This window comes from Lycium ferocissimum, chromosome 12 (genome assembly GCF_029784015.1).
Source record: "Lycium ferocissimum isolate CSIRO_LF1 chromosome 12, AGI_CSIRO_Lferr_CH_V1, whole genome shotgun sequence".
In the NCBI taxonomy this organism is placed as follows: domain Eukaryota; kingdom Viridiplantae; phylum Streptophyta; class Magnoliopsida; order Solanales; family Solanaceae; genus Lycium; species Lycium ferocissimum.
The window spans coordinates 25,588,604-25,654,076 of NC_081353.1; the positions used below are offsets into that span (position 1 = coordinate 25,588,604).

At 33.5% G+C, this 65,473-nt stretch overlaps 3 protein-coding genes and 2 pseudogenes across 5 annotated transcripts; 3 read left to right on the top strand and 2 right to left on the bottom strand.

Moving 5' to 3' along the window:
- Positions 1-9,364: 9,364 nt before the first annotated feature.
- Positions 9,365-12,916, top strand: LOC132040325 (EIN3-binding F-box protein 1-like). The gene is made up of 2 exons (XM_059430966.1): positions 9,365-9,632; positions 10,341-12,916. Exons 1-2 carry the CDS (start codon positions 9,608-9,610, stop codon positions 12,170-12,172), a joined length of 1,857 nt encoding a protein of 618 aa, XP_059286949.1. The 5' UTR covers positions 9,365-9,607; the 3' UTR covers positions 12,173-12,916.
- A 358-nt stretch (positions 12,917-13,274) lies between these two features.
- On the top strand, positions 13,275-21,298 carry LOC132039150 (cell division control protein 48 homolog E-like; annotated as a pseudogene).
- Positions 21,299-22,888: 1,590 nt separating this feature from the next.
- LOC132040006 (UDP-glycosyltransferase 75C1-like) lies at positions 22,889-24,826 on the bottom strand (annotated as a pseudogene).
- A 5,037-nt stretch (positions 24,827-29,863) lies between these two features.
- On the top strand, positions 29,864-31,696 carry LOC132040635 (EPIDERMAL PATTERNING FACTOR-like protein 8). Its single transcript, XM_059431292.1, has 2 exons — positions 29,864-30,207; positions 31,329-31,696. Exons 1-2 carry the CDS (start codon positions 30,114-30,116, stop codon positions 31,541-31,543), a joined length of 309 nt encoding a protein of 102 aa, XP_059287275.1. The 5' UTR covers positions 29,864-30,113; the 3' UTR covers positions 31,544-31,696.
- Positions 31,697-32,084: 388 nt separating this feature from the next.
- Positions 32,085-49,243, bottom strand: LOC132040634 (CBL-interacting serine/threonine-protein kinase 24-like). Of its 3 annotated transcripts, none has more exons than XM_059431289.1 (17): positions 49,088-49,242; positions 48,820-48,912; positions 46,962-47,141; positions 46,291-46,353; positions 46,074-46,145; positions 44,247-44,354; positions 44,082-44,156; positions 43,915-43,968; positions 41,325-41,450; positions 39,314-39,403; positions 37,670-37,792; positions 37,428-37,475; positions 37,203-37,322; positions 36,507-36,623; positions 32,801-32,857; positions 32,641-32,715; positions 32,085-32,531 (listed from the first exon to the last, which is right to left on the bottom strand). In XM_059431289.1, exons 3-17 carry the CDS (start codon positions 47,124-47,126, stop codon positions 32,442-32,444), a joined length of 1,383 nt encoding a protein of 460 aa, XP_059287272.1. In that variant the 5' UTR covers positions 47,127-47,141; positions 48,820-48,912; positions 49,088-49,242; the 3' UTR covers positions 32,085-32,441. The 3 variants fall into 3 exon arrangements, with proteins under 3 accessions (XP_059287272.1, XP_059287273.1, XP_059287274.1); XM_059431290.1 differs by having other exon boundaries at positions 48,820-48,878; positions 49,088-49,237; XM_059431291.1 differs by lacking the exon at positions 48,820-48,912 and having other exon boundaries at positions 49,088-49,243.
- Between the last annotated feature and the right edge of the window lie 16,230 nt (positions 49,244-65,473).

Genomic DNA, 65,473 nt, shown 5'->3' on the forward strand with positions numbered 1-65,473 from the left:
ATAATCATAATTTGATTTAGGAGAGAAGAAATCACAATCTAACTCGATACACTGTGACCTTATTTGGAAAACATAAATGTGCACACGAAATCTCAAAACAATCTTTAAGTAAATAATGCAACACACACGCGTCTCCGCTTGAGCATGTTAACGGAATGGTCCCCTTCGGACACTCGCTTCCGGCTAGTATCACAATAGTCCCGCCGGACGGCCGCTTCGCATAATAATGATGGTCCGCGGGCTTCCGGCTTAGCTAGGGTGGCCCTTCCGGGCGACTTTCCGACTTAATATCACCGTATTATCAACACAAATTTAATCCAAAAATATCAATTTCAATTCAAAGCATAAGTCATTAATTAATTCATCACAATCCGGTTTATTAGCTAAGGACTTTCATAAGAAGTTATCAAATTTGTATCTTACTAGACTTAGGAGGACATACTTTCAGGTTTGGGACATACTTTCAGGTTTGAGGGTAGAATTGTTATGAAATTCTTACTACCTATATTCTACTCAATTTCATCTTATTGCCTTACCCAAAGAATAAATGATCATGTCAATACAAAGGGATAATACTATGGAATGTAAACATAAATCGTAAATAAAATGAAGTAGTAAAATCTCACACCCTCGCCCGGAGTGGTTTTAAAAATCAAACTTTATATTTTCTTTAGTATAAAACTCATTTTCTCGAAATCATTAGTAAAACCATATACACAACTCAACTTGGCACCTTATGGGTGTTCCCTTTGGAACAGAATAGGAATACAATATCAATAAGCCATCACAAGAAACATTTAGACCTTACTCGTCTAAGAATGGAATCATATGGAGTACATATAGAATGAATAACCACAAGGATCATGCCAAAATGAAAGAAGGAATAGCCTTAACATACCTTGTAAGCTTACGTGATTAGCTTAACTTATGCTTCCAAACACTAGCCAATATACGATCAAGGAAAAGGAAATGTAGACAACTTGAAAGAGGTTATATACTTCTCTAGCTCGTAATTAACTTAGTAAATTCGCGGCCAGAATTTTCTCTGAAATCTTCGTTTCCCTCTAATTCCAATTCAATTTAACAACACAATCAACAACCAACAACAACAACAACCATCTCATATAAGTCTCTTTAAACTCAAAGCATCAACTCCCAAAGATATACACCAAAACAACCCAGTATACGCTTTGTATACGATATCTTCATACACTTTATTCTCCCAAATTCAAGAACAACAACTTATCAACAACATATCAAAAATCATTTTATATCAATATCCAACTAATTCTATCCATTTAATCATACCAAAAACCAAGTCATTTGATATCCAAAAATTATAACCGAACTTTCAACGTCATTTTCTCTATTCTAACCCGTCAAATCCATCGATGATCATGGTAAGAACATCATTAACATCTTAAACATACCTTATATGAGCAGCCACCACGAAACCAACATCCCCCAAGTTCAACTTTTAGCTTAAAACGACGACGACAACTCGTACTACACTTTATCCTTCACGAGCCTCGGGATTCGGGGCCTCGAACTTGATTGATTCTCCACTTTCTCTCTATAACTCTCCTCTCTCCCTATATAAAAGTTTGTGGACTGCTTGATGAATAAATGAATGAATTTTTATGACTTTAGCCCTTTTATATATGGGTCTTGGGTCGGTTCCCGCGACCTTGAGTCGGATTTAGCCCGAGCCGCCCAAACATTACTTTTACGTCTTAAAACATCCATAACTTTTTATCCCTATGTCACATACGGGCACGACCTTTGGTTGGAAAGGTATTTCAATTATCTACAACTTTTATTTTTGAGTTTTCCCAAATTCCCAAATAATGATGGGGTTATAAAAGTCGGATCAATTTTAAAACGTAACTTAAAAACATCTTTTGGAGGGCTTCCACTTGGATTTGGCTCAAGGATCCTTCTTGAGTTGTGTTTAACTTCACATATATTATCCATATAACTTGTCATATGTCCCTTATAAAATCTCGACATGTGGACCCTCGACTTACGATTACGGGGGCTATATATCTTTTAACGTATCATTCTAATCATCACTTGTCACGAATTTCAAATATCATACTCATGTTATCCTCATGCTAATACGGTAATTTCATCCTTTATACTTGTAATATTTACTCCTCCTTGAGCTCACATTAAGCCGTCTGCTGACCTTAGTAACGCGAAACACGGGGTGTAACGGGTAATAAATTATAAAAGACTTAACGATAATACTATAACAGATGGATATAAGTTACCAGACAAAACAGAATTAATAAATAGAATCCAAGGAAAGAAGATATTTAGTAAATTTGATTGTAAATCAGGATACTGGCAGATACGAATGCATGAAGAAAGCATAGAATAGACTGCATTCACCTGTCTTGAAGGACATTTCGAATGGTTAGTAATGCCATTTGGATTAAAGACAACTCCACCAATTTTTCAAAGAAAAATGGATAGTATATTTGAAGAATACAAAAGGTTTGTATTAGTATATATAGATGATATACTAGTATTTAGTAGAGATATTAAAGAACACTTAGGACACCTACAAACGGTATTTAGACTATTTGTAGAAAATGGAATAATAATTAGTAAGAAAAAGATGGAATTATGTAAAAATTATATAAACTTTTAGGAGTAGTACTAGGAGAAGGTAAAATAAAGTTACAACCTCATATAGCCAAGAAAGCTTTGGAAATGCCAGACAAGTTAGACCATGTTAAAGAATTACAATTTTTTTTTAGGAATAGTCAATTATGCTAGAAATTTTATAAAAGATTTAGGAAAAATAGCAGGACCATTGTATTCAAACATTGGATCTAATGGTCAAAAACACTTTAATACTGAAGACATTAAATTAGTACAAAAATCAAAGAAAAAATAAAAAATATTCCTGATTTAAACATGCCCCAAGAAACAGACTATTTAATTATAGAAACAGATGGTAGTTTTGAAGGATGAGGAGCAGTGTTAAAATCAAAACCAAATAAATATAGTAATAAAAATGAAGAAAAGATATGTGCTTATCAAAGTGGTAAGTATAAAGAAAAAGAAAATATGAGTAGTATAGATGCAGAGATTTTAACTGTAATACACGGATTAAATAGCTTTAGACTATATATCTTAAATAAACCGAAATACTAGTTAGAACATCTTTGCGAAGCTATAGTTAAATTCTATCAAAATATAAATGATAAAAATAGTAGTAGACGAAGATGGCTAAATTTCTTAGATACCATTTCAATTTATAATTTAAAATTTGAACATATAAAAGGAAAAGATAATAATTTAACGAGACAATTAAGTAGGTTAAAGATTCGCTAAGCGATTTCTTATTTGAACGACATGAGACCTTCCGAGTTCTCGGACAAAGACAAGGGGAAAGGCATAGCCTCAACCCAAGACACTTACAGACAGACAGTATTAGGTAACCTTCATTTTAGACCTACATCTTTATTAGAGAGAAGTACTATGGAAAGAATACAATTCGGAGCCAATAACCTAGTAGTTTTTCAGCCATCAAATTGGACTTTTAAAGTATTACCAGAATATGTAATAGACAGACAACAAAGATGCTTAGTAGATAATTTATGGATTTCGCATAATAGAAAAGACTCTAAACGTTTTGTAGCTACTATAAATTCTCTTTGTCAGTATTTTACAAACCGAAATTTAGACAAAAAATTTAAATTTTATGTTGTAGTTCATTGTAAAACTAATGGTGTTTTTCAAACTTGGATAGAAGTTTTAGACTCTATTAAAGACATAAGAAAACCTCTTTTTAAAGGATTTAATGATTTGGTCGAGGCATTAGACTATGCTAGAGGAATGTTGGATCCAAACTACTATATTTCTCGACTCTTAGACAAAACTGACAAAATCCCTCGGTATAACATACAAAAGGACACGGACAAGGTGATTTTTTGTGATCACATTCTCTACTATTCGAAGTGGTCAAGAGATTAAACCAGCAGAAAGAGACATTGGTTCAAGAAAAAATGAAACTCTTGGATCAAGTGAAGATATTAGAACAAAGACTACAAGCGGTTAAGTTCGAATTAGTGCAATCTCAGAGTTCTCCATCTCAGACAAAAATGGATGAGACGGGTGTGCATTCCCCAATGAATGCAGTTAGACCCACTGTATCGGGTAAAGATACAGCTAGTCCGGTTCAAACGGAAGCCGGTAAAGACTCATCAAATCCGATGATGGTTGTCACTTTGCCAAAAAGTGAAGATGAGGGATGTTCATCTCTCCAAACAAGACGGAGACTGCCAAAGACATTTACGCGAGGAGTAACTTCTACAAAGAAAAACATACTTGCAAAAAAAAAAAAAATGAAAAAATAGAAAATATAGTAAAAGAGACACTAGAAAAGTTTTTTCAGACAAAGGAACAAGATAAACATATAGTTAAAAATTCTAGTCCAGAATTATCTCCAAGTCAAGGGATGTCACCAGTCCATAGTTCAGATTTTGAAGGAGATGATATTAATTTTCAGGACAGTGCATTTCAAGACTCTCAAGATCCAAATGATGTAGACTCAGGCATGAGTTTTGATTCGGTGGCTCTACACAATTTGGACACTTAGATCAATTAATGGAGAAAAATAATGATAGAACAAAAGTCAAAAGAGACGGCTGAAGACATTAGTTGAAACAATAATAATAGCAAGAAGACAAAATTAAAAAGAAGATGATACAGAGAACAAAGACTTTAGTGGAATCACATTTCAGAAAGGAAAGTGGAATCACATTTCAGAAAGGAAAAAGAAGACTTTAGTGAGACAAGACAATGACATTTGAAGAAAAGAAAAAGAAGACTTTTTGGTGGAAGCAATACGACAAAGACATCTCAGAAAAAGAAGACCAGACTTTATTAAAGTAGCTTTAATAAAGTAGTAGCTTTAATAAAGTAATGGGACAGCTCAGCAAACGGACAAAAATATAAAGTATCTTTTGAAAAGTTTCACGTGATGATGGGGCCCAAGAGCACCCATTTGAACTCAAAAGATTCTTCACAAATTTGAAATCGGAGTTGAGGTCCGCCGTACACCTATAAATAGAAAGATTTGTGGAGAAGCAAAGCAAAAGTAGAAAAAGCATCCACACTTCTCTCAACAAAAACTTCTCCATATTCCCCTTCTCTCTTTCACAATGCCCCAACTCCTTTTTCCAGCAAAACCTTTTGTAATATAAACTTCCTTGTAAAATAGTATTAAGCCTTCAAGTAATTTTCTATTAGTGTGAAGTAGTTTTCGGGTTCCCCAAAAGGGAAACCTCTCTCCATCTTCAAGTCATGTAAATTTTTTATCTATGTTTCCTGTATTAATCTCCCTACTATGTAAATTATTCCATGTTTAATTATTATATTATGTTTTTGTTATTATGAATCTATTACTCCTAGCATATGGTTATTATCTTAATTTCTTAATATATTTGATGGATTAACTTGTAAATTCCTAGGTGTTTGAAAGGACGTTTTATTGTCCAAATGATAAGGGGCGATGTTGGCCGTGGTAATCGGAGTGTGGTTAAAGAAGAATGATATTAAGAACAAAGATTAAGAGAAAGAGATGAACAGTGTAATAAGATTCATCGTTTCTTAATATGCGTATTTTTGGCTAAGATGACACTTATTTTGAGACGGAGGGAATATTACTTTGATATGTATTAAGATTCAATAGTCACCAGAAAAGTAATAACAATAAGTCATCAGTTAAAAAGTTGAAAATGATGAAAGCAATATTGTTATCATAACAATTATAATTGAGAAATTAATAAATTTTATCTCAAATTTCATTCTCTAGATCAAATCTAAGGTATATATCCTCAATAATGAAAGTTCACTTCTTGCGTTCTATTTATAATTATTTTCATGATGAAATATGTAAACTAAGTTGATTACATAAAAAATAAGGAAAAAACTTATCTGCAGAGGAGTAATTATTTATTCAAAACTATTAACTTAATAAAATTATAAAGATTCTCCTAAATTTGATTCTCCAAAGAAAATGAAGGATAAATCCAAGGAGTTATTTTTTCAGTAATCTTACTTGAAGTAATTAATTTGTCTGTATATTAACGATTCAACGGTCAACAGTTACCGAGAAAATAATGGTAATTCTTTAGTCAAAGTTGCGTAATTACCGACGTAATATCTTTATTAGAACAATTAATATTTGGAAAATAACATCTCAAAGTTCATTTTTCAAAATAAAATCTAGGAGCATCCTCACGAAATAGTGTTTCATTTCTTGAGTTCTTTCTGTTAATTTTGGAGTCACGTAACTTGCACGTGAGTTCTAATTCCTGCATTACTAATGCATGTATAACTCTGACCAACAAATGTTGTTAGTTAAAATTAAATGTTGTTAGTTAGACGTATAACCTACGACCAACAAATGTTGTTAGTTAAAATTACTGTTCGATTTTTTGAGTTCTCTTTATATTTCATGTTCTTGTATGAAAACTGAACTGATCATAGAAAAGCGAGGAGAAAAAAATTACGCGCGAGGGAAAATTGATTATATTCAAAAATATTACCTAATTAGATAAATTCATACGGAAAAGGGAAATTATTTATTTAAAACAATTAATTTGATAAAACTATAAAAATTCTCCTAAATTTCATTTTTCAAAAAAAAAATAAAAAAATTAGGATATATTTAAAGAATTACTTTTCCAGTAATCTCACTTGAAATAATCAATTTGTCCGCATATTAAGATTCAACGGTTAACGGTCACTAGAAAAATTATAACAGTAAGTCTTTAGTCAAAATCAATAACAGTAAGTCTTTAGTCAAAATCACGTAAATCACCTAAGTAATATCTTTATCAGAACGATTAAGTCCAGAAAAATAATAAATTTTATCTCAAATTCCATTCTCCAAGTCAAATCTAAGGTACATCCTCAAGCGCAGGGTAGAAATATTTCTAGCAAAAAATTCTCAAAATTCTATCAAAATAAACGGAAAAACATCCATGCGCGGCCCACGGCTAACACATGCACGAAGTCAAAATTTACACATTTTAAGAGTCTACAAAGTTTAAATTATAAAACAAATTAAAAAAATCGAATCTCGATCAAAACTTTATGTAATGCAAAGAAAATCTATTGCATGTAACAACAGAAAACTGATATGTAATCACGATTTGAAAAACTCGAATACGAAAGCTGAACCAAAAATAGAATTGAGAAGACATAGCCAACTGGCTCTGATACCATACCAGAACTAGAAATTAAGGTTAAAACAGTGAACCTATTCTCAGTAACAATGATGGTTCTCGTAGAGAGTATGCATAAGACAAAAAATGAAACGTGAAATGGAGAAAATGAAAATTCACGCTTTTTTTTTGTGTATTAGACTAGGCAATACATACAATGAAGAAGGTATTAGAAAACTGACACCAACTAATTAAAACAACTATAAAATTAAACCACTAACACTAACCTAACCGACTATTGGACATTAGCACTGTAGCTGCACTAACTAACTAACTAACTATCTAGCTAATCCCGGTAGACCAACTATATAACGAATTAACAAATATATTATATATCTTCATATATATGATAAGTGATATTTGAAATTATTTAATCTAATTTTTTTTTTAAAAAAACATTCACTTAACAAAATAAGATACTAATAAGTAAAGTCACACATATTAATTACGAGAAACTTAGTATTGAAAAGTATACCAAGATCCGACAAATCTAAAAAATGAGAAATTAAATGCTTTTATTGTATATTCGTTACAGTGTTCAACTTTAAATATTTTTGGTTGAAATGCAATAAAAAACATGTACGTGGTCGCATTGAATTTTGGAGTCACATAACTTGCACGTGGAATAAATCTAGTAATTTTTCTTACAGTATAACAAAATGATGAAGTTTGGTAAATTTTCAATACTTTAAAAATGTTTGACTAATACAGTAAGTCATTAGTCAAAAATGCGAAAATCATGAAAGCAATATCATTAGCAAAACAATTAAATTTTAGAAAAATAATAGTAAATTTTATCTCAAATTTCATTCTGCAAATAAAATCTAAAATGGACATCCTTAAAATGTAATGTTTCACTTCCTGAGTTCTATTTATAATAATTATTTTCATGTTGTAGTATTAAAACTAAATTGAACAAATAAAAAATAAGGGAAAAAACTTATTCGCACGAGGATAATTATTTATTCAAAACAAATTTGATAAAACTATAAATATTCTCCTAAATTTCATTCTCCAAAGATAATGTAGGATGTATTCAAAAAATTACCTTTTTTCAGTAATCCTACTTGAAGTAATCAATTTATCTGCATATTAAGATTTAATGGTTAACGATCATCGAAAAAATAATAACGATAAGTCTTTAGTCAAAATCGCATAAATCACCGCAGTGATATCCTTATCTGAACAATTAAAATAAAGAAAAATAATAAATTTTATTTTAAATCCCATTCTTTGAATCAAATCTATGGTACATATTCAAAAATTAATGTTTCATATCTTGGTCCTATTTTTAGTTTTAGTACGATTGATCTTCTGATTAGATTTGTTAAGCTCGGAAGCTCCAATAAGCTATAAAGTCTCTTGTCGTCTAAAACACTGCCAAGAGAACGCCGCCTTTACTTTCCGTACGAAGAACAGCGGGTTCCAGGAAGTACTGTGCGAATCAAAACTGTAACTCTGAACGTGAGGGCTGACGTCAATCTGATAGTCTTGTCATCAGATAACAAATACACCTTTCGATTTCGACTCGTTACTCTCAGAAGCTCCAACAAAACATAAAGTCCTTTGTCGCTTCGAACCTTGGTGAAAAGCCTTTATGTTCGTCTACGAATACGGTGGTCCCAGTAGTCGCGATAATCAAGCGTGCGCTAATCAAACCTTTAATCCTGAAAGTGAGAGACGCCAATCTGACGTCTTGTATAACAGAGGTAAAAAAACATTCGGTAACTTCTTCTCATCTGTTCAAGTTCCGATGGATAAAGTTACTAAATATTTATCTTTGGTGATATGTAGCAGACATCTCGTGAAAATAACCGAAGCGCGCGTAAATATATTGGCCCGAACATCACAATTATCGAGACAAAAAGGCCAAAAAGAAAAAAGAGAACCGGGAAAAGTAGCGGTTAACCGCTATGATGTAAGCATCAGATACAAGTGGCAAGAAATGAATAAAAACCGGGAAAAAAAAACCGGTTTTAGTGAATGATTCAATGAATGGTGCAAGAATTAGAGAAAGAGGTGATGATTTTATGTTTCTGTAGACTTGACACCTCAACAAATACATTTTTTAATAAAATAAAAATAATAAATTTATGTATATATATTCAGTGCACCATAACAGTTGGTGAAAGCAAAAAAAGAACAATACTTGTTCTTGGTTTTTCTTACTTTCTTTCCTTCTTTCTTTTTTCACTATCTTTTTTGCCCTATTTAGATAGGGTTTGTGTTGAAAATCTTGAACTTTGTTTATATGTAATGCAAAATTTGGTTGAAGAGAAAATCTTGGTATTGTTGTTCTTGTTGCAAAGTTTGGTTCTTTTTGCCTTTTTTGGGGGGTTTTCTTTTGAAGATCAGCAAACATGTCTACTCTTGTTAATTACAGTGGTGAGTTTTCTTAACTTTTTTTTTTTTTTTTAATTTTTTTATATTTTTAAAATTATGGGTTCTTGATTTTTAGGGAATTTAGCATCTGGGGTGTATTTAGTTTCTGCAAATTTACTTTGTTAGTGCTCTATAAATCTATTAAGGCTTGATTCTTGAATATGAAAAAACTTTATTTGTTGCTTTGTCTTTGAAGATGTTAATCCTATTACTATAAAGACTTTTTTGTTTTGTTTAAGTTTTTGTGTATTGTTCAGATTGATGTTAAAGATTGGTTTGTACCAAAGAAAATAAAGTAAAGATTGGTACTTTTTGTGATAAAGAAGGTGTAAATAAGAAAAATTGATCTAGTTTTTGTAGCTAGAATCATTTGTTGTTTAACTTTTGACCTGCTAATTGGTTCTTAATAGGTAGATCTTAGTTTTCAACTTATATATGTAATGAGTTTAATGAAGTTAAAGATAAGATCTTGGAAGAAATAGGCATGAAAACCATTATCTTGGGAGTACTGAAGTTAGGGAAGTTTTTAGTATAGCTGATTAGCAGAAAAGATAGCTAAATGAAGTACTAGTGACCTGATAAATGGGTTTTTAATAGGTAGATCTTAGGTTTAAGTTTATATGTAGTGAATACTTCTATTAGGGAATTTTTAGTATAGTTGATTAGCAGAAAAAGATAGCTAAATGAAGTTCTTGATGTTTGATCTTTCAGGTGATGATGAGTTCTATTCTGGAGGATCACTTTGTTCAGCTGAAATTTACTGTCCTGTTAGAAAGAGGGCACGCATTAGCGGTCCCTTCTTCGTCGAAGAAGAGCGAACAAAGAATCCATCCATCGAAACACTTCCCGACGAATGCTTATTCGAGATCTTTAGAAGATTGCAAGGAGGCCGTGAAAGGAGCTCAGCAGCTTGCGTTTCTAAACGTTGGCTTATGCTCTCGAGTAATGTGAGGAGCTCCGAGATTTGCCAAAATGATACGAAAATGGTCTCAGCTGATGAAGATCTTGAAGTAGAATGTGATGGATATCTTACTAGGTGTTTAGAAGGGAAGAAAGCTACAGATATTAGACTTGCTTCTATTGCGGTTGGAACTTCCAGCCGTGGTGGTCTTGGAAAGCTCTCGGTTAGGGGGAGCAATATTACTAATGTTGGTCTATCAGCAATTGCCCATGGTTGTCCTTCTCTTAGGGTTCTTTCCTTGTGGAACGTTCCTTATATCGGAGATGAAGGTCTTGTGGAGATTTCGAGGGGATGTCATTCATTAGAAAAACTGGATCTATCTCAATGTCCCTCGATCTCAAACAAAGGTTTGGTTGCGATAGCTGAGAGCTGCCCGAGTTTGACTTCTTTGACGATCGAATCTTGTCGAAATATCGGAAATGAGGGTCTCCAAGCTATTGGAAGATGCTGTACTAAATTACAGTATCTTACTATTAAAGACTGCCCTCTTGTAGGTGATCAGGGAATCGCTAGCCTTCTGTCGTCGGGCACTACAATGTTGAAGAAAGTGAAACTTCACGGTCTAAAAATCACGGATTTCTCGCTTGCTGTCATTGGTCACTATGGCAAGGCGATTACCGATCTTAATCTGAGTTTACTTCGTAATGTCAGTCAGAAGGGTTTTTGGGTTATGGGTAATGCTCAAGGTTTACAATCTCTGGCCTCTTTAACAATCACATTGTGCAGAGGAGCCACTGATGTGAGTCTTGGAGCAGTAGGAAAGGGATGTACGAATCTTAAACATATGTGCGTTCGCAAGTGTTGCTTTGTTTCTGATGGTGGACTTGTTGCCTTTGCTAGATCCGCTGGATCTCTTGAGAGTCTTTTGCTGGAAGAATGCAACAGGATCACCCAAACGGGGATTTTAAACGCTGTTTCGAGCTGTCGAAAGTTGAAGTCTCTTTCCTTAGTGAAGTGTGTGGGAGTTAAAGATTTACCTGCACAAGCTTCCTCGTTGTCTCCTTGTGAATCTCTTCGATCGTTGTCCATCCGAAGCTGTCCGGGATTCGGTAGCACTAGCTTAGCTATGGTGGGGAACCTGTGTCCTCAGCTACATCATTTGGATCTCAGTGGTCTTACTGGAATAACAGATGCCGGGCTTCTCCCTCTTTTGGAAAGATCCAAGGCAGGACTCATCAAGGTTAATCTTACCGACTGCCTGAACTTAACCGACAAAGTGGTGTTCTCTCTAGCTAGGTTACACGGCGAGACCTTGGAACTGCTGAATCTTTATGGTTGTAGGAAGGTTACAGATGCAAGCTTGGTGACAATTGCTGATAATTGTCCGTTACTTAATGATCTTGATGTTTCTAAGTGTTCAATAACTGATTCTGGTGTAGCTGCTTTGTCCTATGGAGTGCAAGTAAATTTGCAGATTCTTTCATTATCAGGTTGCTCCATGGTAACAAACAAGAGTGTCCCGTCTCTTAAAAGGTTGGGTGAGAGCTTAGTCGGTTTGAATCTCCAACACTGCAACGGTATCAGTAGCAGCAAAGTTGAGCTTCTTGTTGAGGACATCTGGAGATGTGATATACTGTCCTAAGCCAACTGGAGCACAGCACAAGGCAATGCGTCCAAAGGGGTTCGGACGAAGAGTAGTAGCTATTTGGTTCATTCAGCTTTTGGCAGGATAGAAGCGAACATGATTGTGGTTTTTGGCCCACTATTGGCCTTGTGATACTCCAGTGGCTTGGTTGTTTTCCATCATTTTTTGCAGGTTTTATCTACTTAAAGCCTGTTTCACATCGTTCGGTCTCCGGTTACCTAAGTCCTGGTGTTAAAGTTTTCACTCGTGTTGCTCCTGGTGCCGTCTTTGGCAGCTTGAACTGATAATGCTTCTCTTGAACTTGTATTGACAGATTGGTCCTGCATTTGCCTTGGTACTACACTGCAGAATCAGAAAGTATTATCATAGTATGTTTGTAATTTTCGTGTCAAGAAAAAGTCGTCCTTGTTATTGTTGTTGTTGCAAGTGTTTACTTAAGTGTTTTACTATGTGTCTTAGTGTGTAGTTGATGAAAAAAAAAAGTCTTAGTGGTGTCTAGTTGATGAAAAAAAAGTCTCTTAGTGTTTAGTTGCATTTGCACAATTTCTGTAGCATGGTGTCTGTTACTCAGGGGCTTGGTAATGGCAACTTAGTCCATCTAGGTACCTAGGTTGTCTCTCTGGTGTCCGAGTCCGAGTTTTTTATAGGATTATCATAGTCCTATTTTGTAGCAGGTTCCTTGTCTTTCAGATTTGTACTATGCAACTGCCATGTTATGTAATAAAAACTGTGTGTTAGTTTGTTTAAATTTTGCTTACTGTTTCTCTTCCTTACCTGTAAACTGTCTGTAGGCTCTTATACTGCTCTTTCAAAGTTTGATGATTGATCCTGCTAGTGCTTGTGTTCTACATGAAAGATGGAGGATCAGACATGTTGATCTCCCAAATTTTTCATTAATTCTTCAACAACCAACTATATCGGGGCAGGCCTGTGTGCCGTATCTGAGTCTACTAACTCTTGCACGCCTTATTTGAGACCTACTAGGACGGGTGGTTTAAACTGACTAGCCTATGGGGTGATTGGTAGTTCGAGTAGTGAAAGGGACTTGAAAGGCAATTGTAAGGGATTGAACGCGTATAGTCCCTCGATTCAAAGATCGATGGCTTCTCCATCCCTCGATTCAAAGATCGATGGCTTCTACATCCCTCGATTCAAAGATCGATGGCTTCTCCATCCCTCGATTCAAAGATCGATGGCTTCTACATCCCTCGATTCAAAGACCGATGGCTTCTTTATCCCTCGATTCAAAGGTCGATGGCTTCTTCATCGGTTGATCAATCCATTACTTTTTGCTTTGTTAGTCCCGGGTTCTGCATCGGTTGATCAATCCATTACTTTTTGCATTGTTAGTCCCAGGTTCTTCATCGGTTGGTCAATCCATTACTTTTTGCTTGTTAGCCTCTTTATTTAGAAATCGGTAACTTCTTTCATTGGTTGATCAATCAATTACTTTTGCCTTGTCAGTTGATCAAACAATTACGTCTCGCTTTCAATCAACTACATTTCAATTCTAAAAGCTTGCTTCAAGAATGCGAGCACCTGTTTTTAATCATATACTATATGAAATAACTATAGATGTGTGTGTAAGTATTGAAGTGCATTATGGTAACAATTGTTTTGACAGTACTTTTTCTTGCATATCACCTAACATCTGTGTAGAAAATGCAAGATTCAATGGACTCAATTTGTAGGTCCATGGTGGACCAATATTTTAGCGATTTGTTCTAGCTAGTTTTCTCTGTGTACTTTGCACTTTGCTTCACCTTTTTGGGAAGAAAAAAATTTAAAATATGGGATATTACATTAGATGTCCTTTTCGGACAAATTTTTGAAGTAGTGCAAGTGTTAGTTCTACATGAGAGATGTTAATATTTACCATAACTAACAAGATTATTTTACATTCAAAACATAATTCAAAACATAGCAATAAAGTATTTACAAATATATATAACCTCAACAAATCCCACATAATTAGGGATGTTGGAGATTTTCTCTTTCTTCTTATCTTCTCTTTCACACAAATCCTAGCCGCCGTTGTCACCATCCCACTCTCCGTTTGTGGTTGCCCTTGGCTGCAGTTGCTTTGCCAGAAAATTACCAGAGCTTCATGGGAAAATTCAATGACCTTTTTCCATTGTTTTTTTTTTTTCCCCCCTCCACTCGAGTTTTCTTCTTCACCGTATTTTTCTCCCCTGAACCTAAACCCCAAAACATGAGTATGTATGTCACGTGTATCTCATGAAAGGCGATTGTGCAAGTGGATTTTGCATATCGTTATATGTACTTTTATGTCTGTGTATGTCACTACATGTACAATAATACATATGAAATATAGTATATAAACAAATAGTTTATTTTTATTATATAGGGGTAATTTAGTAATAAAAAAACTTTACATTTTATTATTGGTTTTCTTAATATGTGTGTTTTTGGCTAAAATGACACTTTATTATGGTTCGGACAGTATTAAATAACTATAGATGTGTGTCATTAATTCTTCAATAACCTACTATGTAGGGGCAGGCCTGCATGCCTTATTTGAGACCACTAAAGCTTCTTATTTGACTACTAAAGTATTTTTTTTCAAAAGTATTTGTATTAAAATATTTTCAAATATGTTTTATTAATTAAAAATTTGTTTGTATTTGGTCAATTAATTTTGAAAGCACTTTTAAGATAGGTACAATTAGCCTATGGGGTGATTGGTAGTTCGAGTAGTGAAAGGGACTTGAAAGGCAAAAGTCTTTGAAAGTGTATTTTTCGATTAAAAGTGTTTTTTCTTTTCAAAAAACTTCTTTCATTGGTTGATCAATCAATTATTTTTGATCAAACAACTACGTCTCGTTTTCAATCAACTACATTTCAAAAAGCTTGCTTCAAGAATGCCAACACCTGTTTTTAATCATATACTTCCAAAAGCTTGGCCAAACATTTATCACTTTCTTTAGAATAATCAACTCTATTAGACAAAAAAATAAGTATTTTAGGATTGAAAAAAAATAAACTTGGTATTGTTGGCCAAGTCAAAAGGTTTACTACTTGGATTGAAAAAATAGTTTATTTTATTATATAGGGGTAATTTAATAAACACATTTTATTGGTTTAATAGGCGTGTTTTAGGAAAAAATATTATGGGACGGAGAGAGTATTGAATAGCTATAGATGTGTCTTTTTTTTGACTTATCGGAACTTGTTTTGAAAAGTGTTTTTTTTTTCAAAATACTTTTCAAAAATAGAAAAGTTAAGTTAAATGGATCAATTATTTTTTGAAAGCACTTTTGATTTTTAAGCCAAAAGTTCTTCTAAGTGTATTTTTCACAAAAGTGCTTTTTTTTTTAAAAAAAAAAAAAAGTACTTTTGGGCAAAAGTTTTTTTTTTTTTAACCACCAAAAGCTGCTTTGATACTTCAAAAAAATTTTTATACAAAAAGCTTTCTTTAAAATAATCACTTATTAAAAAATAAGTATTTTTGGGAAAAAATAAGCTTGCCTAAGTTTTGAAGTGCAATATGGTAACACTTGTTTGACAGTACTTTTTCTTGCATATCACCTTTAACATCTGTGTATAAAATGCAAGATTCAATGGACTGGATTTGTAGGTCCATGATGGACCAATATTTTAGCGATTTGTTCTAGCTATTTTTCTCTGTGTACTTTGAACTTTGCTTCACCTTTTTGGGAAGAATTTTTTTTAAAATATGCTTATATGCATCCGATGTTTTTTTTTGGGTCAAATTTTTTAAAGTACTTTGTGGTTTGAATATTGTCTGGTGCAAGAGTTAGTTCTACGTGAGAGGTGTTAATATTTACCATAACCAACAAGATTATTCTACATTCAAAACATAGCAATAAAATCTTTACAAACATATATAACCTCTAACAAATCCCACAAAATTAGGGATGTTGGAGATTCTCTTTGTTCTTATCTTCTCTTTCACACAAATCCTAGCCTCCGCTGTCCCCATCCCACTCTCCATTTGTTGTTTCCCTTGGCCGCAGTTGCTTTGCCGGAAAATTACCAGAGCTTCATGGGAAAATTCAATGACTTTTTTCGTTCCTTTTTTTTTTTTTTTTTCCCCTTGAGTTTTCTTCTTCACCGAATTTCTCTCCCCTAAACCATGAACCCCAAAACCCTAAACAGTAAACCCTCCATGAGTATGTATGTCTTGTGTATCTCACGTATATATAATATTGATACACATGACATTCACAAGACATGAACATGATATGCATATAATATACAATGATATATGTACTTGTATGTATGTGTATGTCACTACATGTACAACAATACATATGAAATATAGTAATATACACCCAACATATACCTCACGTACACCAAACATACGCCAGACATATACGAGACATACACTCATTCCACCACCCGTAGAGACTTTAGTTTGTATCGTGCTTCTCAAATCTGATGATTGATCTTGCTAGTGCTTGTGTTCTACATGAAAGATGGAGGATCAAACATATTGATCTCCCAAATTTCTCATTAGTTCTTCAATAACCTACGATATAGGGGAGGCATGCATGCCTTATTTGAGACTGTTAATGCTTGCATGCCTTATTCGAGACTAGCAACGCTGGCATGCCTTAGTTGAGACTACTTAGACAAGTGGTTTAAACTGATCGACTAGCCTATGGAGTGACTGGTAGTTCGAGTAGTGGAAGGACTTGGAAGGCAATTGTAAGAGATTGAAAGCGTATAGTCCCATCGATTCAAAGATCGTTAGCTTCTTCATCGGTTGATCAATCCATTACTTTTTGCCTTATCGGTTGATCAAATAACTACGCCTAGCTTTCAATCAACTACGTTCAATTCTAAAAGCTTGCTTATTTAATCATATATGAAATAACTAGAGCTGTGCTTGAAGTCTGGAGATTATTTCAAGTAAAGATGTTTGTCTAAGTTTTGAAGTGCATTATGGTAACAAGTTATTGTTTGACAGTGCTTTTTCTTGCATATCTCCTTTAACATATGAGTATAAAATGCAAGATTTAATGGACTGGATTTTTAGGTCCACCATGGACCAATATTTTAGCGATTTGTTTTAACTATTTTTCTGTGTACTGTGCACTTGCTTCACCTTTGTGGGAAGTAAAATTTTTCAATATATGGATACACATTTACATGAGAAGCTCCAATTAAAGGTTTTTTCAATATAACATAGATTCATATTTACCATAACTAACAACATTATTCTACTTTCAAAATATAGCAATGAAAGTAATGGGGGTATGGGCGGGTAATTATATTGGTTTGAGAGGACACACGCGTTCTTTTCCCTAAAAGTTATACAAAACATACACAACGTAACTTCCAACAAATCCACAAAATTAGAGATTTCGGAGATTTTTTCTTTCTTCCTAACTTTTCTTTCCCACAAATCCTAGCCCTCGTTGTCCTCATGCCACTCTTTACAGTCGCCGCCTATCGTAACTACTCTGTTGGAAAATTATTGGAGCTTCATTGGAAAATTCAATGGCTTTTTTCATTGTTTTTTTTTTGCCGGAGGTTTTTTCTTCACCGGAGTTCTCTCCCATTGCTTCCACAACTTCTTCTCTCCATATGTCACGTGCATCTCAAGTATGTATAATATTGTACACGACACCAACATTCACAAGACATGCACGTGATATACACACATTATAAAGTGATATACATACTTGTATATCGTTGTATGTACTTGTACAGCGTGTGTATGCCATTACATGTGGAATAATACATATGAAATACAATAATATACACTCGACATATACCCCCACATACACCAAACATACACCAGACAGATTCAAGCCATACACTCATTTCACCACCAATAGAGATGTTAGCTCGTATAGTGCTCTCTCAAAGTCTGATGATTGATCCTACTTGATGTAGGAAGTGTTTATGTCCTACCATGAAATGGTGGAAAGGTCTCCGAACCACCGACGTCGTGGTTGGCAACCACGTGATCTAATCCCTTGAGCTACAAGCCCCACGCCGTCTCCATTGGTTTGCCGAAAAACCGACATCACCTACCTGAGCAAGAGTTGTGCTCACCCAGAGGCGAACCCAGGATTTCAAGAGGATGAGTTCACCTTAGAATTTTTTTTCTGAAAAAGACACAAAAGTGTATTTAGTAGAGTTCGATCCCACAATCTTGAGTGATTAAACCCAACACTTAATCAGTGCTCCACTCGGTCTAGTTTGACCATGTGTTCTTTCAGTTAATATTAAATATATTTTAAGGATTATATACATAATATACTGAGTTTAGTCGGGTGACCATAGATTCACGTGACCCATTTTTTATACATAGATTCGTCCCTGTGCTCACCAAGTAAAATCGGAGAAGGCACGGTAATATTAGTAGCTTCCTGTCTAATCCAGGAAAGAAACATTTTAGTAATTCGGAAAAATGGATATTAAGACACAAATATGTAGGTCTCCTAAATTTTGAAGTAAAAATGTGTGTGCCAAAGTTTTGAATTGCATTATGGCAAATTGTTGACAGTACTTTTTCTTGCATACACCTTTAACATATCTGTGTATAATTATATAATGTAAGATTCAATGGACTGGATTTGTAGGGGCCACCATGGACCAATATTTAGCGATTTGTTCTAAGTTCTAACTAATATTCTTTGTGTACTTTGGACCTTGCTTCACCTTTTTGGGAAGTTAAGAAAATATGGTATACATATTAGATGTCGTTTTTGGACAAAATTTTCAAAGTGCTTTAATTTGCGGTTGGAATATTGTCGGGAGAAAGGTGTTAATCAAGACCATAATAATGAGGCTAATAGTATCTTACAGTAAAATAGTTATTACTGTATTAAGTTCATGAGTTTGTATTTCAAACTCCACTTGGTGGTAATTTTGGATTATGGTGCAAAATGACCTCATAAGAGAAATATTTAAATCTCTGTTGTGTAACTGCTACAGAGAATTGTATGCTTTAGTTGTGTGTGAAGAAAATTAGGAGAATGTTTCACCCATAAATTTCGATGTGATTTTTGGGGAATAATGAGCTTATTTGCTTTGGTTAACTACTGCATTTGGAAGGAATTATAGTTATGTTACATGGTTCAAATACAATAAAGATTTACTCCCTCTGTTCACTTTTACTTGTCCAGTATTCTAAAAATAAATTTTCACTTTTACTTGTCACTTTTAGCATATCAAGAGAAGACAATTTATTTTTTCCTTACCCATAGTATTAATTACTCACTTCAAATCATTTTTCAAATCCAATATGCATCAATTAATATGGGCACATTGATAAATTATGTACTCCATTTATTATTTCTTAAACAACGTGAAAAATCCAAAGTGGATAAGTAAAAGTGAACGGAGGGAGTATGTAAGGTAAGATCTTATTTGATTTAAAGTACTAAATGTTACGGCTTCCTACATAATTCAAATAAGGAAAATATTTAATAAGACAAATTTTAGTTGATTTCAATGTCCAAAATTTTGAAAAATAAAAATGACAAAAACGTGATTTTCAGCTCATTTCTGCAACTCTTAGGCAAAGACGCGAGTTGTGCAAACTTATTTCAACATTGATTCTTCAATCAAGATTAGTATTTCAAAAAAGTCATGTCTAAGTGCTTCCAAATAATGTTTAAAATGTGAGTATGAGTTCGTAGGGGCAAGCAAGTCAATACTTTTTATGTTTTTCATGGAAATTATGCTTTGTGCTATCTTAATTAAGTACGTTATGATATTCTTCATGAAATATATATGATGAATTATGCGTTAAAATGTAAAGATAACACCTATTACCATATTTCATAAATGATTTATCAATATGTTACAAGAATGATGAAAATATTTATGTGAAAAACTATTAATGTACAATCTGATATGAACTTTGTAATTGATTTTCAAGTTCCAATGTCAAGTTGAATCCATAAGTACTAAGTTTGATTCTAAATGATGTTATAGGGGCCTAGATATAAACTAATTTTCTATAGGTTAAAATCCAAACGAAGTCATATTTTCAGAGTTAAATATTTTATGAGTACCTTTAGGCAATCGAGTGTGTGTTTGGGCAAAAAAGGTTCAATGCCTTAGAAACTACACGGGGGCCAACTTAATTCGTTATACCCCGAGAGTTATTCTAGCATATTTATTCAGCCGATACCCCAAAATGGAATCTTGTTCAATGTCAGTATCTATATGTACTTCCCAATACAAATAAATCTATGTATATGTTGTGTTATGAAAGGCCTAATGACACATGTTCAATTTTAGAAAGTGCGATTGGGTACAATGTTGTTGGTGGATTTAGAAAACAGATGGATCAAATTAGGGAGTTGGTTGAGTTGCTTATTAGGCATCATAGATTTTTAGACCATGTTTGAAAATTTACATTGGTGTGAAACCAAATTTTAAAGGGATCGAATTCTCTTGTTTGGACCTCCTGGTCCCAGGAAAACGACGATAACCCGAGCTATGGCTAAGGAAAGTGGTGCCTTTTCTTGCTCATCAACGGACCTGAGATCATGTCTAAGATGGCTGGTGAGAGTGAGGCTAATTTGAGGAAGCTGATAAGAATGCACCTTCTATAATCTTTATCGATGAGGTTGATCCATTCGCGCCTATAGAGAATAATAGACTCATGGGGAGGTAGAAAGGAGGGTCATTTCGTAGATTCTGACGTTGATGGATGGACTTAAATCACTTGCACATGCGATCGTTATGGCTGCCACGAATAGGCCTAATAGCATTGATCCTGCGTTGAGGAAGGTTTGGGAGATTCGACAGGGAGATTGACATTGGCGCCTTAAGATATATACTTTGTGTCCACACGAAGAACATGAAGCTGGAGAGGATGTTGATTTGGAAAGCGTTGCAAGAAACACACACGGTCATGTCGGGGCTGATTTAGAAGCGTTGACTACTGAGGCCGCGCTTCAATGCATTAGGGAGAAGATGGATGTGATTGACTTGGAAGATGATAGTGTTGATGCTGAGATGCTCAATTCCATGGCAGTTAGTAATGAACACTTCAAGCCTGCCCTAGACAGTAGCAAACCCTTGTGCTCTTTGCGAGACAGTTCTTGAAGTTCCAAACTTTCGTGGGATGATATTGGAGGGCGCGAGAGTGTAAAACAGGAGGTTCAATAGATGGCCAACGAAAGCTAAGTAAAGTGCTACAGTGGATTCGGATAATTTGAACTTGGTGAAACAACGGTAAAATATTCATTTGACAGAAATCACGAGGTGTACTATGCTTAACGTTGCCTAAGTTTCTAAAAAATGGTATAGTTTCACAAGCCAAAATCACTTAAGTCGTGATGACATCTACATCGTACCCCAACTCGATAGACGTACCAATGTCCAGTTTTAACCAATTTTTGTTATTAACAGATACAGTGTCAAAGGTCGTGAATTATATTGCTCACAATGTGGTGTGTAGAAAGTGAAGCCAATGTCAGAGAGATTTTTTACGAGGCACGCCAATATGCATCTTGCATTCTGTTCTTCGACGAATTGGACTCAATTGCTAGTAAGAGAGGAAGTTCAGTAGGTGATGCTGATAGAGTCTTGAATTAGTTCCTAACTAAAATGGATGGAATGCCATCCAAAAAAACCGTTTTCGTGGTAGGTGCAATCAATAGGTGAAAGGAAGAGCATTTTCAGCCCGAAAATTAGTTTTAAGGGTAATTAGGATCCAATAGATGAAAAAAAGACAATTTTAAACCATTTTCGATAAGATAAGTTAGGGACATTTTTTATCCTCTTCCACTAGAAAATGATGAAATAGAAGATAAAGGAAAAATCAAACAAATGAGAATAAAATATAAGACGTAATACATGCTTTAGATATAACTCTATGTCAATTTTTAATGCAATTCCCACTTCCATATTGACAAAAGGATAAACCAACGAAAGAGGCATACAAACACCGATATAAGAAAGCCTTTCATTTGGCCTAATGCATATGCAGCCCCCTGAACTTGTCCCTTTTTTTCATTTTTGACGCGCTAACTCAAGCGTTGTTCCTATTGAGCGCCCCGAACTCGTCCTAGGTGTGTCTATCAAACACAACGATCCACTTACATAGTATTCTATCTTCAATGTAGCAACATGCTAATATATATATTCTAATTTAATTATGCCATCCTTTAGCTAAGTTTAGCAAATAACAATTGAGAGGAAAAAAAAAGAGTAAGCCTTAATTGTGATGGGAAAACCGAAAAATAAACCGCAAACACATCCATGACCTAAAGAATAGCTTACCACACATTTAAAATATTACTTCACCTTCTTTACCACAATTTAATTTTTCTTAATAAAAATCAGATTTAGAGGGTTTAATAAACTACACACACACGAGGACGAGTTGTGGGTTCAATAGGAATAACACGTTGACTGAAAGCAAATGGAAAAAGGAACAAGTTTAGGGGCTGCAGATGCATTAAGCCTTTTCATTTTCACATGAATGACAATTGTTAAATAATGTGTAAATATGAACTTTAAATCCAACCGAAAACTCAAATACTAAAAACGGAAATATAAGAAGTCATTGAGACATCCAACTAAAAACTATTATTAGAGTGAAACAAAAAAGAAAGAAAGTTGTTACACCATGACCCATACATAGTCTTCTAGTATAATTCAGAAATATAAAACGTCTCTACAATACTCAAACCTAAGCAGCTGAAATTGCTTCCCTAATTTGAAATGAAAACAAATATATAAAGCCTTTTGAAGAGCTGTTAAAGGAGGAAGAGATTAAAACAATCATATCAGCTCAAAGAATTTCAATTTTCTTTTTAATTTATATTTGACTCACCTTCAGAAAACCCAAAAATCTATTTCTTTCAATTGTGGTTGATTATAGGATTCAATATGGTGGCGACTATTGAAAATTCTCTTGCTTTATAGTTATATAGATTAGCATTGAGGCACAAATTTTTGGAACAAACAAAAAAAATAAATTATTTTCCTATCCTTTGTATATCTTGAATGTCTATCCAATTTAACATTTCTTACTTGGAATATCTATCTAAACACAAAAGACTTTCACATGAGCACATGAAAAATAATGGAATGTGATAAATAAGAAAATTCTTATTATGACATACCATAGCTTACTTAACATAAGAGAAGGTTGCCGCAACTTAACTTTATTTTTCTTCAAATTTAAAGAAAGCGTATTTTTAAATGCCATTTCTTCAAAGAAACTTAACTATGACCAAGTAAAATCTCCTTAACGTAAGCTTGGAGATTCACATTGGATGAACCATTGTCCTTCATAGCTTCCATAGCCAAATCCCTCCATTTCTTGGCTTTCTTTCTATATTCCTCACCTTCCATCACAATATTTATGCATCTCTCCACGTCATCCTTTTCAACAATACCTTCATTGTTGGTAGTAACTCTGACTCCAGTCTTCCAAACATCTTCAAGGAGCTTAGCATTACATTGTTGGTCACTCCAAAGTGGACATGCCACAACAGGCACGCCGGAAACTAAGCTTTCTAAAGTTGAGTTCCATCCACAGTGAGTCAAGAAACAACCTATAGAAGGATGATGTAAGACTTCCACTTGTGAGCACCAAGTCACTATTTTCCCTTGCTTTTCTAATTCCTCTTTGCACCTCAACTTTTCCTCCGGTTTTTCCCCGTTTACGTTTTCCCTAATCACCCACAAAAATGGCCTTCCACTTTTTAATAAGCCTTGAGCAATTTCCTCCATTAGTTGATTTGATATCTCAGCGTAGCTACCAAATGCTATGTAAATAACTGACTCGTTAGGCTTTGCATCCAACCAATCCATGTAATTCCTTGATATTGGTCATAAATCTGCCCCAAAAGAAGTATCAGAAGGATCATTTCCTTCAAGAAACGCCAAAGGAATGGAAGGACCAATTCCCACCATGGTCACAATATTCTTCAAAGCCCTAAGAGCATCAGATTCCAAAGCATCAAAAGTGTTCACGAGTACTCTTGGATTTTCTTCGCTATTCAATAGATCAATGTGTTGTTTGAGAGTTTGAACAGCCCAATCATTGTACTTCACATTAGTGAAAACAAATGAAGGAAAATCACGAGGATTAAGAACTAAAGGCAACCCAGGAAGCTCTAAAGATTGATGTTGAGGACAATTGTCGAAAGAATCAGCATAGTTAGTGAAGTAATAATAATAGATATCCCAGACAATGGCTGGTTGAATCCAAAAAAGTGTTGATGGGACATTAGTGCTCTTTGCCACTGAACCGACCCAAGCCATAAGAGTGGTGTAGATAATATGTGTGAAGGGACAATTCTTGTTTGTATGCTCTAATACCATGTTGGTCACGAACTCAGACCCATAAGTCTTCACGGAATTATAAAATAAATCGAACTCTTCAAAGGATCCCTTAAAGTTACCGTCGTAGCCATCAGAAAAAGGAGCAAAGCTTAGTCCTTGTGCAGTTGGAAGATTAGAGATGCATTTGAAAGCTGATAGGCTAGTACAATAGGTGACTTTGACTCCTAAACTGACTAATCTCTTGGCAAATTGAAGGCATGGATTAATGTGACCTTGGCCTGGGAATGTCACAAGAAGAACATGACAATCATTCTTCTTCAAATTTTCCATTGCTATTATGGTGTATTTTTAGGCAAATTGAAAGGGTAGGTTGTATTCCTATGTATGCATGAGGTTTTAGAGTTTATATAATGAGATAATTTTGGACATGGGGTCCAAATTAAATGACGTTTGTGGTGACCAAATTAAATGACGTTTGTGGTGACCAAATAATACATTTTTTATTCACTTCATTTGTACATTTTATAGAGATATAGCTACCAACTAGTGTCAGATATGACTCACATATTGTAGATATATACAACATTATACCAAAAAAAGAAAGATATATACAATATGTAGTTGCCAAAAGTATGTCAAAACAAAGTTGCATGTTATATTTTAAAGAATGATTGTTTTTAAGTGAATGAATTTGGAATCATTTCACATAATACGAGATCACTCATACTTGGTTCTATTGGCCGTATGCTCAACATGTGAATAAACTAAAGGGAAAAATAGCAAAAGAGGGAGACAACATTTTTTTGTGCGGATTGCCCTTCTTTTGGGGTGATCTTTAGGTTTTTAGTTTTGTTGGCACATTGAGCATAAAAATAAAAAATAATTGTAAATGAGAATTGGGAAAGTTATTGAACCCTTAAGGCATGAGTAAAACTTTTTGCATAGTTCCGTTTGTGTCTTTGGGTTCGAACCCCGCCGAAATGATAAAAATAAAAGACTTTTTTTGCCTTAAGAGCAAGAGTTGGGAAAAGTTATGCCAGACTTTTCCGGCATAGTTTAGTTATGCCTTATAAGGTACACTGTGTTATGCTTAAAAGTATCCTAAAAAGAGAACTTTTTGCATAGTTTGCAGTTGTAAGTAAAATAAAATAAAATATATGTTAATCCATAACTAAAAGTATACCATAAGGCTATCTTTAAATTTTCTCATGAAACTTTCCCGCCTAAGGAATTTTTTTTATTTTTATGCGGAGTGGGGGTTCGAACCCCCTCTCGGGGGGATTTCTACGTGAAGAACCAACCATTAAAGACCACCCCGAAGGCAATCTGCACCCCTTATGCCGGGAGACAAAGATGTGCACAACTGTCTGATTGGAACACAAACAATTCCTGATGTTTATACTACCACGATTTTCTTAGCACTTAAGGCGGAACTTTTTTATAGAGGCATAACTAAAAGTTTGTTTCAAATAAAATAAAATAAAAATAAATGTTTTAAGGTAAAGAACTCATTTTCCGTAAGACTTTAGTATATGCCTTAAGCACGCGTAGGTCATAGAAATAAACAAGATAATATATATACTACTTTTTGTTTGTCATTTATTTGCTATCAGCGAAATTATATTTTTTTATTTTTGTTTTGGTTATACACAAATATATTACCGTATAAGTTACTAACCTCCATTATAGTTTTATGTGTTAATGTCGACATTTCCTTTTTGCTATTTTAAAATAGCAACAATTTTTAAATTTGGAAACAATTTAAACTTTTAATTTAGACTTAGTGACAAGATTTTATAATCATACAAATATTTGACATGGTGAGATCAAAATATTAAAAAAAAAATCCTTCGTATCAAACTATATGAGATTGGAACACAAGCAATTCCTTGATCCGTGATACAACAAAGAATTTTGCATGTTTATACCTATAGATTTTTCTTAGCACTTCATGAAGGAAGACCTTTTTTATAGAGTTTGAAAAATGACTATTCTAAATAGTCATCTTGTTTCATGAATAAACATGTCCATTGAGTCCAAAGTTTAAATAAAATCTGAAAATACAAGTACTTTTAACCTTCGAACTCATTTTACCTTCGGTTGTGGGTCAATCCCGCTTCATATATATTACAAACTATGTAATATTTACTTAAGGAGGAAAGGTCATAAGAATAAACAAGACTAAAGAGGATATATATACTACTTTTTGTTTGTCATTTATTTGCTATCAATCGAGAATCAATTTGAATATTTTTTAAAGATAAAGCAGAATAAACTAATTGCTTGTTTTGACAAAAATATACATATTCAGAAATTATGCAAATATATTACCGTATAAGTTACTATTACTTTCTCCATTATAGTTTATGTGTTAATGTCGACATTTCCTTTTTAGTCTATTTTAAAATAGAATGCTAGATTTTTAAATTTGGAAACAATTTAAACTTTTAATTTTAACTTAGTGACAAGATTTTATAATCATACAAATATTATGACATGCTACGATCACAAACTTTTTTTAAAAAAAAATCCTTCTTAAAATTTGGTCCAGTTAAACTATATCTGACACGGATGGAGTATTAATTTTCACCTCAAAATGGTGAAACATATTGTTAAAACTCTTGATCATTGTGCTAATAACTGTGAAAGAATTTTGCATGGAATGCTTTGTGTATGCGTCTATATGAATGCTGAGTAAATCATCAAGTATGTCATTCCAGGGACAATATATAAAGTTGATTCTAATTTGCTATTACTTTGTATGATTACTCATCGAAATAAAATTGAAAGAAAATATATACGTAATTGTTATCTATATGTAGTTGTGCGATTAGATATAAGTTTGTCCTCTTTTTAAAATATGAAGAGTAAAAAGAGTTGTTTAACCTTGCATTATTATTTCTTTATTTTTCTCAATTTTTATTTATGAAGGTCCTTAGCCGTAATATTAGTCATCCAAACAAGATTATTATGTAGTTTTTTGGGTTTCTTATATTAGACAAGAAATGGTTGACTTTTATCAGTAAACACATAGAAAGAAAATGTTGAAAAGAAAAGGAAAAACAGGAGAAAAGAAAAACTAATGTAGAGGGTACAAGATGTGGTTTGGATCACCTCTAGTATTTATTTCTCCATTTATTTAATTTTTAACAGGTTTTTTGATTAAAGTCATGTGTCCATTGAATATATATTTTAAGTCCAGATTATTTTTAGAAGTACGAAAAAATAAAATTAATTTTAGGTCGAGCCAGATTATTGCTTTCATGTTTTTGGTGTAAGTCGTATCTTTAAAGATATTGGGATATGAAATAGCATCCAGCTTTAATTCATTATGAATTTCTTTAATACAATTGTGAATCGAATCTTCATGTCGAATATCCTAAATAAGAAGTATCCACCACATGGTCTAATTATGTGATTAAGGTAACAGACTATCTGGACAAATTAAAATGAGTGCTAAACTTTATTTCCAAAATCATTCATTTATTTATAGTTGCATAAAGGATGGTTACAGCCTAATACAAGTTTAGTGAAAAAAATTGTTAGTTGGGCTCCGGGCCCTTTATGAATGATTGGGCCTTCTTCTCTGAATTATAATTGGGCTGCACAATATGGTTAACATAAAATTGCACGTTTTCCCTTAAAATAGGCTGGTATATTTGCCCTTAAAATAGCACGGTCTTTAATTTTTACCTTTTGGCAACAGAAAATGGGGCATAACTTCTTTAGAAGCTGAAGTCATGCCAAGGCATAACTTGTGGATATTATGTGATACGAAAATATAAGCTTATGCCCTGTGATTTATTTTTTCTTTGTTGTGGGAGGCATAAACTAAACACCAACACAAAAGAAGGACAAAAGTGCAAATGATCCTATGGTTAACAAACATTGGCGACGAAATTTTACGGTGTAGCCTATTTTGACACTGCTATTTAACCTGTATTGACTTTTTTAAAGGTTTTTTGACATAATCCATTTCGGACATGCAGTGTCTGAAGTTATACTTGACAAGACTAAACGTCAGATAAAATGTATGTAGTTTACATATGAGTGAAGTCTATGCATTTGCGCTTTAAAGTTGAGAAAATGGTTGAGCTTATTATTTTTGCTTAAAAACTTGACCATATATGAGTAAATTTGATCATTTTTGCACTCAATCAATTTTCTAACTTCAGCTATATTCCTGAAGTAAGACAATATGACTGAAGTTCAAGCAAAAATAACTGAACTTCAAATAAATAAAACTTCGGACATTAGTCTGGAGTTAGACTTTGTCAAGACTATATATCCGATGCAAAGTACGTGTAAATTTTTTTTAAAACGGGCACAAATTAAGTAACAACATAAAAATCTAGTATGAATAAAGGTATCTAAAATCCCTTGTCTCCACCATTGCGGCCAAATACTTTTCTGAAACGTACTATAGGTGAACCATTGATAAGTCATGTAGGAGTAACTATTAAACAATGTTGGAATATTTCGAGCATCTTCTGAGAGCCTGCAACAGTTACATGCAATTTAATATCAATAAAAGAAACTACAAAAAAAAATAGAGAGGACGACATTCAAAACTACTGTTCAGAACTGTATACTTTTGTAAAGGCTAAAATAAAAGTGCAATTGTATTGGATTCTTGCATCATATACCATAGCCACAGTTGTAAAAATAGATTTATTTTCTATCTTTAGTCAACTGTCATGTCCTTGTATGGCAAAGAAATAGCAAAGAAAAAAGAAGACATCAATCAAAGGAAAAAACAAGATTCCAAGTGGGGATTGAAGATGATAAGCCGATAAGGTGAAAAAAGTGGCCTTAGTACTTCAATAATTTGAGAACCTGTTGCTTCAATTTGTCACTCCTGTCATTCACACTGAAAATAAATAGTCAGCACTACTGTTTCCTCAATTAGGAAATTCTTTGTGGTGGGCCCCCTTCTATATTTTTAATATAGAAATTATAGCAAAAAAAATTATTTTGTGCTTCACACGGATACTAGGTGTATTAGGCTTCTTTTTATCTTATATAAGCTAGTGGATTAAAAGTTTGTGAACCCAAAAATGTAAGATTTGAGTTCGCTAACTTGTAAGACAAAAAGAAGCCTCACACAACTGATATTAATTGTATGACGCACATAATAAATTTCCTCATATTCAAGCTATTTTGCACGCATCTCAACAATTTCATCAAGTATCTGCTACATCTCACCAGTACAAGCAGGAGCGAGGCTAGAAGAGGAAGGGGGTTTGAGACCTCCGTCACCGAAAAATCACACTATTTGTATAAGATCTAATGATATACACTCACACACACATATATGTATATATAATGGATGTTTAATTTCCTTGTGAAATTTTTGCCTCCGCCACTAAATGTATATACTAAATAACTCTATTAGACAAATAGGGAAAAAAATCACCTAATTCTTTTTGTTTCTTCTAAATTTTGAACCCTAATTCTTTTATAATTTTCACTCATTTCATTGACAATCATGCCACGATAGGTGTTGAGGGGCCCTTTTTCTTCATAAAGCTCCATCTTTGTCTTTATAGAAACAACCATAGCTAGAGCTACATTGATATACAGAGTTAGCCACTTCTAAATTCTCCCCAACACAAAACACACTTGGTGTGAGAGAAGTGGTGGTGGTTTTTTCATGTTGTGAAAGCTTGGGACAAGATTGGTGATGGCTTCAACCACTAATATCTACTCAAAAAGACTAAAATTTCCTGTCATTGTGATGCTTATCTTTTCTCTCACATTCCTTCCATCTATATCAGGTAAAACAATATTATCGAGAAAAAAGAACATGAACCAAAGGAGAAACCCAATCTTTATCATCTTGTCGAAACCCAATCTTTATCATCTTGTCACTCTCAATTTTTAAGTTTTTTAATTTTTTTCCAAAGAACTACCTGTTTTCTTTCATTCATTGAATTTGAAAAGGGTATTTATCCTTTAACCTTCTTTATCTACTAGGCTCATAAAAGGTACTTGGAAAGCTCAATCTAGCCTATTAAGTTTTGTTTGTTATGGTACGGTATCAAAAATGTGTGGTCATATACTGCTTTCCACTTAAACTATATATAATTATAGAATTGAATAAAGTATATATTTATACAAAATACATCTCAGTGCAACAACTTGATGGTGGGTGACTCTACTTTCCCTAACTTAACATCCTGGATCCAGCTTTGAGGGTTAGATGCAGTTTGATTAGAAGAAAGTTTCACTACAACGTTACACATATATGGTTAAATATGAATTTTTTTGTGTCTAAACATAGCCATAAAACTTTTTCCATAGCATGTCGTAGCAAGAATGGCATGTTTAAAAGTTAGCTTCCTAACTACCCATCCCCTCCCTTAAATCTATCAGTATCCGTTGCTTCTCACGGATGAAAAATCATTTAATTGATATTGAGTTGAAAATGTTGTTTTCCTTTCTATTGAGATCATTTGAAGAAATTGAAATTCTTGTCCCCAACAGAGCGAAGAGAAATTTGTATCATTTCAAATCCCTATTCTTATCAAGAGAAGGAACTAGAAAAACCGAAGTACTCCTACTCGAACAAGAAGTCCTAGAGTTTACAATCTCCGTTTGCTTTGCATGGATGAAAAATCTTAGTTGAATGTTAAGTTGGCGCATCAAGCATATATGTCATTTCTACTAGTGATGATCCACCCAGGATTGTTATGCATGGGCATAAGATCAAATATAATATGTTTCTTTCAATCTCTCATGATTATTTCTCCGAAACAAGAGATTAAAGTCAAAACATTTGTTATTTTCCTTTTTATTGAGTTTTATTGAAGAAATTGAAATTTGTTGTCTATAGGAAGAAGTGTTATTTTCCTATTTATTGAGTTTTACTGAAGAAATTGAAATTTGTTGTCTATAGGAAGAAGTGAAGAAAAGAAGCAAATGAGAATGGTGATGTTGGGATCAAGTCCACCAAAGTGTGTCAATAGGTGCAAGGGTTGCAGACCTTGCATGGCTGCACTTGTCATTCCTCCACATGGCAAAGGGTTAAAGACATTATCAACTAGAGAAGATGAAAACTATTATCTCCTCTCATGGAAATGCAGATGTGGAACAAAGTATTATCAACCTTGAAATGCCATCTTATAATTATTTTTTCCCTCTTCTAACGTAAAATAGAATGTAAACTGGTAAACAATCTCTTGGTTCCTTAATGCATCTTATGCGCGACTGTCGAGTTAGTTAATTTCTTGACATAAATATATTTCTTTGATTGGTTTTTTACACTCTTTTAACTTAGAGAAGGAGATAAACTGGTAAACTGTTTTCTGATGTTTGTGTTTCTTTCACTTTATTACATTTGTGAGTCTTGTGACATATGATGAGGAAATTTATATTAAGCATGTGAAGCGCTAATCCGTGGGATTGTCTTATCAACCAATTACTCCCGCTAACATTACTTCGGTTGGCATAAAAGTGGATACACACAGACACAGTTGAACTAACTTCTAAAAGAATATATATTCATACAAAATCCAAAAAGTTATTTTCACACAGAAGTATCAGATACAATGTTAGTCCACGTCCACTGTTTTAAAATCCTAGATCAGCCTCCCCCTCCTATTTTGGTGGAGAATTCGAGTTGTGTAATGTCTTGGTTGGAAACTCAAAGAAATGAATGTCGTATTTGATAAGCATATTTCTGAATAATTGGCTCTCAACCTTATTTGTACAAATTACGGCACACCAAAGTTGTGCAGTAGCATCATACTTAAAGATTATAGGGAATCCAGACACCTTATATACAGACGAAGCGAAAGAGTAACAGCAGGATATGCAATTACATAAATTTAGAGGGGCCAAGAGGACCCGTTGTAGGGGTGGGGGGTGGGGGTGGGTTGGGGGTAACATCTGGGTAACACATCAAGGAGGACATCTACAACAACAAACATACTATACCATCACTAGACAAGGGGATTGCAGGCTTCATATTTTGTTAACGCATCACACTGGTTAGTCCCAGTTATTCGGATCAGCAAGTCATTGTTCTGGCCAAACCAGAGTTGCCCTCCTTTGGTTTCAAAATGATATTATCAATTTTTCTGCAGAATTCCTTGTAAAACTGCAAAAAGAATATTTATCGGATTGTTCTGAGCTTCGTGCAATTCATTAGAGAAACTAAATATAATGATTGTGATGTAAAGAAATAGTTAACAAGGACAGGAGCAAACCTTATGGTATTCAAGGGTTTCCCCGGCAGCCTTTCGAACATCTACCATATAAATGGATGGAGCAACTAGGTAAACCTTTAGAAATAAAACGAGAAAATGGTTATTACAGGTTGAAACTCAGTAAAAGGAAACTGCATGTATATTGGAGTTCACAAGTTACCTCCAGTACAACAGCAAATGGACCAGTCTTATTTGCCCTCACGCCGTCAAGTCTAATCTGCAAGACAATATGTTGTACAAAAAGTTAGACAAGATTCAAGGAAACAGAAACTCACACAATGTGAGCCTTTGAGACAAAAGAATCATCAATTTAAAAAACAATAGACCTGAAAAAAACTCTCAGTTAATGACGAGTTTGCAGAAAAAGATGAGATGTGATAATTGGGAGAATTCTGTATCTTAAAGCATGACCGGGGGAGCATTCACATTTGATATACAATTGCATCAATTTTGTTGTGTTCTCCGCCAAGTCTGCATGATTACCAAAGGAATTCTAGGTCTTTGGACACATCTTCCCTCCATTTTAGGTCTACCTCATCCTTTTTAACATCATCTTTTATCATGGTGTTAGACTTATGAAACTATGCATTTTGAGGCCATCATCCCTTTTCTCTTGTAGATGTGATAATTGCACCTTCTCCGTATGTAATATTTTTCATCATATCCAGTCTTATATGATTGTACATCCATTTTAACATTTGTATACCTCGACACTCATCTTATAGGATACGTTGCGCCCTAGAGTTTCAGTATTCACTCGCAGATATAGACCTACATTTCACTTTGATGGGTATCCTCCTATTACAGAACACTTCTTAGTGCCCCTTTTATCGGGTATAATCATTTTTAGTCATATCTAATCTTATATGACAGAACATTCATCTTAACATTTGTATATCTCAATCCTCATCTTACCGGATATGTTGCACCCTAGGATTCAGCATTCACTCCCATATAAACCTCAGATTTCACTTTAATAGGTATCCTCCTGTTACATAACATTTCCGTAGAGCTCCTTTTCAATCATCCTATTTTGATTGTATATGGTATATCTCCATCAAAGATTGAGCTTAGAAGTTTGATTGTCTGCATTAGGAACCACAATTCCATCTGATCCTCACCTCAACTTCAATCTTCTTAGCTAGCTAAATTTTTCAATATATATATATATTGTGCTTTACTTCTACTTGTCCTAAATCCCTTATTCATTAGAGCATTTCTCCATCCAAACTTTTGGTTGACTCCCTCGCTAGTTTTGTCAATTAACAAAATATTGTCCACAGATAGCTTGCTTCATGGGACACTATTTTGTACAAAACAGGTTGACTTCATGCATAATTAGGGTAAAAGACCTTGGTGTAACCTACGATCATTTAAGCTCATACGCCATCCACTATCCTCACACTTGTGATAGCTCATCCATATATATTTCTTATAGTATTTATGTACTTGTTAGAATTTTCTTTATTCTCCAGCACCCACCAAAGGGACTTTTTTCACACTGTATTTATGCTTTCTATACATTTATAAATGTTGTTAAAATACTATAGATATTATAGAATCTTGTAAATATAGTATAGCTTGATTTACTCCATGTAATTATATATTTTGATTCTCCTCCCCTTCTTAGAACATGTACACTTAGTTATTTAAACCTCAATGGCTTGAGGGAATAATCAAGCTGAGTTTTACCCAATTCTTCCTTCCTATCGTGTTTTCTTCTCATGTGCTATCAGAGTGAGGTTAGAGAATAATCGATGTACAATTACCAGCAATTTCCAGAAGACAGAAAGATCGTCGCCATGCATTTTCCGGAGACCACAAGGCTGTTTCAATTGCTTTCTATTTCCGTGCAGATGGGCATAAACCAGCACCACCACCAGGTCAAGCATCTTCCGGCGACCAAAGCCAGCCAGCCCGCCGGAAAAGGTGCCGTCAGGTGCTCCCACGCGCCAGAAAGAAGGAAAACTTCCCGGCAAGATCTATGTCACGCGCCGGCGCATGCTTCTATTTCCGTCAACTTTCAGACTTGTGCCTTTGGTTCTTACGGGTCGCCCGGCAAGTCTGAAATCACCATAAAATTTTCTGCATATTGCAAGTGCTCTGCAACATTCTTCAACGACTCTGTTGTAATAGATGAATGCAGTATGGGGCGGATTATTGGTACTGACGTGAATCACATGGACTCTCTCTACCTTATCCTTCCTTAACTACTTACACCTTGTCCTCCTTCCATAGCTTGTTTTCTTATTGATTCACCCCATTTATTACATAGACAATTGAGACATCCCAATTGACCAGAACTTCAGAAAATGGTATCTGTTTTGTCTCACTTGTCTACTTTAGAGTGCGAGTCCATGTCAACTTGGTAAGCATAGTCGCTCCCATTTCCCTCGACGTCTTGATAACCAGGCAGAATTCCTTTCACTTCAACCCATTCAGATGTTTTGGGTCCTAGCCGGGTCAATTCTACCCTGGGATTTCACTACTTTGTAAGTTTCATTGATGATTATTCCATGTGCACTTGGATTTTCTTGCTGAAAAATCGATCTGAGTTGTTTTCAATGTTTTAGACTCCCCATGCTGAAATCCAAATCCAATTTGGGGTTTCTATCCGCACATTGCATAGTGATAATGCACCAGAATATTTATCTTCTCCATTTCAACAGATCACCAGTCTATCTCGGGTGTCCAAGGCTTCTCCTGCTATAACCTTGCAGTTTTTACACGTGCCTATGTCACTTCTGGCAAGAATAAGTCTTTTTATAGATTCAGTCACAAGTTATGGCACCAGAATTTTTACACTTCGTATGATGCAGGACTCAAACTTTGACCTAAGTCACAAGTTCTTCAACCTTTACCACATGAACTAAGCCCTGGGGAAAGAGTGATCCCTTTTTTTAAAAGCATGTGTTAGCTAAAAATAAATCATAGATTCCCTTCTTTATTTTTTTGTACCATAATCATATCCGTATGTACTCGGTCGAAACTGTCGCTAAATCTATATAAGATCTCCTCAAATTAACAGTTGTTGATCATTTGGAATCCTTGGACCAATGTATCCATATCTTTCCAAAATTTTGTTTTAGTTCCCTCAGATAATCCTATTTGCGAAGCATTGGAACTAATGATGTTGGTTGTCTCCTTTCCCTTTTTATCTAAACGAAATAATATCAGTAATTCTCTTTATCCTTTACTCCTGGAGTTCTGGTTCTACAATGATTCTTAACTCCTTCATATTTTTATCTACCCACACAATACAATTTATGTATGTGTCACCAATCTCTCTAATTTTCTACCTATGCACTTAGTGTCTTGTAGAAAAAATTTTTTTTTTTGTGTCTTGGAGAAATTCAATATTATCTTCCTCCTTTTTAAAACATTTGTAATTCTCTGCTGACTTCCCTGTCAATAAGCTCCTATGTTCCAACTAATTATCCGAATCCAATTCTCTTGGACTAACTTTCTTCTATTAAGATGAATGAACTCTTTCCTATCCTGCACCATATTCAGACACTAATGTAACGAGACTAACTTCTTTATTCACACTTTCCATGGTATGAAAAGCCTTGCTCGTGGTCCCTCGTACCCTAGCAATGAATGATGGAACTTTTGTCCATTTTTTATCAAACTGGGTATCAGTGTAATAAGAGCCTAGGGGAGTACATCCTAATGTATTCAATATTACGAGGATTCATCATAAATTGACTAATATTCTGTTATCTATTAACTTATCGCAACCCTTTTTCTTTAGCCGAACTTGGGAAATGCAAGTTCGGCTATTATTATAGCATTTTCTTTGATTTTGTTAGTTGTTGGAACAAAGAATCAATCCGATTGAATCATATGGAGATGTAAAAATATACCTTGTAATTATGTGTATGAACCTTGAGATCCATCGACTCTGCGGCTGCTTCGATAGAAGATATTATTATATTAGCTGGCTGACGGGAAACAAATCGAGTTTGACGCTTGACATAATCCTGTAAGAATGAAGCAAGTCAATTGCTCTCAGTTACCATAAGGAAGTTGCCAAACTTTTGTCTAGAAAAATGAAGCACTAGCTGACCGACATTTTTAAGTGGGAGAAACTAAAAAACTAACTGGACTGCCCCAGGATTAAAAGCTCTTCCATATCATGAAGAAGATTACTTCCTAACAAATAAACGCCAGACATTTTACGTAAGACAAGGTACAAATAAATGGTCCGTCACTATGAAGCATGTTTTCACGTTGCATGCATCCAATCAAGAAAACAAAAAGAAACAGAAGAAGCAGAAAAGAACATAGCGCAGAGGGCGGCAAACTAGCTTGTTTCTTAAAGGAAAACACTACGTAAAAAGATATTATAGAAGAATATCTTGCAGCTTTCATCACCCCCCACCGTTATTGCACAAATAGATAGTTTAAAGCAAAAATTGGGAAAAAAAAAGGAAAAAAAAAAAAAAAAAAGGATTAATATATATTACGAATAAACAGGAAGAATGCATGAGATGAAACTAAGGTTTGCTCGACCATTGATTCAGTTTATTTTTGTGCGCAATCTAAAATAATCACTCTACCTGACGTCTGTCAAACAAGGCTGCTAAATTCAACCCCTGAGATAGTGTGATCATCTCAAATGCATTCATTATCAAGGGGCCACTCTCACTATTTCCAGAGTTCTCCGTTACAAGTTCCTCCTGCAAAATTGAAGATGCAGCAGCATATCAAATTTAGGCAAAGAATATATGAGGGTATTTGCCAAATTTAACTCCGGAGATAGTGTGATCATCTCAAATGCATACCGAGGCGCTAATGTCACTATTTTCAGATCTCTCACTTACAAGTTCGGCCTGCAAAATTGAAAATGCAACAGCATATGAAATTTAGGCACAGAATAGATCAGGATATTGCATTACGGAGTCAATTACGTATTGTTGGATGTATCTAAATTTTATAGAAATTGTCTTAAATTTAATATTATACTTATCTTCCAAATATGCAATGGAAATTGATAAATTTCAATAATAATAAAAAGGAAGTCCACCTCAATGTCGTCGAACACAGCACGGACATCATCAAGATTCACTTCTTCGTCGTCTTTAACCCTGAGGGGCAAGTAGCTTTTTCGGAACCAAGGGTCTCTTTTTATCTCTTTAATCTTGATCCGCTGCATTTACATGGTTCTTATTAACATAAAAGGTAGTTATGGAACATCAAAATTGCTCTAGATTTTGCAAAAGTCATATTGGAACTTCTCAAGAAAAGACTGATCAGAAAAGGAACAGAGTTTCTCTATTGAACAGAAACAAGGAACTGTCAGAGCGCGTGAATTAAGTATGGCTTACATATACAATTAGCAGAAGGATCTGTAAGCAGAGAACCCTCTGCGAGATTGGCAAGCTTAAAGCCAAGATGAGCGACCAAACTCTTTTATTTATATATATAGTCCTAAGTTAACAGAGCTTTGCTGCGACAACAGAGCGCGATGTGTTGCAGTAAGTTACTTAGGATTTTAAGAAGAAAATTCATCCTCCAGAATGGAGAATTACATTTTCCCAAAAAGATAGCCATTCCTCCCAAAGAACTGACAAAATTTAGATAATGTTGAGAAATATTATACCAAGATGTTATCCACACAGAAAACAGCTAAGCGATTCTGTTATATCTTTCTTCAGAGATTCATTTTTCTGCATGTAAGCATCCTAATTGTTTCATTCAATCAATCGTGTCCACTAACTGCATATCTTGTCCTCTTGATTAAGCATAATTTGGACATGAGTCTATGACAAACATTCTGCTTCACTTCAGGTGAGAGAATTCTATATACAGTTTGTTACTTTTAATAGGCATAATAGTAAGCGTCATTAAGAGCACTAACTATAGCTTTGGTTAGAAAATGACCAAAGCTTGAGAGAAACAAAAGAAGATAAGGGAAGCGGCAGAAGGGGGTGGCTATCGCAACTTTGCTGGGGAAGGAAAGGGCACTTCTGTTCTGTCTCAGCAGTTTAGGTTGTGTATGATTGATTGTAGTGTGGTATGAAATAGGTTAATAGATCAAGACATGCATATTTGAGCATTGATGTACCATTCTGAAACATGGTAAATTTCTTCAGTTATCTACCCTTCACTCACAAGTCATGGCAATAATTTAATTTAATTTCTCAAACAAGATCAGACAGAATGATATAAAGTCAAAGCTTTAGCATGTTTGAGTAACAAGTTAAAAAGATAAAGACCGAGAATTGAAAGAAGCGCATCAAGAGATGAATCATGATAAACACGAAATGCAGAAATCAAATTATCTCCATCTCCCCTAAAAGCTTAAGTTTCTTGTTGGATCTAGTCTTGAAAACATCTGAAAATTGTGAGTCATAATTTTTATTTTGAACTTTTTATTGCACAAAAAATTAAGCACTGCAACAAGGATGCACAACTTTGTATAACCAAATCAAGAATAACACATGCTTCATTTTTCTCCGGAGTGTTGACGTCATTCAAGCTTCATACTTAGTCAGTTCCAGATGAAATTTCAAGGATCTTTTTACTATGCTACTTAAACAGTAAGATAGTCTGTAATCAGGGGGAGATCTCCATTCTAGGTGGCCTACTATTTTCAAATCGCTTTTCACCGACAAACAGCCAACGTGATACCATAATTATCAGATGGAACAGTGATATCTACACTCACAGTGTCAGGATTTGGGTCAAGAATTCTTCTTATCAATGACACTGCACCAGGAGAAAACCAAAATGGACACGTGAAATCAGCTGCATTGATCTGCATCAATAGAAGCAGCAATTATAAATTTTATGGAGCACCAAATCCACTCAGAATAGTGAGGAAGCAATGAAAAGTGTCAGATTCACAAGTAAATAAAATTATAAAAAAATTGAAATGAAAATAATTAACAGAAGAAAACAAATGAATAAATTATTTCCCTCTTAACTCATTTTATGTGACACTTTTTTATTTTAGCCTGTCCCTAAAAGATTGATGCATTTCTATATTTGGAAACTATTAAGGGGCCATTTGGTTGACGGTTCAGTTATGCAGAGATTATAGTACGAATATTGTTTATGCAATGAATAACAATGTTGAAATAATAATGCGGTGAATAATAGAGCATAATGCGAAGATTGTTATGTAAGGATTGCCTATTTTAAGGGCATTTTTTCTTTACATACTATTACCACATATTGCTATTACATGTATTCTTATTCCGCTCTCTGCCTGTATAAAATATATACAGATTCACATATAAGTTATACTGATACTAGTAACGCGGCCCTTGGTTTCCAATATTAAACTTCACATAACTTAATTAATATTCACATAACTTAATTAATATCAGAAATCAGAATCCATGGATGTATCAATCTCATTTGTGGAACTAATCGGCTCCATCTTACTGCCTTCCTCGACAGTGAAGCTTCCACTACAACTACCACAGCAGGATAAATATGTCGTATGGGCATCATACTCTCTTGATCTACTTTGGTTACAACTCGATAATGCGCTTTGAGGGTCAAGAGATTGGATTGAGAGGAGGGTCACAGACCTACTATATATGAAATCTTAATAGCTAATTATGCATGGCATCTGCCCATCCATATTGAGGTTTTTGACACGGAGATCATACCGAAGTTTATACCAGGATTAAACATCCTAATCCCTAAAACCGGCAACCCCTAAATGTTAATATTTTCATTCATCCTGACTGACATGACTTGTTCGGACCTACTGGAAGAAAACCTAATTTTTCCATTAGGAAAGAGAGATAAAAGCACATGCGGAACCCTTACCATCTCTGTTCAATATTCCCAATTCAATTATGTGTCTTACTTTCCTTTTTAGTTTGTTTAGAAAAATGTCACTTTTTATATTTAGTAACTCATTTAACTCCAATATCCCACATGGCATATTTAAGACCACAAGATTTAAGGGCATTTTGGTATATCACATATATCTTCAGTTTAAGACCACAAGATTCAAAAGACTTCCTTACTTTTCTTAAACTCGGTGTCCAGTCAAACTAAGACACAAAAAAAATGGAACAGAGGAGGTAGTTAGTAGCAAGAGCAATATTGATAATTTGCATATTTTTGGCTTAATAAACTAGTCAACAGAGTCACATAAAATAGACGGAGGCGTTAACAGATAAAAAGCAAGTAATACACAAAGAAATAAGTAAGCAACTCATGTAAACACAAATTGGGAAATTGTTAAACCATAGTCACTTGAGAAAGTCAGTCCTCGAGACTGGTTTTTAATCTAAGCTTACTCATCACAATTCAAACTACTCTTAGTGTGTCAGTGCTTGATGGAGGTCAAAGAAATGAATAAGGAAAAAGACAAGCAGGCTTGATATACGATACATTTCATAGCCTTTAGTACAAAAATTACACCTTAATTCCAAACTAGTTGAGATCGGTAATATGTAACTCTGTTTGGATCCATTTCAATCAATACTCATTAGTTTGTCTTATAAGAAAATAAGGAGTTCTCTAAAGATAGAGGTTCTCAAACCTGTAGTCCTCAGATATTGCTAAATGAAACAGAGCAAAAATTGTCCTTAATATGATTCCTTAAAAACCATTAGAATCTTCACGCTATACGAAGCATAACAAAACATAACTTATTTCACATGATTCATCCATGAACATTTATCACATTACATATGAAAGTGTACTGCATCTACCTTTGAAAACAAGGTAGGAAGGTCTACTTCATCGAATGGAAGATATCCTGCCATTAAAATATAAAGGATGACACCGCAGGACCACACATCAACGGCAGCACCGTCATAACCTCGGTTACTTAACACCTGAAGAATTAAAAAAAAAAAGTAATAAGTCAGCTACAGAAGGACAAGCTTAATTGCATTTTCATGAAGAGGAGGTCTCAAGCATACTAAACTGTGTCAACCAATTGACAGAGTCCCAACAGATTCAAATTTGATGGAAAACTAGTAATTTAAACAAATGAACTGAGATTATGATATTAGATGAAAGATTGATAAAGACAGACATTGTAAAATATTACAATAGGACTGAAAGATAGTATAAACTCAGATTCACCCGCAACTTAGAAACAAACTAAAGCTGACTAGCCAAGATAGGTAAACGAGTGATAAATGATATAAACACATTTCTCGCTTATCGTGGTTCAATCCCCTTGCAGACAGAACACATATCCAGTGTTTTCAAAGCGACAGCGCAAAGAACCGACAAGGTCCATGGGATTAGAAGTGAAAGCCGAGAAGTAAAGCGCACAATTTACGGAAAATAAAAAATACAATACATGTATGAATTTTGTACTATGATGATCAAATTTCGATTAAAATAGCTAATCTTAATATTCAATTATAATGTTGATATTAATCCAACTTCTCAAAAGTTGAAATTCAAAGAATTGATCGTTTCTCATTGGAATCAATTTACGCTACATTCTTTAAAGCGCACATTTATCTTAAGCGCATGGCTCACCATGAAGGAGTGAACCCTTGCTTCACATCACTTCATCGCTTTAAGCGACAAAGCGATGACTATTAATAGCATTATACATAGCAATGGTACTTGTTAAAATTGATTGAAGATTTTTATACATACATAGTATATAGAGTTGAGAGGAGTTAAAAAGGACCTAATCTTTAGTCAAGCATCCTGAAAGATCATAGGCAGCACCTTTCGGGAACTCATATGAAAGATTGTACGCGGCATAACAAGGACTTATAGCTGGTTCTACAAGACAAAACAGGTTTTGCACTTCAGACATTGCAAGAGCAGTTCTCACTAAATCCAAGTTGCTGAAAGATGGCTCCCTGTAGACCAAGTGGAAGTTGGTTTTTGGTGGTCATTCACTTGGCACCACCACCGACATCACGGAGCTCCCTTTTACTAATAACTATGAGGAGACTTTTCACTAAGAAATGTTTAAGGAGGAAATTCAATCAGAACAAATATTGCAACATAAAAAGAACTGAATATAAGAATATGAATGCAAGCGGCTTACAAACAGCGTATTTGTTCTAGGAATCATGGGTGGGATATCCTACGTGTGATCATGAAATCTTTCTTCTTTTGGTTAGTTAATGTGGATTTTATGCACCAACTAGACCTCTTTATGCCAAAAACAAAATAAAACAACCCAAAAGTGATACGGTGGATCTTTCCTCATTCCGGCTTGCTTATGAGACTCTCCTCCAGAAAAATACACGCTGGCAACTTCTTTAAGTAGTGCTATTGCCACGTGGATGACACTAGGCTTTGATCCAACGGTGGCGAATCATGTTGCCATCGTCCGGGGATAATGTGCTGACATAATACTTAATATTCTTTTCAAAACGCAAAGAAAGAGAAACAGAGTGTGTCACTGGTCGTTCTTGTGAAATCTTCAGAGAATCGGGTAATTAAAAGAGAACGCTTCGGTTTTTCCGTTTGTTAAGCATAAATATTCTCAGCTCAAAGTCATTACTATTTGGGTAATTAAAGTGTTGTGATCTCAACCTCATTTTCTTGAAAAGCTAACAAATTACTGTCCAAATAGATACTTTAGTGCACCCACATTATTGTCCATGCAACAAACTCTATCAATAAGATTCCTAAAACTTTGGTCCAGAAGAGAGAAATTGTGTATTCGTAGAGATAGAAAGCAGGGGAATTAAGTAATCCTACAATGATACATCCCACATCTGTGATATGACCACTATGATGTTGAGAAGGAAGGAAGCTGATAAGGATTCCCAATTGGCAAACACGAGCAAGGCTGTCGTGAGCATCAACAGACTGACTAGGTTTGAGTAGAGGACTAAAAGAATGTGAAAAGTAACAAGTATACTTTTTTTTATCAGGTAAAGGTATTTCATTTATAAACATGGCCACAAAACAGAAAAAAGCAACAAGTATATAGGATATCTTATTTTTTTTAAACTGGTAAATAAAGTATATAGGATATTATGCTAACAAACCCCTCCACTTTTCATAAGGAAGCTGAAAATGTGTATTCAGCAAGCATACTATTCTCAACCTTATAGTTAAAGCAATACATGATGACAGCATTATCGTGTGGGATCATAAAGCTAGAATGACATCACATCTCCACTCAGCAGTAAAATTAGCATGAGAATAACCAATTCAATTTAAAATATATAAAATTTGGGATGAAAAGAGTACAATCAGGCTAGCAGGCCAATTAAATGTGGAATCATCTTTTGGATATGCCAAATAGGAAGCAAACACTCATCAAACTGTCACAGGATTTGATAAATTCAAAATAGATAAACATCGTACCTCAGGTGCAATATAATTTGGAGTCCCACAAGTGGTATGAAGGAGGTCCACTCCCTGATTGAAATTTCGGAAAAGTGCCTTTTAGAAGCTCTCATTTTCAAAAGGAAATCAAGAAAAAACTAATATGCTCTGCCAATCTATGTAACTAAAAATAAAACTCTACTTACTTGTTGAGGCAATGCACTAAGCCCAAAATCGGAAACTTTCAAGTTACCTTGGCAATCAAGAAGAAGATTTTCAGGCTACAGAACAAGGAAAAAACAATAAGTGTTATTGGTTAATGCTAAAACTGGTTATTCTCTCAACAATTCCCCAAATAGCAACTGCCGGACCTTCAGATCTCGATGATATACACCCTTACTATGACAGTGAGCAACTGAATCTATGAGTTGTTGGAAGTACCGTCTGGCCTCTTTTTCAGGGAGCCTAACTTGATGAACCTACAAATACAGCAAAAGTATTATGAAAGGCAGAGGCATGTTAGAGATAAAAAAATCACTTCTTAATAATCAATGTTGGAAGAAGGATAATAAGAAAAGAAAAGGTTCAAAGGTCCATGAGCTGTATCAGAGTTAGTGAAAATGGAAACGCCTAAAGGAAGACCAGCTAGCTAGTCCGAGAATCAGCATGTACAACAGCATATATCTATTTGGTACTTCTTGCATCCATCATTGTGTACGAATGTTTAGGACTAGGATGTTTGATGTATTACATATCAACTATCCTGATCTTATGAAAAACATCAGTTGTTGGACTTTGATTTACTAGACAGCATCCTTGAACTCTCTGAAAGACAGATAAAGCTAAACTATTGTTAACAAACTGATAATTTCCAACCATTAACAAAGGTTAAAATTAGACTGCTAAGATGAAGCTAGTATAAATTCTTGATGAGATGGACTTTCTCGATTAACTATAGAAAATGTATCAGTATCACAATCTCAAAAATTGTTGGAGAAGGGATACGAGCCTTCTTATAAAAAAAAACAGAGGTGCAAGTGTGCATGCTAACACAGAAGAAAGATCGATTAGTAGCTTGTCACATAACTTTTATGGGGAGTCATACTCTATTATTTCTTTATAGAGAAGCTGAATCCCCCTTAGGCAAGTTTTACAGAGTGGTGGTTAGACCGACTTTGTTGTATGGGGCAAAGTGTTGGCCAGTCAAGAACTCCCACGTTCAAAATATCAAAGTTGCGGAAATGAGAATGTTGTGATGCCCCAGTGGAGGTGTGAGAGGTTGGCTATGGACGGTTTTCGGCGAGATAGAGGTAGGCCGAAGAAGTATTGGGAGAGGTGATTCGACAGGACATGGCGCAGGTCTAGCTTACCAAGGACATGACCATAGATATGAGGTTATGGAGGACATGGATTAGGGTAGAAGTTTAGGAAGTAGTCGAGTGTTACCTTTCATACTAGTAGCCGTAGTATTATTCTTGTAGTTCCTTGTCCTTCGATTTTTGTTACTTGTACCATCTGTGGTTTCTTGTACTTCGATTATCGTATTATTTTGTGGTAGTTACGGCCCTTTTTCAGACAGCTTTATCATGCTTTCCATAGTATTTTGCCATGAATTTTTTATATATACTGCTTTAAATTGCTTGTTCTTGTGCCGAGGGTCTACCGGAAACAGCCTCTCTACCTCCCAAGGTAGGAGTAAGGTCTGCGTACACTCTACCCTTAAGGTCTACGTACACTCTACCCTCCCCAGACCCCACTTTGTGGGATTTCACTGGGTATGTTGTTGATGAAGATGAATCCCCGAATCTTTACTTTTTAAATACATATTAGGATTCACTCTGTTGATCTACTCCCAAATTCTACATCAACCTAGACTAAAATTCTGAAATAATATTTAGTAAAGTAGACAAGAGGGGGTTGCTCAGACGATAAGCACCCTCCACCTCCAACCCAAAGGTTGTGGGTTCGAGTCACCAAGGAAGCAAAAAGGGGAGCTCTTGGTGGGAGGGGTTGAAAAAAAAAAAAAAAGAGAGAGAGAGAGAGAGAGAGAGTACTAAAATAGCATTTAGTCAGATCATGAAGCATTATCCAACATAAATTTAGCAAGTTATACTATTGCTGCTCACAAAGAAAAACTAACACCAAGCCAGCAGTAGATATTCAGTCAATATATATCAAAAATGCTGGAAATATCTTACAATTTTGTCAAAAAGCTCTCCTCCAGTGACAAACTCCATAACGATATATATTTTTGTCCGGCCAGCTAAAACCTATACATGAATACACAGAAGCAATAAAGTTCTAAACAGAAAATTTAGAAAATGAAAATACTCATTTAACATACTACAGACAGATGGGGAAAGGGAGAGATAGAGAAAGAGTTGTACTCATATTAGGCATATCAAATCATTTTACCTCGTGAAGCCGAACTATGCAAGGATGTCTGACAATTTTCATTATAGATATCTCTCTTTTGATCTGCAAAACCAGACCAAAGAAACCAAAAAATTGACCAGCCAAAGAGGCAAAAGATGAAGATAAGGAGAAAAAACTCCAAGACCATAAGTCCTCATAACCAGATAATAATCTTTAACGAAACATAGATAGTCAAAACGAAACAGCAAATGCTTTACTTCTTAAGCACCTCAAAAGTTTGTCAAACGTTTATAGCACAGACTTAGGACCCATTCACTTACTGAGAAACAGGGTTACTGCCGTTTGACCACTATTATTCAAGATAGATGGGTATTGCCCACAAACATAAATAAAGATTATCAAGTGCTAGTTAGTAAGGATGTCAAACACCTTCCCACATACCATGGTGACAATGAAGCTATGATGTCAAGTGTCAACTTAGTACTCCAGCTGTGCACTAAATCATCACTACTGCTCCCCATATCACACAATTAGGATCATATATATAATATATCACATCATCAAACAGTTAAGTCAAGATTGACAGGTAGATTTATGAATCTTAACCGAGCTTTAAAAAAGAATCATTTGTCAATGTTTGAATTCTGATCTCTAAAGGTGACATACTCAAACTTAGACTTCATATAAGGAAAGAATACATATTGCAATACCTGCTCAACCATTTGGTTCTTAAGAATGGTGCTCTTTTCCAAGATTTTGATGGCAACATTCTCGCCATTCTCGGTGTTCCGCGCAAACTTAACTTTGGAAAAAGCACCTTCGCCAATAGTTCTGCCAAGCTCATACTTCCCAAGTTTTCTCTTGACTTTCTTCATCTCTAAATTCTCGTCCTACAGAGTACAGACAGAGTCGCACTTTAACTAAACCAACTAAAACACTAGCTCATGAAAACCTATCAAAGTAGTCATAGGCAAAATAAATAAAACATATTGTAGAACATTATACAGTACTTGTATATTAAATTGTCTTGAGTACAAACTTAAGGACTAAACGATCCTCAGATAGGTAAAGTAAACCTTTCAGCTTTTACACATACATATAAAATGGACGAATACAAGATATATACTCCCTCCGTTTCAATTTGTTTATCTCACTTTCCTTTTTAGTCCGTTTGAAAAAGAATGTCTCTTTCCTTTTTTGGCAACTCATTAGTTCCAACTTCTCACATGGCATGTTTAAAGATTCTCAAGTCTTCTTTACTTTCTTAAACTCCGTGCCAAGTCAAAACCAGACAAACAAATTGAAACGGAGGGAGTAGCATACTACACACAATAGCTGACAAAAGAAAGCTGCAGTGTCAACCCGGAGAACAGAAATTCTAACTGATCAATCACATTAACTGAACCAACTGGTATATTAGCTCATGGAAAACCATCAACATAATATGAACCACAAAAATAAAAAAGAGACAGAGAGAGAATCAAAATTAAACAAAATCTAGAAAATGTCACAGTATATGAATCCAATTGACCGGAGAATTATCATAAGTTCGAATACACACATAAGAATTTTAAGAAGTCATATTGCTGGTAATCAAAATATATGAAGCAATACAGAAACAAAAGAACCAATGCAGAAGCAACCAATATAACAAAAATAATTTCAACTTTTACTGAAAAAGTTAACGAAAGTAAACTGATCATAAGCTTGTTAAATGTTTAATGAACTGTTAATGATTAAACACACACACACACACAAAACCAAAAAAAAAAAAAAAAAGTGATATCCAAATTTTGACCAACATAAATAATATGAAAATCTTAATAAAATGGGCATCTAAAATTTGACCAAACATAACTAATCTAAAATTTTCCACAGAAGTAATACAGAAGCAAAAGAACCAATGCAGAAACAACATATATAACATGAATAATTTCAACTTCCACTGAAAAAATTAAAAGAAAGTAAACTGGTCATACAGCTTGTTAAATGTTTACTGAACTATTTATGATAAACAAAAAAAAAAAAAAAAAACCATTAAATTAAAGTGATATCCAAATTTTGACCAGCATATTTAATATTAAATTAATGTTTACTGTAACTGTGTTTTGATAAATATTTTGTGATAGTTCAGGTAGGAAACGCAAACACCTAATAATTCAGGTAGGAAACTCGCAAAAAAATAATACTTCACGTATGTTTTTTGACCAGCATATTTAATATTAAATTAATGTTTACTATAATTGTATTTTAATAAATAGTTGGTGATAGTTCAGGTAGGAAACGCAAACACCTAATAGTTAAGGTATGAAATGCAAACACCTAATAATTCAGGTAGGAAACTCGCAAAAAAAATAATACTTCACGTGTGTTTTTTGACCATTATCTCTAATAAAAGTGATGCATCTTTAACTTTGACCAAACACAAATAATCGAAAATTAGAACTTTACAAAACCACAAATGAATTTAAATAGCTATCCAAATAAGAAGATATTAATACGAACTAGTAAATAGTAAAAAAAGTGAACAAACAATAAATTTATTAATTTTACCGATAAAAACATTACCGGAAAAGAAGGACACGTGGCAGAACGTCAGTCACCGGAAAAATCAAGAAATCCAAACTCTGAGCTTCGGAAAAATGTTAAATGTTTAATGAACTGTTTATATAATACTATAAAAATAATAATCTTACTAACAAAATTGATGCATCTAAGTTTTGACCAAACATAAATCATGTAAAATGAATTTAGGTAACTATTTATACGAACTGAATAGTGAGAGAAAAGTGAACAAATAAATGAATTTATTAAAAAAAATCGATGGAATTATTACCCGAAAAGGAGGACACGTGGCGGAACGACAGTCACCGGAAAATGGAGAAATCAGAACTATGGGATTTGGAAAATGTTAAAGTGGTGATTTAGAGAGCGATCAGAAACTCGTTAAATTTAACCCATTAGATTATATTTATAGACTTGCTTGCCAGCTGCCAACTTTCTATTTTTTTTTTTTTTTTTTTGTTTCTTAGCTCTTGTTTGTTTTCCTTCTTTTTTTTTGACGATGATATACCCCGTAAAATTGTATAATGTCTACTTACTTACTTCATTTAAAAATAGACGAAAAAAGAGAAATGAAAGAAGCGACAAAATAATTTTTTCTAATGTGACACGTTGTAGTACTATGTTAATTTTTTTTTTTTTCCAACCAGTTGTTCGGTACCAGCATTAGAGTTGGTACCCGATTATATTCGGATCGGGCCACGAGCCTCATTCTAAGCCGCTTCCATACCAATTTTTTTTTTCGCATCAAACTCAACCCGGACTTGATTAAGGAGAAACGAGCCTTCATCCATTGTCATACATCTTTAGTAGTATAGTACTATGTTAGTGAATATATTGATGCTTTATTATTTCCATTTTAAAGTGAAAAATGAGTTGCAAGAGGATTTGGGGAATGTTTGTAGCTCAATTAATCGGCTACCTAAAACTTTCATCGTGCTGGTGAGGTTTCGATTCCCACCTTGTAATCTCCTTCCTCGTTTTCCCTACCCTCATTTTTAAAAAAAAAAAAGTTGGAAGAGTAATTCCTAATTCTTAGAGATAATGGTATATATAAAAATTATCATTTTTCATGAGTTTTACACCCCAATTATTAGTTGTTCTCTTTTCCTACCTGAACTATTGTCATCGCCATCATGTATTAAAACAGACCTAATTGAGTAGATGGTGATAGTTCATGTAGGAAAAGGGAACAACTGATAGTTGATCTAGTCAGCTTTGAGGTGTGTTTTAATATATAGATGATGATAGTTCAGATAGAAAATGTATGTGTTAGCTGATAGTTAGGGTAGAAACTTGTAAAAAGTGATTGTTCAGTTGTGTTTTTTGACTATTAATTCTAATTTTTACAAGTATGAGATTGACCACACTTGATTAGTGATAAAACTTTGACCAAAAGTACCTCTTCCATCCCAATTAATGTGACGCACTTGACTGCGTAACGTAAAATTGTAAATAGACTTTTGAATTTTCTGGTCTATAATAAATGAATTTACATGGCTATCCAAATACAAAGAGATTAATACGAACTAAATGGTGAAAAAGTGAACAAACAATGAAGTTATTAAATTTTCCGATAAAAACATTACAGGAAATAGGAGGACACGTGGCAGAACGTCAGTCACGGGAAAATCAAGAAATCCAAACTCTGAGCATCGGAAAAATGTTAAACTCGTTAAATGTTTACTGAAATAAATAAAACAAAAAAAAAACACATTAAATTAAAGTAATATTCAAATTTTGACCAGCATATATAATAAGTATAATAATCTTACTAACAAAATTGATGCATCTAAATTTTGATGACCAAACATAAATATAAATCATCTAAAATGAATTTAGGAATAACAAATGGAATTATTACCAAGGACACGTGGCGGAATGTCAGTCACAGGAAAATGGAGAAATCGGAACTATGGGATTTGAAAAATGTTAAACTGGTGAATGGTGATTAGAGAGGAATTAAAAACTCATTAAATTTAACAGATCAAATTATATTTATAGACTTGCCAGTTGCCAACTCTATCTTTTTTTGACGAAAATATGCCTTAAATTGAAATGTGGACTTTCTTCATTAAAAAAGGCCCTCAAACTTGTCTAGTAGTCCGTACCAATTTAACTGTTTTTTTTTTTTTTTTGGTCTGTCAAAAAATAATTTCTTTTTTGTATATTTAGTAAATTAATAATTCAAACATCATACTCCCTCTGTCTTATATTAGTTGTCCACATTACTTGAAATCTATCCCAAAATACTTGTTCATTTAAAAAAATCAAGATAGATCTAATTAAATTTTTCCTATTTTGTTGTTAACATGAATTATTGTTTAGAGTAACTAATATTGACTAGAGTGCAATTTATAGAAAAGAGATAAGGGTAATGTAGTAAATATATACCTTTATCATGTAAAGGGGGAAAAGTGGACAAGTAATATGAGACGAAGGGAGTACATGACAAGTTTATATCCAAAAGATTCAAGAGACATTTTAGTATATTATACACATCTTTAATTTGGGACCACAAGATTCAAAATTCTCGCTTTATTTCTTAAATTTTGTGCCTAGTCAAACTAAGACACTTAAAATGGGATAGAGAGAGTAAAATTTTATTTAGACACTCGAATTACAACTTTTTCCGATTGAAAAACTGAACACATGATAAAGTATTTCAATTAGATACTTATAATTCAAATTTTGATTTTTTTTTTTTTTTTTTTTGCGCGTGACATCAAATGTTCATTACATAGATTTGTTAACTAGTTAAAATATGTGATCTCTTTTAGTTATATCTATTATCCTCAATTGAAACATACCTGAGATTTTACGACTTATTGAGACTAATTCGTATAATTAAAGAAGGTAACATATTTTAGGTAGTTAGATTATTTATGTGATGGGCATTTGAGAACACGGGCCAAAATAAAATCCAAAATTTGAACTAAAAGTGTCCAATAGGAACATTTTATCATGTGCTTAAGTGCTTAATTGGAATAAGTTATAGTTTGAGTGTCTAAATGAAATTTACTGGTGACTTCGAAGGGTTGTCTATGCATTAAGCCAAAAAAAGAAGGAAAAGGAGAAAAGAAAGAAGGACAAAATATTTTTTCAAATTTGACGGCTTATATTGCTATGTTAATCAATATACTGATGCTTTATTGCTTTAGAATATTTCTATTTTAAGGTGAAAAACGAGTTGGAAGAGGAATTCCTAATTTTTATATGGATGAGATTGATCATACTTGATTAGTGATAAATGTCGATATCAATTTCTTTCTCAATGTACGTGATGCATTTTGACTGGGTGTGAAACTTAAAATTATGAAAAGATATTTTAATTTTATGATCTAAAATAAACCATAAATATTTATGTGACTATAAATCATCTCATTAAGAGTAAAATAAAAACAAAATGTGTTAATGAGATGATTTTTTATACAAGTTTTAGTACCCAAGCGGTTACACATATATAAGTTTCTTACATTAATAGGTATATAACTTAAATTCAAATTTAAGTTATCCTATTTGCGAGTTTCCCTACAATTCAGGATTAGAAAGGTTGGTTAGCTAAGAAAAATATGTTAAGCATTCACCGAAGGGAAAATAACACTGTATGATAATTTGGAGAAAATATTTTCCTGGATTAGCCCATGTTTATCTTTTTACATGCGTTAGCCCGTCGTCTTCATGCTACGCCGGCGCCGGATCTTGCTATAGCCGGTCGTCTCCTTCGTCCTAGGTCGCCGATCTTGCTACACCGGTGCCGGATCTATACTGGATCTCAACCAGAGAGGTTTGTCTTCTTCATCTACCACCAGATCTCCATCGGATCTCCACCGGATATCCATTATAATACAATTTTATACAATTAGGAGTGTGTATAAACACCTCTTATGTATAAACACCTCTTGTATAAGTTTGTATAATATTGTATACCAGCGTAAACGTATGTATAAACACCTTATACATTTTTATACACTTTTATACAAGGTTGATACATTATCTACAATAGGTGTATAAAGTTGTATATTTTCGTACATTATTGTATACCTTGAAAACGTGACTATGCGGATGTAATTTAAAAATACAGCTACATAAATGTAATTTCTTATGATGAAGTGTACATTACCCCTACATTGAATCCCACGTTAACAAGCACCATCATCTTACCTAATTATAGTCGGTTTCAAAATTATTATTTAGATGAGGGCACACATACCGACTAGTATCCCCACAATAGAGAAAAAAAAATGGGGATAATTCAAAACACCTTTCGAATAGGGTTACTTATACTATACACTAATTAACAACGTGATTTTTTCTTCTTCTGCACTATTAGGTTACTTAAAAACAAGTTGCAGATATGTATAGCAAACAAGTATTGGTAACTTCGACAAGATGGTAAATAACCAGTTACAACCATATTACTCCAATAATTATGTAGTTTTGTAAACACTATTAGGGTATATAGTTGAATCCTTTCAAATTAGCACAAATGCAAGCTCAATTTCAGTTATTACTCATTTGATGAACTTTAACTACAATTAAGCTGCCACCTAGGAAGCTCAAATTTGCGCCTCTCGCACATAGCACAACACATTAGGGGTCATTTATTTGGCAGGATAAGGATAATAATATAATCTCGGAATATTCTATGAGATTATTTTATCCTGCGTTTGGTAAGAGATTATTTTATCCTGCGTTTGGTAATGATTATTATTTAATCCCAAGATTATTTTATCCCACTATTTTAGTATAAATGCTGAGATAAATTATGCCATATAAAAGGTGGAATAAAATAATTTCATGAGATATCCTTGTCTATCCCATCCCACCAACCAAATCACACTAAGTATTCGTTAAAATTTCATTACACTATCCGCGGACATAAGTAATAAATTTTAGATGACAAAACTATAGAGCTCATTTCACGCACATTCAGAAATACACACAGCATAATTTTAGAACTTCTAACTCGTGACAAATAACCCTAACAGAAAACTAATGAAAAGACTTTAGCTTTTTTTTGTCAAAAAGAGGCATAAATTAACCAAAACAAGTTACAGGAAATTTGGGATCTGATCAAATAGGGATCAAATCTGCCTGTTTGCAACAAATTTTCAAGATACACAAAAAAAAAATTGCGATCACAAAAAAAAAAAAAAAAAAAAAAAAAAAAGTGTTTCATTTATCAAGATTGTGAGTATACAATTTTGTGTTGATTCTACTCTCCTAAATTTTCTCCATGATTCCATGATTCGAGGGCCGTTAGTAACATATTTCTCAAATGTAGGATGATTTGGCTTTCTTGTGATGTATTTGATCGTCAAGAACGGCGGCAACACTTTGATATTTCAGAGTTGATCTTGAGGAAGATCGCCTCTTGACCATTTCGGTCTTGTGAAAGATAGTATTTGATGTCTTGATCTCTTTGTGAATATCCAAGATTCTATGAGGTATTAGAGATACCTTTTCAATGGACTATTAGAGATACCTTTTCAATGGACTATATATATATATATATATAGGTGTGAGCTAGGGTTTAGGTAGAGCAACTTCAGGAAATCCTAACGGACATTGGACTTGTCTTATAGAGACCTGACTTAAATAGGGTAATTTTTTTATGTCTACATTGCCTTTGCTAGGCAGTCAGCCACACAATTTTGCTCCCTGTAAACATGAGTCACTATTGCACCATTCAATTGATCGAGTACATATCAAGTAAGATATTAGTATAGTGTATTATGTTTGGGTGGTGTATCCCCCCCCCCCCCCTCCTCTCCTTGGTACTCATCGCAGAAGTAAAAGAGAATTGGATTACCAACCAGGGTTGTGGTGGAGTGCCGTACTCCTTCATTCTTAACTAGAGTTTTTGGGTTCGAGTTTTTCGGGTACAGATTCGTCTTTATTAATGAGCGCATTACCTCCTAGTATGGGATTTTCCGATGTGAATCTAAATTTAATCGGACTCCAATGCAGATATTGAACACCGACTGAAAAACTAAAAAAGAAAAGAGAACAGATCAAACCACAAACTTAAACTTCAAAAGCATGATATCATAATCCATCTGTGAAGGAATGCTGATGTTTACCAAGGAATGCTGATGTTTACCAAAGAATGCTGACGTTAACCCACTGAACATGCATAACAGGATAATTTTAATCTAAACTACTATTCAAATTAGCTACTTACTCATGCATTCTACCCAATAATTCGGGACTTAAACATTGTGACTTGTGAGAAAGGAGTCACTTCTCTCTCCCAATCTATATGATGCATTTTGTTAAAATTTATTCAAAAAAAAAAAAAAAGTTGAAGGTTTTTATATTTAGAGACAAATTAACTTTAGATTTTTATTTTACTCTCAATGAAATAATATACATATATAATGAAATAAATATCTACGAGTCATTCCAACATATTCAAGAAATTTATTTCTTTTTAAAACAATTTGCGAAAACAAAATAAATCACAAAAATTAGGACGAAGGAAACACTAAATATTAACTCGAGAACTCCAATGGATTCACTAAAGCTTTCTCCAAATGAAAACACCAATGGATTGCTTATGAATAAGGTTAATTTTACTTATAGCCATAATTTTATTCATTGTAACAGTAAAGTAAAAAAAGAATTGTTTTCATCACATTAAAGTAGATGAACTTTACACGCTATAGTCCATAACATCAAAAGTCATAAAACTATAACTTACATAGTAAAGTCGACATCTTGATGGGTGGAACAACCAATTAATTTAGAACTCCTCAAGAAAATCTCGATATGATTTCACATCCAAGGTGTGGCCTAGTAGTTAATTAAGTGAATTGAGAATTATAAGGTCTCGACAAATTCCAGCGATGTCAAAAGTATTAGGTAATTTATTCACATCTGTCCAAAAATTACTGAAAAGAGTTACCCGATACTTATACTTGGTGGGAGGTACTCAGTGGCAGAACCACAACCCAACAAGGGTGTTCAACCGAATACCCCTTTGCCGAAAAATTATACTGTGTAGACATGTCAATTATTACGTATTACTACGGATATATAATACATATTGAATGTACACCCTTGATAAAATTTATGGCTCCATCAATACTGGAGGTAGCATGTACTCAGTTGTCTTAGTTAATGCATGGATAAGTTAACCCAAATACCATAATTATAAATTAGTTGATGTGCGTACAAACTAACCCGAGCACTTTATCAAACATGGAAAACGAAATTCTAAGTAATAAAGATAATATGCATGGATCATAATTCAAGCAGACACTATATATCTTCTAAAACCAAGTAGTTATGTTAGGTAAATCTTTTTGCTTAGGTCGTCAAGTGGAGTTGCGACTTTTTTTATATAGAGATGGAAATAGAGACGTGAAAGGTGGAGTGCGCGTGGTGATCATGAGGTGTGAAGCAATACCCTTTGAGGAAAAAGAATGCTCAAACTAAAGAGACAAAAATGTAATGAAAGTGAATTAACTTTAGGTTTTGGAAGTTCTTTTTCCTTTTTCTTACTAATAAAATCTTATAAAGTGAAGTGACTTTTTTATAATTGAAATAAAGTGTTTTTTATTTATTTCATTTTTTTTCTCTTCAATAACAATTGTAGATATTATTAATTACCATATAAATATTACTGTCACTATAAAAATTATCTAAAATAGGCATAGCTAATATATATAAATTACGCGCATGATGAGTTGAATGATTTTTAATATGTCTGTATTTTCCTCATTGCCCGACTAATTTGAGTCCGAGAGGCATAAGGCCGATTAAAGAGGAAAACACTCCCTAATAGAAATTTTTCATTTTCATGACTGGAACTCGAAATCTTTACTTAATGATAGAGAAATCAAATTCATCCTACCACAAATCTTAGTGCTAAAAATTTGACTATTTCTCGATTTGTGTGTGTGCCATCCTTTAGGAGGAGTCGTGCTAATCTTCTTGCAAAATTAACGCGCATAAACAAATCCCAATAACTATTGGCATATTTTTGGCCAAAATTAGTTTAGAGATTCTATCCCAAAAACAATGGAATAGTCAAATACCTTTTTTTTAGCATTAATTAGCAATGCAATGTGTTTTATGCTGCCCCCCCCCCCCCCCCAACAGCTATAATGATTCCTTTTATCCTTCATTGTCCAATCACCTTTGAGATCACCAAATTTCTCCACTCTATCACAACAATCCTCTCAGTTCATTAGTGACAAAATCTTATCAAAATTCAAATCTTGAAATCACAACAAAATTCGGACATGAAATATTTGATTAGTGGTGGTTGAGATTTGTTGAAAATATAGAGAAGAAACTATATACATAATTCATTGAATATTTGAGGTGATTTGGACTAGTTGGTTAAATTTCAAATCTGAAATCAATCTGGAAAACATCACATCGACAATGTGTGTGTATATCATTGTATACCATAGACATATTTTTGGATATACACGGATATACATTCTAACATTGAACACATATTTTCATTGATATTGACCAATTTACATGACATACATGAGATACAAGGGGATACACACGGATAGAGTGGTTTCGACCTTGAGTATTCAATATAAAAATCAGCTCAAATTCGCCTTGAAACTGTTCAAACAACTTCAAAAGTTATATTCAAGCTCCTTAAGATGTTTTCGACAAAATCATATGTTACTATATCAAAATAAATCACAATTACGCATATCGAAAAAATTCAAATCAAGCTTCAATGGTCTTTAACGGGACTTTTAGGTCTCTCTTCAACCTCGAATAATGTATTCAATGTTATATTCACGTTTTTAAATTTCAAATTTCAGATCCACAATTTAAATGCTTTTGGAGAAGAGTTCAACATAGTGTCAGCAAATAAGAATGTAAAAAATGATGGGTAATTGAGATTGGATATAAGTAATTGCCAATTATAAGACATATTAGGCTAAATGTGTCAATAAGAAGGAGTATCCTAATTTTATCATTTTTTCCACTTGACTGGCATATACATGCCAATTTCTCAATTTTCTTTGTATTGTTCCAATTTTATCGAATACCCCGGAGGGACTCTATTTTGCATTAAAACGAAATACCTAATATAACTTTCATACAATGATTATATGAACTAGTGTAGAAGATCAAAATGGATTATTGATCATTGCATTTTATTTTTAACAACTTCGTACAATCAAAGAATGAAAGAAGACCCGCAAGGGTTGGCTGAGTTGGTTGGGTGAGTGGTTTCCCACATGGGAGACCTGGAATCGATTTCCCTCACCAGCAGCCTTCTCAGTCAGAGCTCATCGCACCAGGCTTGCCTAATGCTGTTTACATCTTTTGTGTGGTTTGCGAGCTATTGCACAGTGAGCAGGTTACCCAGTGCGCACCCAAAAGGTAGCGGCTGTGGGTTTTCCTGGGATTTCTAAAAAAAAGAATGAAAGAATAATATAAAAACTGCTATAGATAAATATTATTTATTATGGATTTCTATCATGTTTTAAATAAATATCATTTATTATGGATGTCTATCTTTAAGAGAGAAATTAGGGTTAGTAACTTTGGGACTAAGTCAGTTTTCAATTATAAATAGAGATGTTCCTTTCATTGTATTTTCATCTCTCAAGAGAAATAATAAGAATTCTCCTCTCGTATCTCTTTCTCTACAATATTATTCTCTTGCTTTAGTATTTTATACTTATTATCATTGGCAATACCAAATATTATCTTTTAAGTTCTTTATTTTGATTTCGGTGCTACGAGAAACACGATAAATGATGGCTGATAGCATCTTCGATTAATCGATTTCTGCGAAAAATCACCTCTGAAAATAAATCCTTATTCTTTGAGAATATTTTCAACCTAGCCACAACAGGTATTCATCACTTGCCTTTTGAAGGTATGTAAAATTTTATTTGCCTTTTGATTTTTATCAACGTTGGGAAGTTTCAGGGAGTACTATTTTTCCATATTTTTTTGGATTCATGAATAAGTATCACTTTCATGCATATATATATTCAGTTTCTCCATGGTATAAGTTTATCATAATTAGCATACAGAAGCACTTTTCGGACTATATCATCTGTGCTATTAAATCTCCGTATTGCAATAATTTTATTTTCTATGACTAATGAAATTTTAGTTATCGTCTATCAATATGTAAAATTTCTTCTACAACAGTTCTGTAAATTGAATGTCTTATATTAGAAAATTTACTCAAACTCCAGTAGAGTTTGCAAGAAATATACGATCATCAGAAGTGGTAATATTTTTACAGGCTTATTATGATTATAATAAAAGATATATTAGAGAAAAAAAATTCTCTACATCATAGACATGCTTCGATTTGCTTTAAGTTATCATAATTTTATGTGGTTAAGGCACGTTCAGATGATTATATTCCATTCTCGAAGAATGAGAACTATTGATCAATGCCACAAATACAAATCCATTTTCTAAAGTAAATGTCATGACATTTAGTAAAGATTACACTATCTGAGACGTGCTCTTTGTTGTGAAATACCACGCTTCGCTTCCAGAAGAGGTAGAATTATTGAGCAGAAATATTCTGAATATTTTATTCTTTACTATTGAAGTAGTACAACTTCGAATTTACTCCCGAAGTAGTAAGAATCAAAATTTCCTCCCGAAATAGTGAGAACCGAAATTTACTCCAGAAGTAGTAAGAATTTGAAACTTACTCCCGATATAATAAGACTCTGAATTTACTCTTGAAGTAGACTTTCAAATTTACTTCTAAAGTAGTAGAACTTAATTTACTCCTGAAGTAGTAAAATTTTAAAAATTACTGATGAAGTATTAAAACTTAAAGACTTACTCCTGAAGTGGTAAGACATTGAAAAATGTCTAAGAAATATTCTGAAGCAATGTCTTCTTCTGCTTGAGAAAAAGAAAAGAAAACTACTACGGGCAGTTGAGAAGATACAAATTAATAATGGTACAACCACAGTTATTAACTCTCTTCTTGATTGAATTGATGCAAAAGAATATCTGATTTATTCCCTTGAAGGCCAATATGCCCCAATTTTTTCCTACTTTCAAAAGGAGATTCATATATTTATTTCATTACCAACTTATGCAACGACCGTGCAAATTCATTTGATGAATTCAAACATGTTTGTGACTATTCATACATCAACACATAATCGCACTTGATTTAATGTCTCAAAGTTTTGAAGAAGTGCTTGCAATTTTCCTTCTTCAGAATTGGTTATATTTTCTAACTTTAATTTGCTGCAATTTTCTTTAAGTGTTGGGATGTACTAACAAGGAATGGTTCTATATGTATTTTTGTGGTCTAGAAATATTGGTATTACTTTTGCCAAGAAGAAAAATGTTTGAGAAATATATTGAAGCGGTGTTTTCTTGTTGTTGAGAGAAATAATGAGTTATTGAAAATTATGTATAAAGCTCATCTAAATGACCAAGTTTCATTTTCCGAAGTGAATGAAAAAAAAAAATACCACAACACACTTCCTAAACAGATAAAATAACAAAGGATATAAATGATATTTTATGGCATGAAAATCACTGTTGCACGTACCTGTCGTACGTCAGATCATCTTGATTCCAATTATTATGTATCATTTCAACGTAAAAGGATACAAATTTTGTAGAATACTTTCTACTATAACCACATTAATATATTATGTTTACTTACTGAATTTCCAAAAGGAAATAACAATGTATACCAAGATTTCCTGAAGAAAGAAATAATTATAAGGTTCTTTGCATGGATACAAAATATTCGAATGTTAATGAGTGTTCTCCCTAAATAAGATATATACCATAGAAGTTGAAGATAGAAGTGTCAAAGACTGTATAGCTTAATGTTTACTTTTTGTCATTAATGAATTTAAGAATGTCTTTATAATATTCATTTGGTTGCATTTTTTTCGTGATGACACCAGCGATGTTAGGGTAATATTTGATAGTACAAAATCAATTAAGGGCTCCCGAAGAGCCAACTATTTAGCTAGTCGATCATGGCACTAGTAGTGTCCAAACAATATGTGATTATGGAGAATAAATAAAGGCTCCTAAAGAGCTCATATACTATTATGTAATTCGTTCTAGATTGTAATATACGAAATTGTTATGATCAAAACACAAGTTGTAGTAAACCCGAAGTTTACTAAAGTAAATGACTATCATATTTAAGCTATAAACGATTGGAGGATCAAATATCTTCAAAATTATGGTGGGTAAGAAATATCTATGTGAAAGGTTACATGCCTTATTATCCAAATTGTACTATAAATATAAGCATGATGAAATCACATGTCATGGTAACCAGAAGTTTATCGATGCAAAAAAGAATTCATGTCATTGTAAATCAGAAGTTTATTAAAACAAATAGCACATGGCATGGTAAACTTGAAGTTTACTAGTATAAATAATTTAATCTGTTGACATGAGCAATCTGTCCATCCAATTCAAATATGATGTGCATATTGAGTATTCGACATATATTGAAGAACTAGAAGATTCTTCAAGGATTTATTTGTGTTGCGTGTTCTCATGATAAGTTAATTATACTAGCTAATGTTGGTTGGGATTGAATTCCCTAAATTCTGGAAAATATAAATGATGAATATGGGTCTGTTCACCTTTCATGTGATGACTTAAATAGATGCATCTATGAGATGATCACATTAGTGATGACTTAAATAGATGCATCTATGAGATGATCACATTCGCGTTTATTGTCAATCTGCAGTTTGACATTCACAAAATTATTTGCTCAAAGTAATTGAGTTAAAAGCATAATTTTCAGATTATAATCAAGACAATTCATCTCGATAATGCTAGTTTATATCCAAGCTGGTTTGACATAAAATGCCTCCGATATGTGGCTAAACCGTTGTTTACGAGAACAAAGCTTCATGTCTTTGATCTGAGATATGATCTATTGCGTACAACATCACTTGTATGCTTCAGACCAATAAATTATGCTAAGTTCGCCCCTCACAATTGGTTCAGGGTCATAAACCAGATATTTTCATCTAACAGTTTTTTGTGTGTGGTACATGATTAATTAATCTACCATGATGCACAAAGATAGATTCGCCCAAAGAAGATGGCATATATGTTAATTTTTCTAACATCAGGGGGAGAGAATAAGTAGCTAGGAAATGTGTTGTGAATTATCATTAGTATGATCCCCATTCAAAAAGTAATTCAAGTTAAATGCTAGAAGCATTTGCTGACCCAAAACTAATTTCATATTTTAGCTGCAAAATGCTCTTATTAATAGTAATGTCCTTGAAGGACAAAGTATATAACATGCATGAAGCATGGTAGACCAATCGGTTTCAAATAAAATAATCTTTAAAAAGGGATAGGAGCAAATTATCAATATGGTCATAATAAGGAGGCAATGTGCTCTTGAAGAGCATACGACGTAAACCTTCATGAAACCTCATGAAAGGTTTAGGTACCTAAAATAATGAAAGTGATGAGATCTCAATAAGTTATGTCACATTGTGAACCGATACAAATGATATATCGTCGATGATATCTTTGGTACAATATAGCACAATACTGTAAAAGATTGTGAAGATCTGAATTCTATGTCTATAAAGCATGCTAACATAGACATTTTTACCAAGTGAAATGGCGCATTTTGGTAAGCTTCAAGCTTATTGGACCTGCAGTCTAGACAACAGAAAATGTCACACATTTAAATATTAATGGATATTGTCACTTGACAAAATTTGTATGAGCCAGAAGCATATAAAGGTTCTAAAAGTCTGTTCATAATTCTTATATGGATTAAATCAAGCAAGGTCGATGCGATTTTATCTTAATGAGTATTCATTGATTAAAGGTACACATGACTCTACTATCCTTATGTCTTTATGAGTGTAAATTGATTACTTGAATATTATTCGAACTCTTGAATAGTTTCCACAAGCAATAGATTATCTGCTGAAAGAAGTTGAAATAAGAAACTTGCAGAATTCTTTGGTCCCAAAGTACCTTATCTTTATGCAATTGATGCATTTATATATTTTGCTATGACTATGAGGGATTACAATCATATGATGTTGTTCTACATGACAGTCAAATCATATATAGATAACATCTATTTATAAAGCAAACCAGGAATGCACTTGGAATAATTTCAACAATATTATATGTCGATGCAACTCCATCCAAAGACTGAAGATGCAACAACATACATAGCCCAACTAAAGAGAGGATTCGTAAAAGGAGAAGACATGTTTCACCAAATTTGTTCTTCACACACGATCTCCAAAAGAATAGTGATATCAACGTGCAACAGATTGTTTCAAGTGATAATATGGTTGATTTATTTACCAAGTCTTTACCAACTGCAACTTTCGAGAAGATGGTGCACAAGATTGGAATGCGAAGATTCATGCTTTGGATTGATGTTCTCACCAGGGGGAGTTAATACGTGTTGTATTTTTTTCCCTTAACTAAGGTTTTGTCCTAATTGAGTTTTCCTAGTAAGGGTTTTTAACGAGGCAGCCAAAATGCGTTTTTTTAGAAATGTGTACTCTTTCTCCTTCACTAGAATTTTTCTCACTGGGTTTTTTCTATTAAGGTTTTAATGAGGCACATTATCAATCAAATAGAAATCCAAGGGGAGTGTTATAGATAAATATTATTTATTATAGATGTCTATCATGTTATAGATAAATATCATTTATTATGAATGTCTATCTTTAAGAGAGAAATTAGAATTAGTAACTTTGGGACCAAGTCAGTTTCTACTATAAACAGAGATGTTCCATTCATTGTATTTTCATCTCTCAAGAGAAATAATAAGAATTCTCCTCTCGTCTCTCTTTCTCTACAATTTCTTCTCTTGCTTTATTATTTTATAACCCTACTTTTATGCGATTGTCGCAATTAATGAACTTTTATTATATATATATATTGCCATGGCACCCATTTGCCCAAACCTTACATAAAAAGTAGAGTATTTTGGCCTAAAAATATAATTTGTGTTTACATTGTAACCATAAGATTAATTAAACTTTTATTATATATATATATATATATATATATATATATATATATATAATATTTAGACAAATACATAAAATATTTACGAGGATTAGGGGATGGATATGGAAAAAAAAAAAATCTTTGGAGGAAGCGCTCCCCCGAGTGTCTGAGGCGGAATTACGGATTAAGCGGGCTCAAATGTGGATATCGAGTTCAAAGAACGTGAAAAATGAAGTAATAGTAGCTTTTAGTAGTTATACCATTAATAACTTTTAGCCTATTTCATTGATTATTTAAAGTAAACCACGTGTACCCATGTTGTAATATATATATATATAATATTTAGAAATGACAGTTGTAGTGTACGAACACTGCAACTGGTTGTTGTACTAGAAATAGTGTAAGTTATACCATTAATAACTTTTAGCCTATTTCATTGATTATTTAAAGTAAACCACGTGTACCCATCTTTTACAACACTATATGGGTCTTACAACATTAGCCTCTGTAATTCTCTTCCCTTCGCTACTCCTTTCTATCTCTGCAATTTTCCATATATATATATATATGGAAAATTAGAAGTGAGTTAGTAACACATTCTTACCCTTTTCCAACATTGGCTCATTGCAAGACGAAAGGTCACTGTCTGTGTAGTAACCAAAACATTCAAACAAAATTATATTGAGTCTTTTAGATGGATCATATAGCTGTCATTTATTTTATTTAAAGCCAACTAGTGCATGATGAATTCTAAATCGACAAATTAAATATTATAGATTTTTTCCTTTTCAGGCTAACGACAAATTTAATGTTAGGTCTGTCATATGAGATCAATGTAATCGACAATTTACTTTTTTCGATCCCCTCAATAATCTTCATATAAATTATGGGTGCACCCTAATTTTTCTTTAAAAATCAACTCTCCCTCAGCTTTAAACAATAGTCATTCTTCCTCCTTTATCCTAATTGATTTTTTTAAATTCCTATTTTATCCATCAACTTGTCTTTTTTGCTTTTACTTCTTTAAAATCATGATTTTTTTTAATCTCTTTATAAAATAAATAAATATTATTTTCAAGACGGGAAAAAAAGTGAGAAATACTAGTTGAATATATAACTTAATATTGTTCTGTAATGAAATAAATGAGAAAAATAATTTTTTTAATTAATAATAATCAAAACTCTGATATCTATTTAAACAAATAAAATAATAGGTAATAATAACTCTATAAATATATTTTAATGCAGGTAATACCAAATAATTAATAAAAATAGAGGTATGTTTTATAACAAATTCCTAAAAGATTATCTATTCATATTAAAGATGACTTTTAAATTATAATTTAAAATATTCCATTAATGACAACCAAAAGTAGTTTATATATTGACAATAGAAAATAAGAGAGAAGTGAAAATTAAATATACATATACAATATATGTAAAAGTAACATGTAATATGTGAGTGTGAGACGCACGCGCGCGCGCACGTACATAATATATACTTAATGCATGCAATATTAAAATATCAATCATAAAAAGTAACATTAGATTTTGTGATAAACTACTTATAATATGAATTTAAATAAAAATTCATAAATACTTAGGTTAAAAAAATAAATTTTATATAATATAAAAAGGTATTATATGGATGGAGGAGTCAAGGGTAAAATAGGCATTGTATAGGATA

Excerpts from the sequence above, each read along its gene's own strand:
- LOC132040635 (XM_059431292.1), top strand. The coding sequence starts at position 30,114 with ATGGCTTCAACCACTAATATCTACTCAAAAAGACTAAAATTTCCTGTC. Across the intron at positions 30,208-31,328 it reads ATTCCTTCCATCTATATCAG|GAAGAAGTGAAGAAAAGAAG; the intron begins GTAAAACAATAT and ends TGTTGTCTATAG.
- LOC132040634 (XM_059431291.1), bottom strand. The coding sequence starts at position 47,126 with ATGAAGAAAGTCAAGAGAAAACTTGGGAAGTATGAGCTTGGCAGAACT. Across the intron at positions 44,157-44,246 it reads TATATCATCGAGATCTGAAG|CCTGAAAATCTTCTTCTTGA; the intron begins GTCCGGCAGTTG and ends CTTGTTCTGTAG. Across the intron at positions 43,969-44,081 it reads TTAGTGCATTGCCTCAACAA|GGAGTGGACCTCCTTCATAC; the intron begins GTAAGTAGAGTT and ends AATTTCAATCAG.
- LOC132040325 (XM_059430966.1), top strand. The coding sequence starts at position 9,608 with ATGTCTACTCTTGTTAATTACAGTG. Across the intron at positions 9,633-10,340 it reads TACTCTTGTTAATTACAGTG|GTGATGATGAGTTCTATTCT; the intron begins GTGAGTTTTCTT and ends TTGATCTTTCAG.